This window comes from Phocoena sinus, chromosome 10 (assembly GCF_008692025.1).
Source record: "Phocoena sinus isolate mPhoSin1 chromosome 10, mPhoSin1.pri, whole genome shotgun sequence".
In the NCBI taxonomy this organism is placed as follows: Eukaryota; Metazoa; Chordata; class Mammalia; order Artiodactyla; family Phocoenidae; genus Phocoena; species Phocoena sinus.
This window is the reverse complement of record NC_045772.1, coordinates 85901538-85963743: the sequence shown is the minus strand read 5'-3', so window position 1 is coordinate 85963743 and position 62206 is coordinate 85901538. Positions and strand designations below refer to the sequence as shown.

Below are 62206 nucleotides of genomic sequence, written 5' to 3'. Positions count from 1 at the left end.
GTAAGATTGAGTCATTTTGGAAATATGACCTGAGAAACGTATTTAGGAGCTCTGGTTTAGTCTGCCTTTCTGTAATACGATAATAATAATATCCTCATAATATGCTGGAGCATTAAATGAGAGAATGATTTTGATATTTTATAAATGCTAAAGATACAGAAATGTAACGATAACTAATATCTACAGCAATCGCAACACACTGTGCTTCAGAGCACAGGTTAAGGAGCTACAATGCTTGGGTTGAACCCCAAATCTGCTACTTAGTAGCTGTGTGACCTCTGTGTGTTTCAGTTTCATCTGTAAAGTGAGGATTCAAATACTTTACAGCAGTGATTCTCAACCAGGGGTGATTTTGCTCCCCAGGACGCATCTTGGGGTTGACACAACTGGGGAGAGGGGTGTGACCAGCATCTAGCGGGTAGATGTTAGGGATGCTGCCAAACATCCCATGATGCACCATGCAGTCCCCACAGTACAGAATATTCCAGCCCCAAATAATACTGCCAAGGTGGAGAAACACTTCCTTGTAGTTAGGATGACTTAGATGAGTTAATATATATGTAAATCACTTAGAACAGTAGGCACTACTCGCTTACTATTAGAACCAAGCATTGCGCTGTTTTACATTTTCTCATTTAATTCATACACCATATTGAAGAGGTACCATTATTACCACTACTTCATAGCTTAAGAAAATTGAGGCTTAGGAGTGGTTAAGTACATAACTTGCCCCAAATTGCAGTTAATCAATGAAACCCAGGTTTACGTGATAACAAAGTCCATGTTTTTAACACTACCTAAAAAACTGACCCTCAGATATTACATGTAAAGTAGAAACTCTTTGCTAAAGTAAGTCTGCTGTAAGTACCCCTCTTAACCCCCCATTATGCTGTCTCCCAGTAGCCAGGATCTGGATAATTCAGTCCAAACTTTCATTTTTCTTCATTATCAAATAGAACCAACTCTAACGAAGTTAATCCCTACTTTAGTAAGCTGTTTTAGAGGTTCTTCCTTTTAGAGAAATAAAATGGACTTCCTTGTAAATGTCATCCATTGGTTCTAGTTCTTTCTTCAATGGTGGTAACCTTAAAATGGTAAGGCCCACAGAATGCACAAGCCCACAGAATACACAACACCAAGAGTGAACTGTAAAGTAGATGACGGGCTTTGGATGATGTCGTGTCAATGCTGGTTCACTGACTGTAACAAACATACCACTCCAGTGAGTGATGTCGGTAACGGGAGACGATGCGTGTATGGAACCAAGTGTTATGGGAAATCTCTGTATCTTCCTCTCAATTTGGCTGTGAAACTAAACCTGCTCCCCCCAAAATAAAGTCCTCAAAAAAAATCGTAACCACATCCTCAGGACAACAACAAAATCGTAGTACACGTCGTGACAAAGAATTGTAGTGCTGTTTGGCAAAAGAAGAAGATGGAATGTAGATGATAGACTTTAGGGAAATTTATGATGTGGGGGGGGGAAGAATTATTGAAAAAACAAACAGACTGAAATCTTTCAGAAACCATTAAAGAAGGAATTCCAGAGACAGAAGCACACTACAATAGTTAATTTTATTTGTTCAAGGACTCATCTTGCAAGCATTAAACCAAGCTTGGGCTTTGATTCTGGGAGCCCAGATCACATACTTTGGAAGATAAGAGCAGACTGTGCTCCATGTACAGGGATGAAAACTAAAGGCTCGTGGTTAATCACACTGTAGTTTTAAGTTTCTACAGCCTAGCAGCCACAAGTCACAGGTCCTTTAGGTCCTTCTGGATGTCCCAGAGGGTGTCTGCACTTTTCTTGAGCTGCGCAATCTCATCATCCTTCAGCTTCTGGATGATAACACTGGTTAACCCCCGAGCATTCAGGATACACGGAAGGCTCAAGAAGACTTCATTCTCAATGCCATACATCCCCTGCCACAACAAGAAAAGCAATGAGATGAGGAAATGAAACCACAGGTAAGAATGATCACAGGTACTGAGTTTGAACAGGAAGAACTGCAGGAAATTTGATAAGCATAGACTCATTCTTTCGTTTTTATCACTTACAGGCCTATATATCCCTAATACTTGTGTTTCTAATTAGACTTTATACATAGAATATACAAATACGCACTATGATAAAACTAGAATTTTATGTACTTTATTGAACTTACTGATACCTCTCTGCTTCAATACACTTTAATAGAATTTGATTATGTCTTCAAATTCAAATCACATTCAAATGTGGTTCTCACTGGGCCTCTTTCCATGAAATTTTAAGTTTCTTAAAATTCTTTAGTTAAGGAGAGAATTTCAGGTAGTAGCCAACCTACAAGGTCCAGGAAAGTAGCTGGATGCCACTCAAAGGCAAGATTCTTGCAACACCCAAGAGTTGCTGAAAAAAAATCATACAATTCCCAAAATACTGTACCGGTTTGTATTAAGTAAATTACTCAGAGGGTCAACTTAACTACATAATTAATTAAATTATTTTAGTATATTAATCAAGTCAGTTTAATATTTTTTTAAATTAACTTCGAAAGTTTTTGTATATACACCAAAGTGTAGGGAATAAACAAACTCCTATATATATGTACTCTAAGACTCAGCGATTATCCAGTTTTTGCCATACTTGCTTTTAATTTTTTTTGCCATAGTATCAAAAAAAAACCCCAAAACAACAAAACCCCCAAAACATCTGACACTGTGTTCTACCCCCCCAACATTTCTATATTTACCTTAGTTTCTTTGAATCTACTGCAGTTCCCCCCTTACGTTTTCACCCCTGCTGCTGACTTGTAGAAAATGAGTCCACTATCTTAGACAATGTTTTAATACAATTTTAGTTTTGTTTAAAAATAATCAATTTCTACTTAACTGTTCCATAGCTTTTGAATTAAACTCAGTTTGTTAAGGTATCAAATGCTACATACATCAAAGCCAATCTATAGTTTAATATACCAACTTGAAATGAAACTATTAAACGTATTCAGATGATCATCTGAGAATATGCTGAATAAGATTCAGAGTTAATATTTAATTTGCCACATCATACAAGGGAGAAATGTAAAAATACATTCAATGTCTGTATAAATTTTTGCTCTTATTGTCCTAAACTTCTGTTGGAAAGGAGAAAGGCTTCCATAAAACTTTGAGATGAAAAAATAACTGTGGACTGAGACATTATCTCATCCTTCTTAAAATGAATCTACATATAGAATACTCGACTAGAAATCATAATATTTTATAACAGTTTACCTTCACCATTGTTGACACTGGGTGAATCCTGGATAGATTTTTCAACATAGATTCAATAAGATCAGCCACACTTAATCCAATAGCCCAGTTGGTGTATCCTTTTAGCTTGATGACTTCATAGGCACTAAGGAAAAAATTCATAAAAGAGATAATTGACACCAGACTCTTTGGGTTTGACTCCTGCTGTCTCTTAACTGTGTAATCTTGAGTAAAATCTACCTGTCTCAGTGTCTGCTTCTGTAAAATAAGGATAACAATGGTATCTACTTCATAAGTTTGTTAAATGGGTTAATATATATGTAAAATGTTTAAAATTTTAAAACTTCATGGTAGGTGCTATGTAAATGCTTTGACAAATTTAAGTAGTTTATTGTATAAATGACTATAAAGTCACAGAGGTAAAATGTACATTTTCCAACCAATCTTCTTATTCATAAACATCAATATTTCCAAAGATATTAATGAAATCAGGGAACAATGAAAGTAAAAGAACCTTCACATTCAAAGGACAAAATATACTTTGATTTTCAGGTCCATTTGAGGCCACTAACCATTGTCACCTAAAATACCATGACCAACTAACTTAGAGAAAAGTATTGGCAACACCTTGCCCGGCAACTTTCTGAGCACAAATTATACCTTTTGAAACCCACAAAGGCACTTGTACTTGAGAATTAGGTAGGAGGAGGTAACTGGGTATTAAAAAATTGGGATTTAATGCAATCTATCACCGATTAAAAGAACTTGGGCAAGTTACATTACCTGGGTGAGCCCTAGTTTTCTCGTTTATAAAATAAAGGGTTGGACTTCCCTGGTGGCGCAGTGGTTAAGAATCCACTTGCCAATGCAGGGGACGCAGGTTCAAGCCCTGGTCCGGGAAGATCCCATATGCCGCGGAGCAACTAAGCCCGTGTGCCGCAACTACTGAGCCTGCGCTCTAGAGCCCATGAGCCACAACTACTGAGCCTGCGCTCTACAGCCCACAAACCACAGCTACTGAAGCCCGCGAGCCTAGAGCCCGAGCTCCACAACCAGAGAAGCCACCACACCGCAACGAAGAGTAGCCCCCGCTCGCCGCAACCAGAGAAAGCCTGAGCACAGCAACGAAGACCCAACACAGCCAAAAATAAAATAAATAAAGTTGAACTAAGCAAAATGATTCCATATTTGAGATATCAGCTAGTTTTATAACAACAATTTTCTGAAAATAGAAGCTAATGTTTCTTGAGTGCTTACCAATGATAAGTATGTGTGATTTAACTCAATTTTTACAATAACTTAAATACCTTATGACTTTACAGAGGAGAAAACTGAGATTCAGCTTAAGGGTTAAATGGCTTCCCAAGACTATACAGTTAGTGTCAGTGCTAGAATTTCAATCTAAGCCCACATTCTTTACTCTGGTCCAAAATGACACCTTATTTTAGGATAAACATGAAGGTCATAGAAAGAGAAGACAGTAACAAAAGGCAGTTTCAAAGAGGGAGAGGAGGACATCCTTGGTTGGGTGTGGAAAGATAAATACAGCACAGCTTAAACACTAGCAGCAATCAATCAGTAAGTTAGTTAACGCAATTATGACACTAATAGTGTCTAGGTTTACTTTTCTAAATAAGCCAACCTTATGTGTCAACAGTAGGTATTTTGAAAGCCTTTCTCACTTGTTAATTCCATGTCCCACTCCTGTTACTTCTACAATAGAATCTCTCTAGAAAAATATTTGCTTTCCCTAGGGGGACCAGCATAGCAAATTTGACCAGTATAAGTTAGTCTTGCCTGTTTCAGAAGATAATAGCTGCATAGTTACTATTATATATTGAGTTTATTTAAAAGATAAGAAAAAATAGAAAGAAAAATATAACAGAAAAAATAATAAAAAGAAAAAAACACCCCCCCCCCCAAAACAAAGAGTAATTTAAAAAAAGAAAAACAGGAAAAAAAGCAAGAACAAAAAACAAACAAACAAAAAACTTTTAAGTTTATCTGAACAGGCAGCCATGGGAAGCGTTCACAATTTTGTCTAACATGATACTAATTGTCTTAAATCAAGCTCCCTCCTATGTACCTTTCAACCACCATCTTGTGCACTTCCTTCCAATTTTCACTATCATCGTCCGTTCCCATTTCTGGATTCAGTTCCTGTAGAGAAACACCTGCCACATTCACCCCACTCCACACAGCCACTGTGGGGGAAAAAAATAAATACACAAACATTTTATCTATCTCTGACCTTATTTTTAAAAAATCTTTTCTTCTCTTAGTTCAGATTTCACCCCTGTTGCAAGTTACCCACTTACTGCTCCAGTCAACTGACTCCAATATACTTCCCTGCAAAGGCTGACATTTGCCCTCAAATCTGACCTTTTAACTTTCAACCGTTTTGGTGCAAACAGAATTGCTGGGTAAAGCTTACAGACATTATGAAATTCTTGCCTTTCCCTAGGTTTGTGAACTCCTAAGGGATTCTAGTTTGGGACTACTCTAAACTTTGGGTTTGAGGAATTAACTTTTTGCCTGCTTATTTTTCAAATATAAGCCCCCTTTATTCCTAGAGTGAAGTAAAAAACAAAAGAATTCTTGGAAAACACCCAAGTATCGTCTAATTTTCTCTTATCATGCTCTAAGTTCAGTCCATTTCTGGATAGAAACTCCATGTAACCACAATGAATTGCTCTGGTCTTAACCGCACCAAATATTTCCTTCCAAGAATGCCCCCAAAGGCATAGCAGACAAAGGTGTTATCATTGACTATATCTTTTGGAGGCTCTGATGCACCAAAACACCCCGTTACCTATTCTGAACACCTCTTGCCCAGCCAAAAGGCATATAAAGATGGATTAAAATATGCTCTGTACCATGGACAAGTTGAGAATTTACTAGGAGAAACAGTTAGTAAAGGACACTAAAGCAATGGGATATGTTCTTACGGAGCGATGAAGAAAGTGTAATAAAACGTAAATAAGGGTCTACTTAATGTAGGGGAAAATCAAATGTCAGAAAGCGCTACAAAAAATATGCGTTTGAACCGGACCTTGAAAAATAAGTATGTGTTCCTTAGGGACCTTTGAAGGAAAACACTTAGATTCAGAAAATAAGAGCAGAGCCCTGGGGTAAAGGCTAGAACCAACTGTGAAGGGCAAAGCTGCCCATGGCCAAACAAGACCATGTTTCAGTCCACAACTTTTGCTAATTCAGGGTAACTGTTGAGAAAACTACAGCATTTTCCTGGTTTTTGTTGAAGACTATGAAATCTACGTAATCATGCCTAAGTGAGCATAGTTTAATTCTCTTTCATTTTATGTACACAGTATAGATCAATAGGGAAATGGGGGGGGGAGATGTTTTGGAAAAAATGACACAGTAATGAGTAAATAAAACATTGGATAGGAATCAGAAGACATGATTCTAGCTACAGTTATGCCACTAGCCAGCTAAAGGATCTTCAACATGTAAGGTCACTTCCAGATCTGTGTTTCTAGCAATTGTGATAACTAGCACTGAGTTTTTACTGTACACCAGACATTGTACTACTTTATACAGCATATAAATTCAGGAAAATCGTTGGACATGAGAAACTCTTGACTGAAGTGGTACAATGTGTCAGAAAAAAAAAAAGTCAGCATCATCATATAAGAAAGCACCAATGCAATAATTTTAAGACCAAATTCTTTCAGTACCAAAGTAAACTCTACCAAAATCACAGTACTAACTCTCACTAAATTCAAAGGAAAATTTACACCTTAACCTTTTAGGGAGAAAACAGCCCCTTGCATATTGGGCAAAACTGAATTTAGTAAAACAAAGACTATCATTCTGTTTTGGATTATGACAGTTTTACACCATAAGCCTATTCAATGTATAAAATTCAACGTTTAAGAGGAAATGATGGAATTAGAATATGTTTGACAACCATCATAATTTATTTAGGCAAGAATCCTAAGTGGATACTAAACTTAGCAGGCAAAAAGTTGATGAGGAATCAGATATTTACCTAGTCAGTATCAAAGTAACCTCCCACAATTACTTATTAGTAATGTGAAGTACATGAAAATATAGAAAATATAATGTAAAAACAAACAAAACAGTCAGAATGGCAAGAACACCACATAAGTACACAGTAAATATTGTCCTTTTTTTTTTTTTACCACTTGAGTCGCCATGTTCTCCCAGAATCCATCCGTGGCAGCTGCTGGGATGAATGCCAAGTTTTTCAGCCATAAGATAGCGAAATCTAGCAGAATCCAGATTACATCCACTTCCAATCACATGGTGCTTGGGTAATCCACTTAGTTTCCAGGTAACATATGTGAGAATGTCCACTAAAAATTTAAAAAATAATGTATGTAAGTACATCAAAACTGATTTCAACTGCTATGTCAATTAATGGGTTCCCTGGTTTACTCCTCTCACACTGCCCCATCCTCCAAATAAGATGTGCCCAGAAAGATGTAAATACTTGACTTTTCATAATGAGAGATGACGGGAGTTAGAAAGACAGGAAAAAAACTTAAGTTTTATAGTAAGAGAGATTGTAAAACATGGGAAATGCAATATTGCGGTTTTTATTTACATTATTACTTGAAACAAGAATAATAAAAGAGTCTTGCAGATTAATTTACTATATATGGAAAGAAAAAGAAAAGGGGTTGAGTTAGTTCATCACTTAAGTTTCTTCCAATGCTAACATTCCATGATTATAACAACTGTCATGAGAAACCAAAAGCTATCAGTTACTAAACTACCAAGGCATGCTGCTATAAATTTCCCTGGGAACAAGATACTATTCAGTAAACAGCTGTGATAATACAGGGTATTAACATTTTCTACTATTTATTGAAAGGAATTCTATGACACAGCCTTTATTCTTGTGTGGCACAGAGACTGCAAAGCTAAAACCTGCTGGGCTAGAGGAGATCACAGCACTTACAGGCTAAGCTGTGCAGAGTAGGAAAACGTGCACACAAGGAAGGCAAGTCTCCACCTCCACTCTCACATATAGACACCGGCTGAGATATTTTAAGGTCATTTTGGCCTGGATATTATAAACTCTTCCTTGGCAACTTTGACTCAGTAGGAGTGACCCCCTGGAGGGTTAAGACTTTGAAGCTATACCTGGAAAAGCTGTATAACCAGTTAATACTGTCTGCCTTAAGCACAGGATGCGGCACAAGCTCATCTGTGTCTCCTGTTTGTCATTCATGTTCCACATCTATCTGCCACCCTCTATTTATGAGAAGTTTTAGATGCAAGGTTGAACTATTTAGGAAACTCTTAATCCAGGATTACAGAGAATAATACTAAAATAATATCTGGTCTTGCTGGCTCCCAACTCTCAATATCCCATAAATTAGGGAATTCCCTGGCGGTCCAATGGTTAGGACTCTGTGCTTTCATTGCTGAGGGCCGGGGTTCAATCCCTGGTCTGGGACCAAGATCCCATAAGCCACACGGTGCGGCTAAAACAAGCAAACAAACAACAACAAACCCCCCGTAAATTAGAAGGATCTTCTTGGCTCTTATTCACAATCTTTCTCAATGTGAAGTGTCAGAGATAATTAGTAGCTTTACCATTTTATCACTGTACCTGCTGTGCTCACCAGTAAATAGTAAGCTTGATGGCAAATTGTAGGCAAAAGAAGTGTGAAACAGAGAGTGAATTTTGACTGTTTGGGTTGAAAAAATGCAATTCTTTCTAACCAGAAGTTTTCAAGTTACAACATTTGATGTTAAGCATGTATTTGTCCATCAATACAGTCTATTTCTATCTTTAAACCTAGACTAATTAATGGCTTTCTGAAACTCTTCAAATTCAATCAACTCAATTTTCAAGAAGTTTAGAAATAAATAAGAAGACTAGAAAGCATTTTCTGGAAAACAGTAGGTCAAATATGCTAAAATATTTCATCCAAATTGGAGTCACATTCAAATGCTTCATTATGCATCCCAGGATAATCTTGATAGAAAAGTTTAAAAGCTTTTAGACTTTACAACAAAGCCAGATAAAACAAGCAGATGAAATTGCTTTATATAAAACTCTTCTCACATTCTTAAGCATGTGGCCTGGGACGGTGTCATTGGTTTTGCAAACACCACTCTTTTGTGGCCAAAAACAGAAGACACGTGAATTGTTCCTGCCAGCAGACACCAGAACAGACTTTAAGTTAAAAAAAAAAAATCCAAAATATTGAATTTAACAGAACTGAACCTTAAGGCATTATAGTAATACCTGGGTTAGAAACCACAATTATGATGCAGTCAGGACTGTACTTGACGATCTGAGGAATGATGAACTTGAAGACATTAACATTCCTCTGCACCAGATTCAGACGACTTTCTCCCTCTTGCTGGCGAACTCCTGCAGTTACCACCACGATCTTGGAATTGGCGGTCACAGAGTAATCTTGAAGGAGAGGAAGAAAAGTACTTTACATACAACTCTTCATCAAAACATGTTGTATAATATGCTCTAGGAATCTATACATAAGCTCCCAGAACGTACGTGAGAATTACATTTTCTGTATAAGGTGCTGAGTTGCAACACCAATGTTCTGTGGCTTCTTCCTCCTTGAGTGATGTGGAAACATTCCAACTGTAACACTGGCTCAGAAAGGGAAGGAAGCATGGCCCTAAATTATGTTTCTGGCTAACAAATGCAAAATGCTATTGGCTTTAGAGAAGATTATACTGTCAGTAATAATACAAAGCATAAACACAGTGAGTCCAAAGTTCAACAGGCAGCCCTCCAACAAAAAAGCAATTTAAAGGTAACTGCAGACTTGTAATGTTAATTCAATCTATGAAGGGAAGGAAGGCACTCCAGTGTTCTTGGCTAGAATTTAATTTCTAATACTCAATATTTTAAAGAAGCTTATTCATTTTTTTTTTTTTTTTTTTTTGCGGTACGCGGGCCTCTCTTACTGCTGTGGCCTCTCCAGTTGCGGAGCACAGGCTCCGGACACACAGGCTCAGCGGCCATGGCTCACAGGCCCAGACACTCTGCGGCACGCGGGATCCTCCCGGACCGGGGCACGAACCTGTGTCCCCCGCGGACTCCCAACCACTGTGCCACCAGGGAAGCCCAAGAAGCTTGTTCATTTTTAGCAGTGAGTCCCTCTAGAAAATAGTTTATTTTTTCCTCAAGGAAGTGCACCCTTTCCCAAATTATAGACCTTTTGATTTGATGTGGTCATTAGACTCAATAGCTATGGATGATTCAAACCATGTCCCTATGTGACTTTTCAGTTACTAATACTTTATCAGCTTCCTCTTCCACAAAATGGAGGTAATAGTATCCATCTCTCATAGGGTTGCTGTGAAGATGAGATATGCAAAGTTTCACATTAGCATACCCAGAATGCTAATACTTCAGTGAATAACAGCTATTATTAGTAGTATTGTTAGGAATTATTTTGGGCCCACATTTCTACATCTGTAGGCACAGCTGTCACAGCATAAATCCATTAATCCAGGACAAAGGTGGCTAGAATATGAATTTAGTTAATTTCTTCAAGGCACTCAAATTACCTTGTGCAGTATTTTTTTCAGATCTAAAACATTCCCGTTCTCAGGTATGTGTAAACAAGCATTAGGATCCAATTTCCTAAACTGTTATATGTACCAAATGTGTGGAAGGCAGTGGGAGAGGGACTACAGAGGTAATAACAATTATGTTTGTTTTTGAGGATGAATTGGACCCAGAAGGAAAGGAGAAACTACCAACACTAGATTCACCAGGATGGGAAAACCGATCTTCTATAAAGGAGTGAGGATATCGATTTATTATTTGATCACTTTGGGCATGAAATGAGACTACCTTTGTCTGCCACGATTTTTGGTGTCTGAAGGAATAAGCTCCCATGCTGCAGGTCCATCATTTCTCCTTTGAGTTTATCTTCCAAAACATCCACAAGAGCAAGCTCATCAGTGAGAGACTACAAACACAAAAACAGCTGTTAGGACTGGAAGCCGCTCTAGGATACCTCAGCTGCCGGCACAAGCCAGAGACTGTTGAAATGGCAAAGTAACCAATGTCTAAAAATCTAGACAAGAATTTTACCATGGAGTTAGGTGTGCTCTTTAAAAACAATTTCATGATAAAATGTCTTAAATAGCAAACTATTAATATTTAAGATACCAATTTTTCAGAATTTCACCTTCTGGTACCCAACTGGCATTCAATGAGCATGATGCAAATTGCTTTAAGAATCTGAAGACATGTTTGGATTGGGTTGTTTGTTTTTTTGTTATTGAGCTGCATGAGCTGCTTATAAATTTTGGAGATTAATCCTTTGTCAGTTGCTTCATTTGCAAATATTTTCTCCCATTCTGAGGGTTATCTTTTGGTCTTGTTTATGGTTTCCTTTGCTGCGCAAAAGCTTTGAAGTTTCATTAGGTCCCATTTGTTTATTTTTGTTTTTAGGGGTAAGACAGGAATAAAGACAGACCTACTAGAGAACGGACTTGAGGATATGGCGAGGGAGAAGGGTAAGCTGTGACAAAGCGAGAGAGAGGCATGGACATATATACACTACCAAACGTAAGGTAGATAGCTAGTGGGAAGCAGCCGCACAGCACAGGGAGATCAGCTCGGTGCTTTGTGACCGCCTGGAGGGGTGGGATAGGGAGGGTGGGAGGGAGGGAGACGCAAGAGGGAGGAGATATGGGAACATATGTATATGTATAACTGATTCACTTTGTTATAAAGCAGAAACTAACACACCATTGTAAAGCAATTATACTCCAATAAAGATGTAAAAAAAAAAAAAAGAATCTGCAGACATGAAACCAGTGTGGCTCAACAGTGGCCTCAGGGTGCACAAGTTTTCATATTCATGGGGGATGGTGGTGAAAAAGAGACAGAGACCTAGAAACAACCTTGGGCAGTGTGTCCATCCCAAAGGTCACCCCCCAGTTTGGAGGGGTTTTTGAGAGGGCAGATTTAGTTTAAAACCATCAAGAGGTTGAGTTCATTTTAGAGCTGGCTTTGAAGCCCTGGGTGAAGCTAGGAATCCTCAGGTGGGCTCTGACCGACTTGAACATCCTGGTGGGGAAAGGAAGGAGTCATGGACACAGGGGTCCAGGGCTAGTGAATTCTCTATGCATGACTAACCCAAACTTGCCCAGTCTCAGAGTTCTCTTATTTTCTATTCCGACTGTCACCTGTGCCATCCAACCCAAGAAAAACCGTAAATCAATAATCATGTCCATTCTTCAGCAAGTCAACCTTTTCTTCTCAGAAGAATGAAGGGGAGAGGGTGTCAATCTAATTGCATCTAAATAACTTTTCAGCTTTTAAAGTTGGCTGTCTTGCGAAAGCTCATAATTTACAAACTCTTTAAAAAGTAGTTATCCTTCCCATTGAAACATGGCCCAAATCCTGGCCTTTACTGGTTTTAGCAAAAAACCGGGCTGTTAGCAAAATAATTAGCTTAATATGATATATCACACTTAACAGTGCAAATACCTCTTTGAAGGATAGTGAGATCAGCTAGGTAAAGGGTAAATAAAGGGTGTTGATGGGAAAAAAGCGTTAAGTAACTGGGGTTCAGGAAGCACTTTGAAGGCTACGATAGAATAATCCAGGGTAGAAATGGAGGGGTCAGTAAGGCTTTGAGCAGCAGAGGGAGAAGCAAAGAGAGGTGAGGCAGCCATTAAGAAAACTTGACCAGGCTAAGCTGCCAACAAAGCAGGTTCCGCTCCCCATAGGAGGCAAGGAATGAACACTGTCCCGTTTCTAGAAGTCCAGTGGCAGCTGGCCTCAAGCAGTGAGCCGCAATAGGCCTGCTTGTGAGGGTTTCCCTGAGACTCAAGCCTCCCTGTGACTGAATGTGTTCTTAGTTCCAAGCAACTGATTCACTTGCAAGCTTCTGAAATGACCCTTTTATGAGCTGGGTGGGGGTTACTCGGTAAGTATTTTCTCATTTCCATGTATGTCAAATACTGGCATTAATGTTCACCCATTTTCACTTCAACTCATGTTTCAACACTTTAAAAATGGTTTCGTTCCTCTGCAGCCTCTGACAAGACCACACAAAACCCTCATTTGTGTTTCGGAAGCCCTAAAACCATACAAGAGAACGTAATAACCGTTCCGTCAAGGTCCTGAGCACCAGGAATGCCACTCTTATTTTGGGAGCATCACATGGGTGCTGTGAAAGTCAACAGGGCACAACAATTTGGGGCTTAAGTGGAAAAGGATGTCACAGGATCTCAGATCCTGTGTTTTGTTTCAGTGGGTAGAGAATTGTCTGAGAAGTACATAGTCAGCTGGCAAGGAAGGAAGAGATCCAACACTTTGAGAAAATAATTGCAGCGCTGAATTTAGCTGCATCTGTGGGACTAAATATCCTCCCAGTGGGAGGCAGGCAAATAGAAGATGTGTGACTAAGTACTGACACTTTGGCTTAAAGAAATCTCCTTCTGCATTCACATAGTGTATATCAGCCATACGTATATTCCACTTACGCTGCAAATATATTTTAAAATGTTTGATACATCAAGGGTTAGATTCATCGCAAAAGCAGTACCTTATTAAGGAACGAGATCAGTTAGAAGCCAAGAACATTGCTGCTGGAACCTTGTTTAATATACTACAAAAATTGTCTCTTAATCTAAAACTCCATGTGGACAAGACACAGCCATAATCTACCTCTTGGCCCTCTTAGCTAGTAAATTACTGCTGCCAGTGGCTTAATATTTGATGGCTGCATTTTTATATTCAAGTGTTTAGCTTGCATGACATTTTGTTGGAGGAAAAGGTATAACTTTTTCCAAATAATTAGCTAAATGGACAAACACCGTTTATTCAATAATTTGTTTTTCTTCTGCTCTGGAATTGCCACTTTTCATTAAATACTCTTCGGTCCTGTTTCTGGGCTTTGAGTCTGTTACATTAACCTGTCTATTCTTGTACAGACACCAAATTCTAATTAAGTCTCGCTTTTAGGCCAAGTCTTGCACGGCAAAAACTACTTTGCAGTATGTAATTACATTGCTCCTTCTAAGAGACTCCTTATGCCGGATTTGTACCACAAGAATGTGGCTACAGTTGACTGAATCAAGAACAGACACTCAAACCAAAAACAGCTGCACAGAGGCTAAGGGTGGAATAACTGCATGGAACTTCTGTATGACCTTGACAACATGACGGGATCTTCGCAGCCAAAACACAGAGCTCGTGATTGGTAGGGGTGGCAGAAGAAGCCATGAAAAAGGAAAAGCTATGATCAAAATCTGACCAGCTCTAAGTGCAGTTTCTTCATAATAGCAGGAATATCCATTTATTTAATACATATTTACTACTGAATGTGCCAGGCATTATTCTACTAACGAGGAATACAGTCATGAACAAATCTGGCAGAGTGCCTGCCCTCATGGAATGTACCAGGAAGGGAATAGGAGTGAAGCATACAGTTTAAGATGACTCTGATAATGGAAGTGCTATAAACAGGGCAAGGCAGGGTGAAGTTAAAGGGAAGGGAAGGACGCTTACTTGGTATTGGACAGTCAGGGAAGGCCTGCCCACAAAAGCGTGACGTGAATGATGGGAGGGAGTGAACTCTGATGGTCTAGAGCAGTCATTCCAGGGGAAGGGAAATCAAGTACTAAAAGGGTTTAAGCAGCCATGAGCTTGGTGTTTTGAAGAAAGAGGGCAGAAGGTAAGAGATGAAAAGTCAGAGACAGCACCACCACACTGCACTGGAAAGGCGCTCCTGACCCTCTGAATGGCGCCCCCCGGAGGTGTGCACCCCGCCTTGCTCTGAGAGACAGGCAGGGAAAGATCCTTGACGCCTCATTGCATATTATGTATGCCTGTAGTTGACGTGCACTGTTTACACTATCAGAAAGTTCTAAGTAGGGAAGCTATTTTTATAAAAGCTCACGATGGTTTCCATGTTGGCAATGAGGCTGGGGAGAGTGTGGAAGAGAAGCAGAGAACACCGGTGTCGTTGTAATGGTGGACGTCGTACTCGGGAGCCTCAGCTGCCTCCACGGGCCCGGTTAAGGCGTGGGCCTGCTCAACCTCTGTCCCTGGTGCCCCAGCTTTGTTCACTTTCTGGGCCAAAGCAGTGTGTGTCCTCTGCAAAGCACACTGGTGATGGACTCAGAGACTGGATCCAGCACTTAGGATCTCTGAGATCTTAATCAAGGGGCTTAATCTTTCTGAGTTTGTCCTTTTCCAACAGTAATATAGAGATGACAATATCCCCTAGAACTTTTCTAGAGGAATAAGGTAACATGCAGACACCTGACACAATGGCACTGTTAGTTCCCTTTCTTATTGAACCAGTGGGGTTTATAATCCTTACCAAAGAGTAATAACAACTTTGACTCTAATTCTTCCCCATTAAAAGAAGATTTAAACACTTCTGAGTAATAAAATGGTCTTTCAATAAGGCAGTCCTTCCTTCACAGCAGCTCAATGGGAAGATTCCTACTGGTGTTAGGGGCCCAGTCTGTTCTCTCGATCACTAGAATTGGGCCAAAGTATTATATAACTGCAGAGAGGAGAGTCTCAACTAAATTATTTACCCAAGAGGATTTTAGATTTACACTTAAAACAATCAGCGAGGTACTCCTTATAGAATCATGACAGCTCAGATATAGTTTCCTGAAAATCCAAATTCTCAGATTAGCAGGAGGAATGAAAAATCTTTAGCTAGTGTTTTAGTAATACATTTATGTCTGGGGGGATGGGAGAGATAAAGTAGGAGCTTGGGATTAACATATACACACTACTATATATAAAATAGATAAACAAGGACCTACTGTATTATACAGGGCACGATACTCAATATTTTGTAATAACCTATAATGGAAAAGAATCTGAAAAAGATATATCTGAATAATCACTTTGCTGTACACTTGAAACTAAAACACAACACTGTAAATCAACTATACTTCAATTAAAAGAAAAATACACGTCTTTAATTGCCCCAATACTAGCATAGAATGAAAAGAAACTGCGGAGTCACTATGGTTAAGCGTTCAGAGTCCTGGGCTCAAAATACAGCTCTACCATTACCAGCTGTGTGACAATAGGCAGGCCACTTAATCTAATGAAGCCACAGCTACCTCATCTGGAAACAGGATATGAACAGTTCCCATTTCTTGAGATTGTTGTTTAAAATGAAGCATTTTAGTCAAAGCACTTCAAACATGGTACGTATTTTAAAAGAAAGGTAAGCTGGAATACTTTTCATTTTTACTGGTATGAAGGATGAACACTAAATTGTGATTATTTAAATTCCCTGCAATTTGGGAAGCAGCTCTCCTAAATGAGGGGAACCTGGCCAATGAAAACTAGCAAGAAAAAAATGCCAAAGAATAAAACTTTCATTGGTGTGCACTACATATTTTAGTTGATTTCTTTGATGACTTTTTCCTCAGTGAAGATTCAGAATCTGTTGCTTTAGAAGTTAAATTTTGTAAATAGAAATATGCTCGGCTAGGAGTTATTCAAGCAGCCTTCACATACAATACAAATGGACAGTGTGCTCTACTGAAGGCCAGGCAGCATTTAGGGGAGGGGTTCCCCTAAAAAACATTTAAGACAGCCTTCAGAAAGAACAAGGATCAATTCAACGAGGTAAGTAAGAATACAGGAAGCAAACTAAAAGTCTATGGAGGTATCTGGGGAAAATATAATCTGGAGGAGTAGAGGGTGCTAGTAGCATGTTGTCAGTGTTAAATCTGATGTTGATAATTGAACTATGTGAGAATGTCCTATCTTGAGGAAATGTACTCTGACAGACAGAAGGAAAGGAAGGGCACATTTGCATTTATTCTCTAATGGTTCAGAAAAAAGTCCATACATGTGTGCACACGTGCGTGCACCCACACCTACACACACACACACAAATATGTTAAGAATTGGTAAACATGGGTGAAGTGAATATGGAAGTTTTATTTTTTTTATAGTCTTGCAAATTTTTCTGTAAATCTGAAATCATTTCAAAATAAAATGACTGGGTGGGGGTCTGAGGGGAATAATAGGATATTTCCATGACCTCAAAAAGCGACTGTGCAGATTATTTATTAACTATAGAGGGTTAACGGACCTTTGCAGTGGAGAAGTCTGACAGTTACCACTTCAAACAGAGGACTCTTGGGCACCACCAGTCATGAGACAAAATTGTGATGCATTGTGAAGGATGTGCCACCACCCCACCTCCCAAACCTAACCTGAACCCAATTACAAGGAAACATCAGACCACCATAAATTGAGGGGCATCCTACAGAACCGATGGGGACTCTACAAACGTATCAATGACATGACAGACAAAGAATGGCTCAGTTCCAAATTAAAGAAGAAGAAAGAGACATGACAAGTATATAAAAATATGATCTTGGATTAGGGGAGAAAAGGCAGGATTCTGATAGTTGGAGAACATTTAATCTGGGTACTATATATTAGATAATAGCATTTTATCAGTATTAAATTTCCTGAGCACAGTAACTCTACTGTGTCAGATAGGAAGAATGTCATTCTCTCAGGAAATACATGCTAATGTGTTTAAAGGTGAAGTATCACGATGCCTACAACTTATCTTTTGAAGATACAATCAAATTCTCAGATACCTAAAGAGACTGTATACACATGCTGAAATTATCTATCACATATGGTGTTGTTTTGTTTTGTTTTTAAATTAATTTTTATTGGAGTATAGTTGCTTTACAATGTTGTGTCAGTTTCTGCTGTACAGCAAAGTGAATCAGCTATATGTATATATATATACCCTCCTTTTTGGATTTTCTTCCCATTTAGGTCACCACAGAGCACTGAGTAGAGTTCCCTGTGCTATACGGTAGGTTCTCATTAGTATGTATGGTGTTCTTGAAAGTACGTACCTTTCCCAGAATGCTAATGGCACATGCCATACCAACTTGTCCAACACCCACTACAGTGATCTTATTGTTTGGGACCGTTGCCTCTTCTTCTGCAACTGGTGCGATCAGTTTTTCCTTAAGAGTTGCCATTGTGCCCTGAAAGAAAATAATCAAAATATTACACGTGTCCACATGAGAAACCTGTGTGGGAATTTGTAATGTTACTGTTGCAAGTTTGAACTAAAATACATTTTCAAAGGAGCATAATGGTATTCTAGAACACAGAATATATTTTTAAAAAACAATGTGATCAACCATATTAACAAATTGAAGGAGAAAAAACATGTGATCATCTCAATAGATGAAGAAAAAGGTTTCAACAAAATTCAACACCCATTTATGATAAAAAACCCTCAAGAAACTAGGCACAGAGAGAACTGACCTCAACATAATAAAGGCCATATAAGACAAACCCACAGCCAACATCATTCTCAATGGTGAAAAACTGAAACCATTTCCTCTAAGATCAGGAACAAGACAAGGTTGTCCACTCTCACCACTATTATTCAACATAGTTTTGGAAGATTTAGCCATAGCAATCAGAGAAGAAAACAAAATAAAAGGAATCCAAATCGGAAAAGAAGAAATAAAGCTGTCACTGTTTGCAGATGACATGATACTCTATACAGAGAATCCTAAAGATGCTACAAGAAAACTACTAGAGCTAATCAATGAATTTAGGAAAGTAGCAAGATACAAAATTAATGCACAGAAATTTCTTGCATACCTATACACTGATGATGAAAAAACTGAAAGAGAAATTAAGGAAACACTCCCATTTACCATTGCAACAAAAAGAATAAAATACCTAGGAATAAACCTACCTAGGGAGACAAAAGACCTGTATGCAGAAAACTGTAAGACACTGATGAAAGAAATTAAAGATGATACAAACAGATGGAGAGACATACCATGTTCTTGGATTGGAAGAATCAACATTGTGAAAATGACTATACTACCCAAAGCAATCTACAGATTCAATGGAGTCCCTATCAAACTACCGATGGCATTTTTCACAGAACTAGAACAAAAAAAATTCACAATCTGTATGGAAACACAAAAGACCCCAAATAGCCAAAGCGATCTCGAGAAAGAAAAACGGAGCTGGAGGAATCAGGCTCCCGGACTTCAGACTATACTACAAAGCTACAGTAAGGTACTGGAACAAAAACAGAAATATAGATCAATGGAACAGGATACAAAACCCAGAGATAAACCCACGCACATATGGTCACCTTATGTGTGACCTTTGATAAAGGAGGCAAGAATAAACAATGGAAAAGAGACAGCCTCTTCAATAAGTGGTGCTGGGAAAACTGGACAGCCACATGTAAAAGAATGAAATTAGAACACTCTGTAACAACATACACAAAAATAAACTCAAAATGGGATTAAAGACATAAATGTAAGGCCAGACACTATAAAACTCTTAGAGGAAAACATAGGCAGAACACTCTATGACATAAATCACAGCAAGATCCTTTTTGACCCACCTCCTAGAGAAATGGAAATAAAAACAAAAATAAACAAATGGCACCTAATGAAACTTAAAAGCTTTTGTACAGCAAAGGAAACCATAAACAAGACGAAAAGACAACCCTCATAATGGGAGAAAATATTTGCAAATGAAGCAACTGACAAAGGATTAATCTCCAAAATTTACAAGCAGGTCAATATAAAAAAAAACCCAAACAACCCAATCGAAAAATGGGCAGAAGACCTAAATAGACATTTCTCCAAAGAAGATATACAGATTGCCAACAAACACATGAAAGGATGCTCAACATCATTAATCATTAGAGAAATGCAAATCAAAACTACAATGAGGTATCACCTCACACCAGGCAGAATAGCCATCATCAAAAAATCTACAAACAATAAATGCTGGAGAGGGTGTGGAGAAAAGGGAACCCTCTTGCACTGTTGGTGGGAATGTAATTTGATACAGCCACTATGGGGAACAGTACGGAGGTTCCTTAAAAAACTAAAAATAGCATACAACCCAGCAATCCCACTACTGGGCATATACCCTGAGAAAACCATAATTCAAAAAGAGTTATGTACCACAATGTTCATTGCAGCTCTATTTACAATAGCCAGGACATGGAAGCAACCTAAGTGTCCATCGACAGATGAATGGATAAAGAAGATGTGGCACATATATACAACGGAATATTACTTAGCCATAAAAAGAAACAAAATTGAGTTATTTGTAGTGAGATGGATGGACCTAGAGTCTGTCATACAGAGTGAAGTTAAGTCAGAAAGAGAAAAACAAATACCGTATGATAACATATATATATGGAAATCTAAAACAAAACAAAACAGATTCTGAAGAACCTAGCGGCAGGACAGGAATAAAGACATAGATGTAGAGAATGGACTTGAGGACACAGGGAGGGGGAAGGGTAAGCTGGGACGAAATGAAACACTGGCATGGACATATATACACTACCAAATGTAAAATAGATAGCTAGTGGGAAGCAGCCGCATAGCACAGGGAGATCAGCTCCGGTGCTTTGTGAGGACCTAAAGGGGTGGGATAGGAAGGGTGGGAGATGCAAGAGAGAGGCGATATGGGGATATATGTATACATATACTGATTCACTTTGTTATACAGCAGAAACTAACACAATGTTGTAAAGCAATTATACTCCAATAAAGATGTTTAAAAAAAAAAAAAACCATGTTAACCCATTAACAAAAAACAAGACAAAAACCTCCTTGAAGCCCGTTAGAATTTGGGTCTGTCTCTTCAGCCTGTGCTTGCTTTTCTAATAGTATTTAACAAAGTTGCAACAATTTTGTCTTGTGGCCATTCATTTACTGGCTAAACAACATGAATAATATTTAGATTTAGATTAGTGGATTTGTTTCTATGACCCCTATAAAGTATTTATTTGTAACTATTTAAGTTAGAGCCCAGTATTAACCCATATTTAAGCTTGGGCTAAAAGAATGGCCAGTTATGAATATAATTTCTACTACCAGTGGTTATTATCACTCTTAGAAGATAGGGACCAACTGGTCCTTCTATTTTCTTCTTCTATTGAAGTTTCACTTAAAATTTGTCACAGTGTACTGGACATACTATGTGTGCTTAAATACAGTGACAATGGTGATGAATAATGTTTATGCAAAATCTGCAGAAAATATCACTCTGAATTCCTTTTAGTGCACCTTGGAAGCTTACTGGAAGGTGGGTACTCATTAAATTTTTTTTTCAGGGGGTCACATTAGGAGAATATCAGCCTTTGAGTGAGTTTCTTTCCAGCCATTAAGAAAAAGCCAAAAAGGAAAAGTTAAAAAAATGGAAACTGTTAGAAAACATTTATACAGTAACACCAATTTCATCTGTGCCATCAGCTCAGTGTTCTGGATAACTAAAACAAAAGGCAAAATTTATTGTATCAACCCGCTTTCTTAAACAAAGAGGGTACAGATCATAAAAAAGCCCTTTCTTCAGAATTAAGTATCATTTATAATTGTAACCCATTATATAGTATTTGTGTTTGCCTTTTACTTTTAATGCTAAACTGTTAACTTAGAGGACAATGTCCCTGTTTCAAACTGTACCCCTGCTTCCCTCTCGTTTTTTGTTTCTCATCTGCAAAGGACGAAGTAACAAAACCTAGTTTAGTAATTGTATATGTTAAGTAAGAGTTGGTAAGGCTCCAAGTTGGAATAAAGTACTTGATTTGGAGATAACTTTAACAACTGTTTCATTCTATAGCTATTTTTTTCCCAAAAAACTATTTTCCCCCAAACATGAGGGACTAAACTCAGATTATTTTGCCTTTACAAAGCCTATTTGCAGTTTTCTCCTCCGTGCTAGAGAAAAAAGAAATATACAATGGTGTACAACTGTCTCCACAAATAGATGACCTTAACAATGAAATTCACATGTCCTGCATATTGCGCAGAAGCAGAAGGATGCCGCCTCTCTTGGTGAACAGATACGCACAGATTTTCTTTATTATGTTATTTTCACTAGCTGGTTTGTTTAAGATCCTTTAGGTATACAGAGGATCCAGTAAAGCAGTGGAAAACAAAAATCCAGAAAGACTGCTATAGAAATACAGATTAGTTGTCCAGATAGATCTTTTAAACTATTTGGGGAATTTCAGAAATGACAGTGTAGAAGCTTGAGGAAGTACAGATTTTCTCTCAGATCTTTCTAGAGAAAAAGCAATTTAATTTTGTTTTTTCTCCTCTTAACAGGGGTTCTAACAGGAGTTGTAAGAAATTAGAAGAAAATATTTTATGTTATACACAGGAGTGCCTCAAGACCAGAGTGGTGGCTTGTAAGGGAAAAGAATGCTAAACAGGGTAAAAATTACCTCTGATGTTTGGTCCTTTACATCCCCACCCTCCTGTCCCTTCTGTGGATATAAATCATTAGAAATGAACCCGGGCTTTTAAGTTCAGCAACAAAGCTCTACTTTGCAAACTAACCATTTTTTTTTTTAAACAGGCTCAGCGGCCATGGCTCACGGGCCCAGCCGCTCCACGGCATGTGGGATCCTCCGGGACCGGGGCACGAACCCGTGTCCCCTGCATCGGCAGGCGGACTCTCAACCACTGCGCCACCAGGGAAACCCCCGGACTAACCTTTTAAAGAGCCCAGTTTTGCCGTGCGATACCTTCACTAGTAAGCGCCGGCTCTTCCCCTCCTCCTACCGCCGCAGGCCCCAGCTGCAAAGGCTGTGCAGGCCACCCACGGGCCACCTCTTCCTCTTGTCGCCCGCAGAGGAGAGCGCAGGTCACAAGGGGAGGCAGCAACTACGGATCTCCCCGGACAAGGTCTCTAGGGCGAAAAAGTCTAGGCCTTCCTCACGCTCAACACCCAAAGCTGGCAAATAAAGCACCCGAAGCACCAAGAAAAGAAGCCAGAAACGAGCCGGCCCATCGCTCCGGCAAGGGCTGCGTGTGCCGCAGCCTGGGAGAGGCTGGAGGGCAGGGCCAAGATCGTCCTTCACCCTCAACCCCGAAAAGCCGGGCATTTCTCCATTCCCGTGGTAATGGACGCCAATCCCCAGGCTCACGATCCGCCAGCCTCACAGGTCACCTGGCCCCTTCTCCCTCCTCCAGCTCCTCAAGCACGTGTCCGGGCTCCCGCCAGCAGGCACCGCGGGTGATGCGGCCGCCACGAACCCATCAAGGACACGCAGGGTCCGGGATTACCTGCAAATGCAACAAGTCTGTCCCCCGGGGGAGCAGGGGCTGGCGGCGAGCACTGAAGCGTGGCGGACAAAGCCCGGGGGCTCGGTCGCAGCCCCTCCGCCCCGCCCTGCTCCCCAGCCCAGGGCACGGCCCCCGCCCTAACCCGAGTCCGGACGCTCAGGGCTACAGGCCCGGGAGCGCAGATGTCCTTCCTGGTCCTTCCCCCAGTCTTGCTACACAAGGATTCCCTTCCACGTCCCACCCAGTCGGCTCGAGACCCAGGATTCAGGGTCCCGAGCAGAAACCTACCAGGGGAGAGAAAGTTCTCGAGACGGCGGTAAGGGTCGCACGGAGAAGACAAAGTCAGCAGCGTGCGTCTCCTTCAGCGCAGGATCCGCAAGGAGGGAGGAGGAGGCGGGGCCCGCCCCTCGGCCGCCTCTGAGCTTCCTCTATTGTGATTGGAAATCCGAGCCCCGCCCACCCCTCCCCTCGGCTCGCTCAGTGCCCTTCAAGGACAAGGACTCAAATGTGCCCACGCCCTCCCGCGGCCCAGTTGAGAGGGTCACCTTATGGCGGCTAAGGCGGGCTCCCTCTCAGCCAGTCTCATGGCGGCTTACAGACTTTTCCACACAGAGGCTGCCTTATTTCTAAACCCTGACCACCTTTGACCCTTTCGGACTCTCACGCTCTTGTTTGGATAAGTTTAGTCCCAATAGAAGTAAATTTCTGTTTTGCGTTCCACATCCACTTCAGGGGACCACTGTTCTGAGCTGAGATGCTGGTGGTGTGTGTTCGTTCCCCTGGAATAAAACTGCTGCTTCTGGATGTTTTCTAAAAATAAAATTAGATTTTCATTTCTCGTCATCTTCGATATAAAGTTTATTTGATGCAAGGGTTTTTCCCACCTTAACTCAGCAAATATGCAACAACTACCTACTAGTTGCCTGCGAAACCAGTGAGGCCTAAGGGCCTGCCTTCTGAAGTTCTCTACCCGTCTGTACGGTCTCAGGGGCAGATAATGGGGCCACCAGTAAAATGCAGTTTCTCTTTCAGTCCCTGAGCGACTCCGAAGCTGCATGTTGCCATTCGTCTCTGTGTCTCCAGTACCCAGCCCAGTGCCTCAATACGGTGTCGGTGAATGAGTGAATGAATAAACGAATGATGAATGAATGACTAAGCGGGTGAAGGTATCTTAAAGATTCGGCTTCAGTTGTGTGTGTCTTTATTAAAATGCTTTTATTTTATTAAAACGCCCTGTATTTGAAAGGGGTTTTTTTTCTAGTGTATTTATTTTTGGTAAATGGCCATCAATCCTATGCCTTAATTTCATCTCAGTGTCAAGCATGGAAGGTACACAAATGTATATATCACGATGCCTATTGAGATGCTCCCGGTCCCTAGGAGATAGACAAGCAGGCAAACTCTTTCAATTACAATACGATGTGATGTGGTAACAGAGATTTGGCTAAAATACAATAAAAATTCAAAGAGAACAGCCACTGGACTTCCCTGGTGGTGCAATGGTTAAGAATCCGCCTGCCAATGCAGGGGACATGATTTGATCCCTGAAGCCCGCACGCCTACAGCCTGTACTCTGCAACAAGAGAAGCCACTGCAATGAGAAGCCAGCGCACTGCAACAAAGAGTAGCCCCTGCTCACCACAACAAGAGAAAGCCCACGTGGAGCAAAGAAGACCCAACACAGCCAAAAAAAAAAAAGGGGGGGGGGGACAGCCACTGAGAAAAGGGGTGTCTAGAGGAATTGATAAACCTCAAACTCCAGAATTAGAGGCCAGTTAGTGGGGACTTCAATGCCCCCAAAGGCACCGTCTAGTTACAAACTGAAACGTGATGATCAGGGAGAGGAAGGGCTTGGTGGATAACCTCGAATGTATTATTACATTCATCTTGAATCTGAGTTTGAAGCAAGATGAGCAAGTCACTCTAGCAAGAAATGTAGAAGCCACCCTAGATCTTTCTCACCTGTTTTCCAAAACAGTCACTCTACATCTCCTGTAGACTTCTAAATATCTCTGCAGTTTTTCCTTCTTGCCACTGTTAGACCCAAACGGTCTACGAGGGATTCCAACTCGCCCAAAAACCGTCAAGAGTCGAGAGCCGTTGCAACACGCAAGAGGTTTATTAGGAGCCGTTGCACCGGGGTTCCCTGAACCTCACGCAGGAGGCCGATGGGGAACCCCTAAAAGCGGAATCACATACTTTTTATAGGTTTATTTACTCATAGGGCGGGTATATTCTCACAATGATTGGGTAAATGTGGTGACTTTTGAATTCATTGGCTTAGGAACTTTTGCCCCACCTTCTGGCCGTTACAGTTGTTTGTTCATTGTGGCGGTTAGGGCGTATGCTTGTTACGGGCAACTGGAAAATTACCCGCTGGCTGGAAAGTCCCCGTCAACTGAAAAACTCCAAGAATTGGTTTCGATAGGGAGAAGAATTGGTTTCGATAGGGAGAAGGAGTGGCGCACGATAGGGAGAAGAATTGGTTTCGATAGGGAGAAGGAGTGGCGCACGATAGGGAGAAGAATTGGTTTACGGGAACAAGTGAGGGGGTGGAAAGTCCCTAAAGGCCCCACACCACCCCTGCTACTGTGTATCTTTGGCTGGGAGAGGGGACAGGAAAAAAAAAGAAGAAAAAGTATTTCTTTCCTCCACCCTCATTTCCATCCCCTCCACAATCGGTTACTAATCTGATTGATCGAACTGAGTCCTCCATCTGCAGCTCTGAATGCCAGGACAGCACGTACTACCTGCCTCAAAGATTTTTGAGAATTGTATAACCAGGGGAGTTATTTTTTTCAGTATGAAGTGTGAAAGACAATTTTGTATACGATTCATACAATATACTCCCCTGACGGGGTTCATGACACGCTACCCCAAAATATGGTACCTTGGCATATTGAATAGCCTAAGCTGAAGGGGGTTTGAGGAAACAGCAGAAGCAGGACGCTTATTCTGATCTCCCCTCCCCCTACTTCACCCGTCTTCCCTGAGAGCAGGAGGTAAATTTCCCATGTGAAATGTACCCTCCCTGTACCAGGAGGAAGGGAAGTCTGTATAAACAAACTTTGTTAAAACTAACCTTTATCTTTGCAGCTACTTCTTTACCATTTACCACCCCTAGCCCAAACCCCCCTGTCTTGTCAAATTCTTCACAAATTTATTGTTTCTTTGTCTAAAAGATATAAAAGTTCCCTCCACTGGTCACTTCTTTAGGGCTTCATTCTTTTATGAGGGCTCGCATGTACATATAAAAGTTTAATAAAATTTGTACACTTTTCTTTTGTTAATCTGTCTTTGTCAGTTTGCTTTTCAGACCCAGCCAAGGGACCCTTAAAGGATGAAGAAAAAGTTTTTTCTCCCTTACACCCTATAGCATTCCATTCTTTAAGAAATCATTCTGGGTTGGTAAATATGCCTTGGAGGGTGGGACGCCCTAGTTCCACTAGAACAGAAGCTCGTGTGCTCAGGACCCTTCCAAACCTCCCCCATTCATCTGTATTGTTCAGAATATCCTTTATAATAAACTGTAAAATGTGTGTTTTCTCTGAGTTCTGTGAGCTGCTCTAGCAAATGAATCCCACCCAAGAAGGGGGTTGTAGAAACCTCTGATCTATAGCCACTAAGTCAGAAGCACAGTAGTAACCTGGACTTGTGGTTTGGTGTCTGAAGTGCGTTAGTCTTGTGGGACTGAGACCTTAACCCATGGGCTCTGATGCTATCTCTAGGTAGACAGTCTGAGAACTGTGTCAAATTTGTGGGACACCCGGTCACTGCGGCCTGAAAATTGAAGAACTGCTTGGTGTCATGGAAAAAGCCTTACAGGTAGTGAATGCTAAACCAGTCATTTAGAGATACAGCTTAAAAATTGCCAGAAATCTGGTTACAAAACTGACTGTGAGTCAAAAATCATCAAAAGAGATTATTTCTTTCAAAAAATATTTATTGAAACATATGATTCAAAAAATATGATTATTTCTTTCAAAAAATATTTATTGAAACATAAATATGTGACAGGTATGGACAAGATCATAGATAATAAACAAGTTAATAAAAAATAATAGGATAGAGAATATAAAAGCCCATTAATACACAATTGCTTTATCTGGACTTTTCCTGCCTGTGGGCCTTTGTGAATGATTTATGTGCCATGATAAAGCCTACTGCTGAGGGTAGAGTGCTTTGCTTCTATAGTAAATCACCCCAAACTGCTGTTCTGTTTTGTTCACACCTTGTGCCTTAAAAAAAAAAAAAAAAAACTCCTGTTGTCAGACTATCAACTATTTTAAAAACCAAATGCATAGACTTTTAGAATGGAATTGGAGTTTTGACATAATCTAACCCAAATGAACACCCAGAGTTTGAGTGACTGGCCTCAAGTTACCCTGTGAGTTAAGAATAGAACCAGAAACAGCTTCGGTCTTGCCGCTATCTGTGCGTCTGCCTGCAGGAATTCTTTTAATTCTATTGTTCTGCTTTTGTTCTTCTGTGTTCATGGAACCAGATTAATCTTATTAGAACTATAAATTCCTTTAGAGTATTTTATTCATCTTTTTATCTCCAAGTAACATAGTATCTGACAAGATACTTGTGTTTCTCCCAGCTAGATATTTATTAACCTTGGGGCACGATATGAGCAAGGATTTAAGAAGCATCCCTGGATTCAGACTCTTTTACACACACACACAGGCATATATATATATATATATATATTATTTTTGCCATTTTTCTTTATTTCCCAATTCTTAGGCATGTTTCAGATAGTTAGGCTCCTTGAAGCTGAGTTTCTGCTTGGGGGGTTGTCACTCAAGTTGTTACTATAATAGCTATATTTGCTTATAAAATGAAGAACCGTTGTTGGTGGGTATCTAACTACAAGAAACAAATGTGGCCAGGGAGAGACATCATGACACTGGGGAAAGAAGAAAATTGAAGGTTTAATTGTCCAGCCATTCACTGGATAGTTGTAACTCGGAGTGCCTTTTCTGTGTACATATTAGCTGTTTGTTTTCAAAGGGAGGTAATGGTATTCTGAGTTATACAAGTAGTTTTGAAATGACCTATGTTGGAATCTAGTTGGGTATAGAGTAGTTTGTCCTAAGAAGCATGGGGCCCCTTAGTGTACCTGAATGATAGATGTTTAATTTTATTTTTATTATTTATTTTTGCCCGCGTTGGGTCTTCATTGCTGCACGCAGGCTTTCTCTAGTTGCGGTGAGCAGGGGTTACTTTTCATTGTGGTGCGCGGGCTTCTCATTGCGGTGGCTTCTCTTGTTGCGGAGCACGGGCTCTAGGTGTGCGGGCTTCAGTAGTTGTGGCATGCAGGCTCAGTAATTGTGATACACAGGCCCTAGAGCACACGGGCTTCAGTAGTTGCGGCGCGTGGGCTCAGTAGTTGTGGAGTGCAGGCTCTAGGGTGCGCAGGCTTCAGGGGTTGTGGCGCACGGGCATAGTGGCTCCACGGCATGTGGGATCTTCCGGGGCCAGGGATCGAACCTGTGTCCCCTGCATTGGCAAGCAGATTGTTAACCACTATGCCACCAGGGAAGTCCCTGAATGACAGATGTTTAGAAGTGATGTTGTTGGTAACAGACTCCTGGGTTCCAACCAGAGAGCATGCATGCATTTTTACTTCTCTTGTCCTTGGAGGTTGTTTTCTCTGGGTGTCTGAAAAATATCAGTGGATAACTCTTTGACTAACCATGTCCCACTCATGGAAAAATGCTCCTTTGCTGGGACAGGGGATAAATCTTTGAAAAGTACCTCTGGTAACTCTTGCCTTGGTAAGAGTTTGCTCCAGTTAAGGTGATATTGAGAAGAAAATATTTACACAGAGTGAATTATACACCAGATTAGAGCTCACAATTTTTCCTGAAGGTGATCTTTCAGGCTGGCCAGCTCCAGCAGAGCCAGTCAGAAAGCAGAACTTTCCTACTGCTTACAAAGAGGTGCCCTTGAGTTCCCTGGGTGATGCTTTCTGGGAAGAGTTCATCCTACAGCCCCTCAGGGCATTGCCAAGGTCTTCATTGTGTGAAGTCCTCTGTCGATATTTCCCATTCCTGGAATCATGGCCTCTTACTCTTTGTGCTGCCAAGGGTTTTCTTCTATAGCTTCTTTTCTTATTTTAATAGAGACCCTGAAGAAGATGAGTAGTTTTTCTGTGTTCTGGCCCTACACATTTCAAAATATTATTTTTTTATTTTTAACAAATAAAAAAAAGAATTAAATGGAATGAAAAGGCTTATAATAAAATAGATGGCCCCCTGCCCCTTCCCTCTCACACACTGTCTGGATGCAATTGCGTCTTCTTCCTCAATTCTTGAATTCTTCTGAAGCCTACCTGCTCTTTCCCTTCTTTCCTTGTACTCATTTAAACTATGAATGAGTATGTAGTCCTTTAAAGCATGTCTATTTGTAATGTGGAAAGAGTTATCACTGAGATTTTTAACTGGAAAATCCTGGGGTCTACTTCACTAAAGTTTTCTAAGAGTTCTATAAAGCAATACACACCAAAGAATTTGTTTTATATAATAAAAAAGCTTTCATTTATTGTAAAAAGTAATACTATGTGCCAGGCATATAATACATCAAAAAGCATGTAATATATGCAATTACATGAATTAACAACATGCAATATTTATTTTTCTTGTAGTAACTCATTTAATCCTCATTTCAAGCCTATAAGTCACTCTAATTATCTGCATTCTACAGATGAGGAAACTGAGACACAGAAGGTTAATATTCTGCCCAAGGTCACACAGCTAGTAAGAAAACTTTTAAAATTTGAGGGTAATTCTTAAAATATAGATTTATACATATTTGTTTCCTTTTTTAAAATATTACAAGAAATCTGGAAGTTTACAAATATTCAGTCATTCAGAAACACTATGTTTATTCAATTATCCCCAAATTTTGAGACATTATGCTTTTCACTATGATAAAAAAAACATTGCATAAATATCCCTGTACATAGTCATTATCTGTATTTTTAATTCCTTCCTTAGAATCACTGAAAGTGAAATTACTGGGCCAAAGGATATGAATAAATTGTTTTCTAGAAGGCTTGTACCATTTTACGCTTCCCAGCCTCTGTATGTCTTACTTAATGTTTTAGTTTTTCCGGTTTGTCAGATGAAAATGGAATTTCGTTCTAAATTTATGTAATTTTGATTATTGGTAAAGATATATATCTTTTGAATATTTACGGAACACATGGTTTCTTTAGGGTTTTGTTTGTTTTATTTTGTTTTGAAACTTTCCATATCTCCGCTCATCTGCTGCAGTGGAAATTTGTTTTGTTTTTTTCCACTTAGCAACTATTCACTTTGTGAAACCAGCCCAGAGTTTTCTGTCCTGTTCTCATCCCTTCCTCCCCTATGATGCACTGGAGCTTCTTAAGAGAAGAGCCTGTCTGAAACTGGAACCAACTAAGAGAAATAAGAATTGGGGGACAGCAGACAAGAGAAAAACCAGGTGATGGCATTTGAACCCCTTCCCTGGAATTTTTCAGGTAAACAAATCACTGACCAAAGGCAGGGTTCTCACTGACACATTCTTTTGTCCATTTTAAAATCATGCTGACCTTATTTGTTTCAACACCAAAATATTAGAAGTATAGGTGATTTTTAAAACTTTATTTTGAAATTATTTTAGACTCACAGAAAGTTGCAAAATCATTTGGAAAGTTCCCATGTATCCAGCAGTCAGCTTCCTCCAATGTAACATCTTATTTAACCTTTGTATATTATTTAAACCAAGACATTGAGATTGGTACACCACTATAAATTAAACTATGGACCTCATTCAGGTTTCTCCGGTTTTTATATGCATCTGAGTGCTTTTATAAAATATACATTTATTTATATTGAACAATTTGTGCAATGTCCACAGATAATTTAACTAGAAAATAAACATAAATACTTTAAAATATATCAAGCATTACCCAGGTTTTTAGGCAGCATCGATAGACTCAATGAATATTCTTTCACTTTTCCAGTAGAAATGTTGCAAAGAACATATGCCTCAGGCATTTTGGCTGTAGACTGTGTATTTAAGTTAGGTATTATGTCTTGCTGATTATTTAAGGCAGGTTAAAATGCAACTTCCTGCAGTGCTCTTGTGTACCACAAAGGAATTTATTTCTACCACTCATCCATCCCTAGTGGCTGAAATCGTTTAGCTTAATGGGTTTCTGAAAGCAATTTCCCTGCAGCTGTGTTTACCCTCCACTCCAAATGCTCATTGGTACTTCTTTAGCAAAAGTAGGATAAGAAATACTTTTCTCATCTGCCTTTAAATTAAAAAGTCTTTAAAAAAATTGTCTCATTTTGTTTTCTCTGACCTTAGCGGATAGGGAAAAAAAGAAAGAAAAGAAGGAAAACAACAACAAACAAAACTCAACTGAAATAAAAAAGATTCCAGAAAAACAGGTGCACCAAAAGCAATCTCTAAAATCCAGAATCTTGATGCTGTTCATTAAATGAAAAAATGGGTGTGATTTGGGAATGCGACATAAGAGAACTAGTATTTATTGAGACTTGCTATGTGTTAGAGGCAATACTGAGTGCTTTGAATGGCCCAATATAATCTTGGCAATATAGTCAATAGGGTACTGATGCTATTGACCTTGAGACAATTGTCTAATAGTATTTAATGAAGAAGGGCGACAATCTTAGGCAATGGAATCATAGTAAAGTCAGAGGTGGAAGAAAACATTAGCCAATTTCTGGCTAATTGATAACATACGATCAGGTCATCTCATTTCAATTCTCCTAACTTTATTCTATAAATACTTCATGATTTTAAAGAGATTTGAAAATTTGTAAAAATATACAAAGTAGAAAGCAAAAGTCCTCAGTTTCCCCATCTCCCAATTCTTCTCCTTAGAAGTAATCACTGTTAACCATTTATTGTGCATCCTTTCTGTCTCCACATCTTAAAATTAAACAATAGTTAAAACTTTGTTAAAATACAATCAGATTCCAATAAATCCTATTCCTTTTCAGAAGTAAATTATTTTTCTTTCATAATAATTGTTTTATTTTTGGCAAATTATATCTTCTAGTTTCAAATTTTGAAAATCTTAGATCACCATTTAAGAATAACTTCTCATGATCAATTTTTTTCTCTTCTTATTTTGGAATTTAATAAAAATTGTTAAAATTCATCGATTACTGTGTGATTACCTTACCTATATTAACATATATAAGCATGTTTAATCCTCATGAAAACCCTTTAATCCAGGTGCTATTACTCTCCCTGTTTGAAAGTTGGGGAATCTGGGGCACAGAGAGGTCAAATCAATTGGCCCCAAATGTACATATGGTGATGGTAAGAATTAAGCCCAGGAGGGCATGAAATCATCTGTGTTAGTCTGCTTGATACAGTCCCACAAGTCAGCTTTTTTGTTCTCTTTATGCCTCAGTTTGTATAGTTACTTTTTCCCGTTCACTGAAATTTTCTTCTGTAGTTTCTAATCTGCTTCAAGTCCATCCAGTATATTTTAAATTTTAGAAATTATATATTCATCTTTGGAAATTCCATTTGGTTCTTTTCATAGTTTCAATTGCTCTTTTATTTATATTCATATTTTCCTTTATGTCTTTGAGTGTGTGCATGTGTGTGTATGTGTGGGTAAAGTTCAACCATTTTGTCATTTATGTTTTCTGTTTGGACTGACTGACTTTTTCCCTGCTTCTTCCCATATCAAGCAATTTTTTGTTGGATGCTGGATGTTGTCATTGTGAATGCTACCATGTTAAAGTCTCTAGATTTTGCTGCATTCTACAAAGGGTGTTGAAGTCTGTTTAGAGGGCATTTAAGTTACTTGTGGATCAGCTTGATCTTACTGAGGCTTGTTTTAAGCTCTGTTAGAGCAGTTCTAGAGTAGTTTTACTCTATGGCTGGTTTACATGTCTTAACAAGGTGTTAGACTTCTAGGGTAGGTACTGAGACCCTGGGTCTTCAACAAGATTTCAACACAATGGCCGATCAGAATTTGAACATCACCAAATCTCATTTGGGTTCTGGGAGTCCCCCAGTTACATTTCTTGGCAGTTGTTCTTTGCTGACTTCATATCTTATATGTGTCCCACCTATTCCAGCTGCCTTGACTTCCTGGAATACCAATCCCTGTCTCTTCAACCCAGTGAGATGTTAGTGCTCTGCTTGGACTCCTTCTACTAACGCTGTGATCCAAAAAATGCTTCCAGGAAGAAAGTAACGTCAACTATAAGGCTCACCTTCTTTTATTTTTTTTTTCTTTTTTTTTTCCCAAGGATCACGGTCTTCTCATGCCTGCTTTCCAATGTCTAAAAACTGTTGTTTCTCCTATTTTGGTTAGTTTCCAGTTGTTTACATTTGCAAGTCCTGCCAGTATCATTTACTCTACTGAGGCTTGAGATCCTTTTTTCATAAGCAAGCATTGAGGAAAATTCTCAATTGTCTACTACGTCAGAATAAAGTAGGTGCTTTAAATGGTTAAGATCCAGGCTGACATTCCTGGCATCATATATTTAGAAGGATTTTGGAGGATTTTGAATTTTCCTTTAAAACTGTATCACATTCATCATTTTGGAATTATAGTAGTGGGATTTTTTAAAGCATTCCAGTGTCACACTTGAAGCCAATGTTTTTCAAACATCGCATACAGAAAAATTCCATTTCAGTGTGTAAGGGGTAGAGTTCAAGAGTCTGTGTATTTCATAAATATCCATGTGACTCTGATACAAGTTTCCAAAGCACACATTTTGTGGAAAACTGTTCTAAACCTCCAAAGAGTCTGAACACTTACCTTTGACTCCCTAATCTCATCTCCTTTACCCCACTTCTGAAAGAAGGCATTTATAGTTCCATGCCAAATGTTTGGATCATGGTGATAGGCAAATAAAGGAGGCACTGAGCGTGGTGATCACATATGTACATTCTCAGCTAGACACTCTGGGCTTGAATCCAGGCTCTCCCACTGTTAGCTATGTCAAAGTGCATGGGCAATGTAGTCTTTCTGAACACTTCTCATCTGTAAAATGGGCACAAGAATGGCATTGGCTTGTTGGTGACGCTCAAATTAGATCAAATATGTGCAGGATATGCCCTAAAACTGCAACCGAGAGAGAACTAATAATTCCTGGTCTGAAATTCCTGGAATCTTTTCTTAACCCCAACAGTGGGGGAAGCATCTCTCTTACTGCTTCCTTTGCACCTTGTACATATATCCATATGGCTGCAACACTGGTGTACCTGAGCCTGTGGAAAGTCTTTCTGAAAAGGTGTGATGCTCTATAGTGACTCACCAACATTCGGAGTCTGTTAATTTATCTGTGAACACAAACTTCTAGAAGCCTATCTTCCATCTCTGCATTTTCAGTGCTAAAACAATGTAAGGCGTATGGTAAAAAATCATTTAATGGTTTATTTTTACGTTTAAATAGTTGGATGAATGAAGATTATATGAAAATATGGAAGCCTCAGACCCTTTTGCTGTTCTTGCTACTACTTTTTTTCTCCTCTACCTTGTCCACCTTCATTTTCATCTTTTTTTTTTTTTTTTTTTTTTTTCTGTACGCGGGCCTCTCACTGTTGTGGCCTCTCCCGTTGCGGAGCCCAGGCTCCAGACGCGCAGGCTCAGCAGCCATGGCTCACGGGCCCAGCTGCATGTGGGATCTTCCAGGACCGGGGCACGAATCCGTGGGATCTTCCCGGACCAGGGCATGAACCCGTGTCCCCTGCATCGGCAGGCGGACTCTCAACCACTGCGCCACCAGGGAAGCCCCCATTTTCATCTTTGTCTTTTTCTTTGATGTGCTTTAACACACCTCCCCTATCGTAGTCCTAACTTCTCTTTCTAGGCACAGATTCTGAGCAGGTTGGGTGATGAATGTTTACAAGACTTTCAAAATCCTCTTAAACTCGAGTGGATGATTTATGTGTATCAGGGCAACCTGAGACTAGTGTCTCTACTTTGAATATTCCACCATCGTGAGGAGGGAAGGTTATCTTAGGGCATTCTCTTAGAGTTACAGTTGCACCAAGATATGTACCTGTAAGAGGACAGAACAAAAACCTGTATTGTTCGTTGTTGCATTCCCACATTCCTGGTGCATGGTAACCATTCAATAAATATTTGATGGATAAAATTTGTTCGCATCTCTCCCTGTGCTATTACCACTTTCTTGACTCCCTCTGTTTTCAGTATCCTACAGTGCTGACCTTTCAGTATCCAACAGTGCCTCCCAGTGTAATTTAAAGTGTCCAGAATACAAAATTTGCTCTTACTTTAATGTCTCAAAAACTATCATTATTATTAATTCATCCCTGTTATAGACTGAATGTTTGCGTCCCTCCAAAATTCATGTTGAAACTTAATCCCCAGGGTGATGGTATTTGGAAGGAGGGCCATTGAAAAATGATAAGCCTGAGTGTGGAGCCCCTCATGGATGGGATTTGCGTCTTATAAAAGACACCCCAGAGAGCTCCCTGCCCCTTCTGCTCTGTGGGGACTCAGAGAGAAGATGGCAGCCATGTATTAACCAGGAAGTGGGCTCTCGCCAGGCATTGGATCCGCTGGCACTCTGACCTTGGACTTCCCAGACTCCAGAACTGTGAGAAAAAAACTTTAGCCACCCAGTCTATGGCATTCTGGTGTAGCAACTCAAACTAAGACAATCCTTATCTGGTCCTGCCTGGGTTTGACTATCAGCTCTTCTTGCATCTGTCCTCAGTATTGGACGTGTCCCTGATTCTGGTGAGATGCCAGGCTCTCACCTTCCGCTATGCTTCCTGGGATACTGCATCATCCCAATGGTATCAACAATTTCTTACTAATGATTTCCACCTCCTGCTCAGAACTCTCTCTAAGCCCCAGACCTATATTTCTAGCTATTACCTGGATATATTTGCCTGGAACCCTTACAGCCTGTCCATGAGGAAGGATAAAGGACCAGAGCATGCTGGTCCTTTCAGCAGCTGTCCAAGATTGAGAATATTTGGGCCATCAGCAAATTCTTTCTCTTGAATGTACGTCCAATAATGTAATGAAAAATATTGTTACATGCCTAGACTATGAATACTGCTAATGGTGGTTGCTTTGGGGGAGGGAATTGAGGAGCTGGGACTGTGTTGGGAAGAAATTCACATTTCACTGTATATCTTTTGGTAGCTTTTTACATTTTATACCATACACATGTATATCGATTTCAACAATAATAATGAAAAGTGTAAGAAAAGGAAATGGGAAATGTTTGCTGTAAGAATTTATTTAACAAACACTGATCACTCAGGAGCTCGTCAGAAGGAGCTGCTTTGCTGACCTCGAGAGAGAAGATGGGATTATTTATTAATGAGTACATGCTCCTTTTAATCAAGCCCATTCAAAGGCAGTGATATTGTTTCAAGTTCTGAAAATAGGTTCAAAGGAGTCTGAACTTTAAGCCACCTGGATTCAAACACTGAGTGTATGTATCACCTGTATATATGCACTTATTCGTTCATTCAGAAATATTTCTAAGTTCCAGGCACTGTGTTAAGAACTGAGGACACAAAGTTAAATCGCTTACAGTTCCTGCACTCAAACTGCTTAGATTCTAGGGATGGTATGAAATGATGCATTCACGAGCAGGGGATCCTTGGGGCATCTGGCTTAGCCTGTGAGCACAGAGGGCTTAGGCAAGTCAGGGAAGCCTTCCTGGAAAATGGAGGTTCGTACTCACTCCTAAGATGGAGCTGAGTAAACTTCAGCTCAACCTTAGGAGAGGAGAAGAAGAGAAGAGAGAAGGAGGGGAAAGCAAGAGCAGAGACACTGAGACGTGAGCAGAGGACAGAGGACTGTAAGCTGGGGGGTGACCGGAGATTTTGAGTTGCTGGAGCATGAAGTGCAAGGGAGCCAATGAAAACTCAAGACACATCTTCTTTAATCCAGAAACCCAGGCTGCACGTGTGTTTAAACCAGGGAATGTCATCTGTTCCTAAAGTTCCATATTTCCTGAAAAGTTTTAGTTTACCTTTTTACACTGCCTAAAATCATATCTATAGATGGAATTCTTCCTAACCTTTCAGTAAAAGCATCAGGACTTTGAATTTTTATATAAAATTGTCTATATAAGCACATGTGCATTTTTCTAAGGGAGACAATCCAGATATCTTATCATCAGTTTCCAAAAAGTTCTCTCTCTCTCAGTACTTAAAATGTGGATGGATATTTCTTTAGCTATAAACTTTTAAAATGTAGATAACTCTGAAAGGGTTAAAGGATCTCTGGGACATTTATTCCAGCAATTCCCAAACGTTGGGAAACCCACTGTCAATGAGTGAAAACCACTTCACTCATCTGAAGTCTCCAGCCAAGTAAATTTCTGGTGGCTCCCTATTGGGTGATTAGGGCTTCCAGGGTGCACAGACGATACTATTTTTGTACCTAGCAGCCACTACACAAATCCATGTAAACTCTTAAATCTAAAGGTGTTTAGGGTGTAGAACTATACAGTTCCATGGAGCACCTCTTTCATTTTTACTGGGTCACAAGTCTTCCCAGCTGCCTGGGAGTTTCCTATGTAACTATTTCATGCCTCCTTATATGTGCGCTGTACACACTCAGCCTGTTAGCATGTATTTAAGAGTAAATAGATGATCTTGGGGAAAACTGTACTATATGAATTAGGTCAGAAATGTATTTTTTCCTGCCTAGACCACACTCAGTTTCTTTCAATGATATTTTTTTAAAAGGTCTTTTTGTTTGTTTGAAAATAGTTACTGACCCTTTCTGACAGAAGATTGGATTTTTCTGCCTGACGTGGTGATGGTGCACCTAGAGGGAAGGACAAAGAAGAATGTGTATGAGATACAAATGCATTATGGGAGAGAAATAGTAAGCATGGTCATTTCCTAAATTAATTAATTCTTACTTTTTTTCCTCTTTACTCAGCTAATTAATCATGTCTGAGCACTTCAGGTTTACCATGACTCTACTTATCCTGCAATGAAACTGACAGAAAGAAAATAATACAACAGATGGGTTTAATTTTAAAAGATACCACGAGTAAGGGAGAATATAATGGACTTTATCTTAATGAATCAACACTTTCTCTTTGGTAGAAACTTCTTTCCCTCCCTGCTTGCCTGTATTTATAACAGGTACCTTATTATCAATTTATTTTTCTTTCCTCTTCTGAAACACTCCAAGAGTAAATGATCATTTCATTGATTATATTTGTTTTTGAACTGTATTTTCTTATACGTGGAAAGTAGAGCACAGTGATTAAGAATGGGATCTCTGGAGTAGGAAAAAGCACATTTTGAATCACAATTTTGCCATTAACTGGCTGGGAAACCTTAAGAAAATGCTGTTTTTGCTCTAATATTTAGTTTCTTTATCTGAAAATTATAAAAAAGGGAGGACATAACTCATAGGGTTATTGTGAGGATGACATAAATAAATGGAGATGAAGTACAACCACTAGTTAGTTATATTTATTCTACATATATTTATGTTTCCACCTATTACAAGTGTGCCAGATTATTTATGCTTCTTAAAGTTAGATGGGAATTTATGGTGTTAGAAGTCAGGATAATGGTTAGAGAGAATTGTGACTGTAAGATGCTGTCGACTGAAAAAAAATGCACAACTTAAAAGTTGAAAATTATGCTTTATTTGGTGGACATACTAAGGACTTAAACCCAGGAGACAGCCTCTCAGACACCTCTGAGGGACTGTTTCAGAGAGGTAAGAGAGGAGCCAGGACATACAAGTGTTTTTGCAAAAAAGCCCAGGCACTCAAACATCAAAAGATTACTGTTAATTAAAGAAAATCAGACACGTCAAGTTAGTGAATTTAGCTCTTTTCTATGTACAGGAAGATGCAAGAGTCTGGCCTCCTTGAAGTCATTCCTTTGACGTGCACCTTAACTATCTAGGGCCAGTATCCTGCTTTTCTCCTTCCTGAGTCCCCTCAAGGCGCACGGTCGGAATGGCTGCAGTGGCTGATAGCTTGATGGCTGCAACATTCTCCGTGTACTGATGGGGCAGGTGACATTTTTTGTCCACCAGGCCTTGATGGAGCTTCTGGTTCTGAGTATGTTCAGTCTCTAGATTTAGATTTAGCTATGTAGGTATGTTTACTTTGAGAACTTATCATCTGTATGCCTGTGATTTACACACGTTTCTGTATGTATATTATACGGCAGTAATAATTTGCACAAAAAATAGCAAAGGAAGAACAAAGGAAAATGTGAATATTATGCACATTTGATTCAAAGTGCCTTGCAAACATAAATTCCTCTCTTTGGAAGAAACCCCAACTCTGAAGGAATGTGTATTCTAAAAATACTTAATATGAGAAATCAAATTGGCCACAGATGACTCTCTGGAAGTATAAAAACCTCAGAACAGTTTTTAACGTACATGGAATAAATGTTGACTTGAAAAATTGTAGGACAAACATATATGAAAATGTAAGTTAGTATGGAAAATTGGTTTCATAAGTTCTGAGCGAAGATGCAAAAGAGGAACATAAAATTAGTCAAGAAAATGCCTAGAGTATGTATTTGTTTTTTTTTTTTTCTTTTTTCGGTACGCGGACCTCTCACTATTGTGGCCTCTCCCGTTGCGGAGCACAGGCTCCGGACGCGCAGGCTCAGCGGCCGTGGCTCATGGGCCCAGCGGCTCCGCCACATGTGGGATCTTCCCAGACCGGGGCACGAACCCGTGTCCCCTGCATTGGCAGGCGGACTCTCAACCACTGAGCCACCAGGGAAGCCCTAGAGTATGTTGTTTGAAGAGACTTTTTGAAGCAAGGTAGTGTTGACTGAAGAAAAATGCACAACCTCAAAGTTGTGAGTTATGCTTTATTTGGGGACCTTCCTGAGGGCTATAACCTGGTTGACAGCCTCTCCGATAGCTCTGAGGAACTGTTCTGAAGAGGTAAAAGAAGAGCCACGATAGGTAGGAGTTTTTGCTGAAAAAACAAAACAAAACAAAACAAAAACATGTAGTTGAACCTCAAAAGATTACTGCTAATTGCAAAACCCAGAAATCTCAAATTAATGATCTTAGTGCTTTACTGTGTATGGGAAGAGACAAAAGTCTGGGCTCATTGAAATGACTCCTTAGATATGCATCTTAACTACCTAGGGCCAGTATCCTTCTTTTCTCCAACCTGAATTCCCCTCAGGGTGCACAGAGTGGGGGCGGGGGCTACAGAGCCTGATGGCTTGATGGCAGACAACATTTTTTTTTTCCCCCTCGGTGGGTACCTGGATTGAAAAAGAATGAAGCAAGAATTTTTTTTTTTTTTTGGCTGTGCCATGTGGCTTGCAGGATCTTAGTTCCCTCACCAGGAATCAAACCCGCGCCCCCGGCAATGGAAGCGTGGAGTCTTAACCAGTGGACTGCCAGGGAAGTCCCAGCAAGGAATTTTTTTTAACAGGGAGAGTGTGTGTAAAGTATGGAAGTGGGAGCAAGAGAGATGTACACAGGAAGGTGGTTTGTTAGACTGGATTGAAGGTCCAGTGTTGCAGAGTGATGAGAAATGGCAAATGTGGAGTGGTTTGTAAAAGACATTAACTGTTAGGGAAATATTACTCTTATTTCCAGGCAGAGTTCTTACCGATTCCTATGCCACGTCAGCAGTTCCTGACCTTGTACTTCACACATGGCCCAGACATTTGAGACGCGATAAAGATTAACAGCCATTTAAATACCACTCTGTAGCATAGCCCACAAAATTCCAGAGGTGGAATTGGTATTTGGAACAATTTCAAGGACCTTACACAGAATTTCCAAAATAAGGTTAAACAAATTTACTGTAATTTGTTAAAGCTGAAGTTCTATATTAGCAAGTTGAAGGGTGAACCCCAAATTAGACAGTTTTACTGGAAATGGTAACTCTTTCGCTCCTGAACTTTTCCAAGGACAACGAAAAAAACAAAAAACAAAAAACCGAAACAAAACTGGAAATCCAAGTGTGGGCCAAAGTTTAAAGAGTTTTGTTTGACATCCAATCTCATTGCAGCAATTAGCTGCAGTCATTGTGGCTTTCAGTAATATTTTAAAAATACTGCCACCTAGTGGAAGATTGCTAGAACTGCTGCGTGAATTCACAGCATTTTGTATATTGCAGTCTGACCTCAGTCATCTCTTTCTGTCATTCTCATCAAGTCAATCATGACTAGAAGCTAAGGGAACAGGAAAATGCAGCAGTACTGCTGACAATTTGTATTTTTCTGTTAACTTATGTTTTCTTTATTATTGTTCTTAGTGAATTTAAAATTGTAAGAGTTTTTGGACTGAGAGAGATCTGGTTCAACCAGGACTCTACCACTTGCCAATTTTGTGGTTTTAGGTAAATTGCTTAATCTTTCTAAACTTCGGTTTACTCATCTATAAATCAGAACATTCTGAAGATTAGAGCTAATACATTGAAAGGACAAGGTATCAATAACTCTGTATATGAACGCATTATATACATATATGTGCACATAAATGCATATATGTGCATTTAATCACACATAAATTAAATAAACAGAGCAATTGATACAACAATGTGTTACATTTGTAGAACAAGGTTATACACGTACTGCACATGTTTGTACTCAGGGGGATGCTGACTGACCAATCAGAACAGGGGTTGACCTTAAACAGCCAATAGAGCAGGAATATGAATACATACGCTGATACCAGCGCTACCTGTCCAATACATGTCCATGCACTGCTTATTTCCCAAGGACACTCAAGCAGCTCGTTCCAGTGGTTTCCTCTGGGAGTGAGACCTAGGTGACAAGGAGCGGAAAGGAGACCCACTTTCTTACTGTTTACTGTTTTTTAACCAAACACATTTGTTACCTATTCAAAAAGGAATTAAAATTGTTACCTTATACAAGAAAGTGGTTTTATAACAGAAGAATTAAAATGACATTTTAAGTCTCTTTTCTATTTATTTTAGTATTTTAATTACTCATGAATTTTGAAAAGATGAAGAGTTTTATAACTGTTCTGATATAATATTCCTAATCTGATCGTTTTATGGCACCTGTATATGTTCCTTTTCTGTTAAGTGGGGCCATTTTGTCTAAGTTCCTTTCATCTTTTAAAATATTTATTTATTCATTTGGTTACACCAGGTCTTAGTTGCGGCAGGCGGGCTCCTTAGTTGCGGCTCGTGGACACCTTAGTTGCAGCTTGCAGGCTCCTTAGTTGCGGCATGTGGGCTCCTTAGTTGTGGCATGTGAACTGTTAGTTGCAGCATACATGTGGGATACACTTCCCTGACCAGGGATCGAACCCGGGCCCCCTGCATTGCGAGCAGGGATTCTTATCCACTGCACCACCAGAGAAGCCCCTAAGTTCCTTTAATTTTTTTTTTTTTTTTTTGCGGTACGCGGGCCTCTCACTGTTGTGGCCTCTCCCGTTGCGGAGAACAGGCCCTGGACGCCAGGCTCAGCGGCCATGGCTCACGGGCCCAGCCGCTCCGCAGCATGTGGGATCTTCCCGGACCGGGGCACGAACCCGTGTCCCCTGCATCGGCAGGCGGACTTTCAACCACTGCGCCACCAGGGAAGCCCCAGTTCCTTTAATTTTGATGCCAGTTTTGCACAGACCAAAACTTTTCAGTTTCTGTAAGCCAACTTACTTTATTTTTTTATTTTTATTTTTTTTTGCGGTACGCGGGCCTCTCACGGTTGTGGCCTCTCCCGTTGCGGAGCACAGGGTCTGGACGCGCAGGCTCAGTGGTCATGGCTCACAGGCCTAGCCGCTCCACGGCATGTGGGATCTTCCCAGACCGGGGCACGAACCCGTGTCCCCTGCATCGGCAGGCAGACTCTCAACCATTGCGCCACCAGGGAAGCCCAGCCAACTTACTTTAGATGCATTAATTTCTATGTATGGAATAAAGCAGACTTCATTCAATTCTTCTTCGATGCTGCCATTTGTCATAATATGAATTATCTTCTACACCAGACAAAATAGAAACAGACAAGGCCAACCTTGACTTGTCTATACAAAGTGCCTACAGTAGTGATGGTGAAGTGGGTGTAGTTTTATTGAGCTATTTTGTCCTTTGTAGACAACTAAATTTTTGAGGATTTTGTTGTTTTCATTGCTGTACATCAAAAATTCTGCAAAGAGTTCTGGCCCCTGGAGGTCTTTATCTCCTATCCTTTGTTCCGTGTACTAATCTCTTACGGACTCTGTCAACTTTAAAATGGGGCTCACAGGGGTTTGACGGGAAGGATTATTGGCAAAAGAAGCCAAGAGAGGTGAGCCTAGGAAAGCCCTTTGCCTGGCTTCTCACTGAATGTCCCTGGACAACTGACTTCCTGATACACAAGGACGTGATACTCAATCTATCTTCAGACACCAGGCCTGCTTTGCTCAGCGTTGCATTCCCCAGGTCTAGCTCAGGGCTTGGCAAACAGCGTATGTTCAAAGAATGCCATTTGGGGGATAAATGAGATGAATGGCATATGGTGTTAACAGCCTCCTGCCTCTTTAAAAACAGCACAGTGGTGGCCATCGTTGGCTTCTGAATCGTTGAATCTCTTCTCTCTGAGGTTGCTGACCTAAGTCTATCAGGGAAAATGATTTTCTCACTCATCACTTTTCTGGGCGAGCTCTCCCCTTGCCATGCCAGGTACATCCTCGTTCCCAGTTAGTCTGAGGTCACATGGGGAGCTATTCTTGGGGTTTGGAACCATCACCTCTTGCCAAGGGGTGTGGAGCTGCTGCAAAATTACATAACCATCTGCATTCATCCATCTTCCTGCTGCAATATGCCCTTTGTCTTCTCCTGTTTATTTGTTGACCAGATTTCTACAACTGGCCCTAAACACGAAAGCAGAATTTGTTCTGTGTCATTCTAAAGACATCCTCGGGGACAAACAACATCCCACATTTGCAGTTGCTTTCTTCTCCAACCTCATTTTCTAGTCCTTTGCCCTGATTTATCTCAGACCTCCCACTGTTTAGTCCCTGTTTCTGAAGCCAGCCTCCTCCTTCAATCTACCTTAGATCAGTTTCCTTGCCCTAAAAACTGTCCGGGAAGACAGTGCTTTCAGAAGACCTCAAAAACTGTGTTGATAGCACTCTATTCCCTTTTCATTCCTGCATCAAATTAAATGAGAAAGAGCTATTTATTCTTCCTCCCTCCTGGTACACCTTGGCTTTAAAGGCATCGTATGGAATCTATAATCACTGTAAACCTCAACCCCGAGGCTTGTTTATATTGGTATCTGGGTCATTCAGAGGATGCAGATATCAATAAGGATGGAACCGAGGAGATCTTCTCAGTTGAAACCCACCTAGGTGGTCAATGGTGGATTTAGGATGGCCTTGGGGTGCAAGATATCCATAGAATAGAAAGTCTGTTAACCGGCTAAGAATACTAGAATTAGTAGAAAAAGGACAAGTAGATATAAACTTATTGCTTCCTTTAGTTTCTTGTGTGTATGTTTAATGGCTTTCGTAATTTGGGGGAAATTTGCTGTTGTTATCTCTTCAAATACTTCTCCATTCTCTCTAGACAAAGAGCTGGATGTAGTCACAGAAATGAAATAAAGTCGGAGTCGCTGACACAAAATGAACGAGAGGGGATTGGAGAGGTGGGCATGGATCAGTTTATGCAAGTCCTTGTTGGCTAATGGTAAGAATCCAGCTTTTATTTTTACTTTCTATTACGGACAATTTCAAGTATATACAAAACTAGAGAGAACTGTGTAACTATCTCCCATATACTCATTGCTAGTTTCAAACAATTACCAATTCAAGCTCAAATGCTTTCTCTTTATGCCCCTACTTACCTCCCCTGATACACCAGATCATTTTATAGCAACATCCAGACACAGTTTTATTTATAAATATTTCTGTATCACTGAAAGATAGGAACTCTTTTGAGCATAACCACAGTACCGTTGTCACAACAAAAATATTAACAATTATTCCTTAATATCATGAAGTATCCTGTCAGTGTTCAAATTTTCCCCATTGTCTCAATTTATTCCAAGTTCGTTTTTGTTTAAATCAGGTTCTAAATAAGACTCATGAACTGCAATTGGCTAATCTGTCTCTCAAATCTTTTTTAGTCCAGAGGGCCTCTCTCCATCATTTTATTTTTCCCACTTGTCATTTATTTGTTGAAGAAACTGGATTCTGTCGACTGCATCTGTGGTATTATTTTATATGTTTCTGTAATTTCAGTAAAATGGTAGTTAGATTTAGTCTTGATGAAAGTTAGGTTTAATTTTCTGGGCAAGAATAGGTGATAGTGAACTTTTATCAAGAGGGACCTATTGCCTAGTTGATTCTCTTTTTATGATTTTTGAAGTTGTTAACGATCATTGTCTAAATCTATTAACTCATTAGAGTTTGCAAAAGAGCAATATGCATTAGAATATCACTATTCTACAATTCCCTTTTTTATTAGCTGGAGTATTTCTATATAGAGAACTCTAGCCTCATTAACCACTGAATTACTCTGAAGATAATTTATATAGAAAAAGCAGGATAAAGTTGGATTCTTTCCTTTTATTTACTAGTTTTCAAAATGACTATGTTCCCTATCATTTTCCAAGGATGGCCAATGAGTTTGTTTCTTTGCTTGCTTGAAATTATTACAAACCATGGGCTATACATATTTTATGTGATTGCATTTATTACTCTTATTGGTGTTCTAATTGTCTAACTTTGGGATGGTGGGAATCTTTTCGGGTTGAACCATGAGTCCTTTGGAAATGATCTGGGCAGTGTTTCTTATTTTTTGACCCAACAAGAAAGTTCAAGTTTATCCTGTAAATTTCTTGCTCCAGATCTGGAATCAGCCATTTCTTCAAGAAGCCCGGGTTCCATCTAAGTGGAAAATAAAAAATATTTAGAGACCACAATTTTGGCACTCAGGGTACTCTTACTACTGGGCTAGTCATTATTTCTAGATCTTTTCAGAGGGCAGAGTTAGGCAATCCTTCAAATCCTTTTTTTTTTTTTAAAGATAAAATTCCTCGTGAGTTCACACTGATATTTTCAATTAATACTCAAGAATACAGACTTCAATTTCATTTCTTTAACCTTACCATTGTATTTTCCCTCTTTCACGCTAAAATTACTGTTTGTCAGTGATACAGACATACTTATTCATTTACTTTATCCTACGTGACTCACCCAACAGTACCAGAATGACAATAGCATCACTATCACCAAAAATACAAATTACTGAAACAAAGTGTTTTTTTGTTTGTTTGTTTTTGCGGTACGCGGGCCTCTCACTGTTGTGGCCTCTCCCGTTGCGGAGCACAGGCTCCGGACGCGCAGGTTCAGCGGCCATGGCTCACGGGCCCAGCCGCTCCGCGGCATGTGGGATCTTCCCGGACCGGGGCATGAACCCGCGTCCTCTGCATCGTCAGGCGGACTCTCAACCACTGCGCCACCAGGGAAGCCCCCACAAAGTGTTTTTTTTTAAAGGTTTTTTTTTTTTTTTTTTGTCCTTAGACTATATGCCGTTAAGGATGTGCAGAAAGATGACTGTTTGAGAGTTACTTGTACATAACTAATATAGAAACTTTTTACGTATGATAACATATTCAAATTTAAAAATTCACATGGTTTCCAACTCAAATTTATAAAACAAGCTATATTTAAAGAAGACTAGCTTCTATCTCTTTTCTTCCACTCTGTATTCCCTCTTAGCCTATTGGTAAGTATTTAAAAATTTCTTTGATTTGCCCTATTGATATTTTATATGTGTATATATAGAAGTGTGTAATATATATGCACTATTATATATAAAATAGCTAACCAACAAGGGCCTACTCTACAGCACAGGGAACTCTACTCAATATTTTGTAATAACCTATAAGGAAAAGAATCTGAAGAAGAATACATACATATATATGTATAACTGAATCACTTTACTATACACCTGAAACTAACACAACATTGTAAATCAACTATACGTCAATAAAAAACATTTTAAAATATGTATGTGTGTAAGTAAACACAATAGCTCCTGTTTTTTGATAAATAACAGCATACTATAAAAGTTTTTCTCTACTTTGATTGTTCTTACTTAATAAAATATCCCTCATAATCCACAGAAATGCATGGAGCATGGAGAGAGTTCTCATCCCTTTTTAAACTCTGCAGAGTACTTGATTGCATAGATGTATTATTTAACTAACTAGTCCCATTTTGATGGGCATCTGAGTTGTTTTTAGTCTTTTGATATGGTAAATAATGCTGCAATGAATAATCTTTCTTCTTTCTTTCTTTCTATTTATTTATTTATTTTTATATTTATATTTTTGTCTGTGTCCGGTCTTAGTTGCAGCACGAGGGCTCTTCCTTGCAGCGCACCAGCTTTTCTCTCTAGTTGTGGCTGGCAAGCTCAGTAGTTGCGGCATGAGGACTTAGTTGCCCCACGGCACGTGGGATCTTAGTTCCCCCACCAGGGATTGAACCCGAGTCCCCTGCGTTGGAAGGCAGATTCTTAACCACTGGGCAACCAAGGAAGTCCCTTTCTTTCTTTTTTTGCTTGTTCTCTTTGTTTTTGCAATGAATAATCTTGAGCAAATGTATTTTTTGATCTTGCTAGTGTATGGTTGGGATTGATTCTTAGAAGTAGGTTTGCTGGATAAAGGCTAAAGGATTTTGTACTTCTTTTCTAATCTTAATGGATAGTCCGTGAGGTGTGTAACACTTGCCATGATCATGGCAGAAATGGGGATTCTTAAGGCATTAGTGTCCATGGCAGTGGGACAGTGGTTTAAGAAATGATATCAACTTAGAATATAAATACATGATATATACATGTTCACACACACATGCCACTACATACAACTTTTATAAAACTACCACCCTTTAAACAGTAATTTGAAAAAATTCTTCTCATTTTGTAGGATGAGAGATGATTGCTCTTCTCCTTAAAAATAACACTTTAAATTATTTTCCCAGGAATATAAAAATTCTCTCCCAGTGATTACTATTTTACTTCCCTTACAAAACTAAGAAGCAGAAAGTATAAAGTTTATTTCAAATATAATTTCTGGGATTTATGTAGTTTAACCGTTTTTGTGCTGCAATTCCATTTTGCGTTTGTATGTTAGGGAAAAGTCCTAGAAAAAGGCAAAACTTAGAGGAGCTGTATTAGTTACTATGTTTTACTGGAGATGAACAGGGAGGATGACAGTCTTTGGAATGCCTCTAGGAGAAAACTGACAAAGCTACCATTTTCACATTTAGAACTTTCCATAAGGCCATTGCCAGGCTAGATAATTCAGGAGTCTGGTACCCTCTGCTTTTTCCAATACCTAAAGATGCTCTATCCAGACCTTACAGTATTTACAGCCCGTACAAGGAGCCTTGTCTTGTTATTCTAGCGTTACCATTCGAGTCATCCAATATAGTATAAGAGCTCTTTTCATTTTCTGTTGTGAAAGCCTGGCTGTATCACTAAAAACAGTTAATCAACCATATGAATGGAATACCCAGTGCGTAGAAGGGGCAAAAATAAAAACTCACCCTTCATACATGAGAGATATGTAACAAGCATGATGTTAGTTAAACTCTTTTCCTGGATTATCTCATCTAATTTTCAGAAAGCCTTATGAACATTTCAAAGTTACCAAACCGAGTGATGTCAAGCACCTTTTTCTTTTTTTTTAAAAAAAAATTTTATTGGAGTATAGTTGATTTACAATGTTGTGTTAGTTTCTGGTGTACAGTGAAGTGAATCAGTTACACATATACATATATCCACTCTTTTTAAGATTCTTTCCCCATATAGGCCATTACAGAGTATTGAGTAGAGTTCCCTGAAAGCACGTTTTCAATCCCATCCAGATGGTGCAGATGGTGGTAGAATGCAGTCTGACTTCAGAATCCACACTCTGAATCAAAAGACCATATGACTTGCTGATGTGGCCTCTCTGGAGCTGCTAAAAGGAAATGTCAGGTATTATTTCTGATTTCAAATCATTCCCACTCCGTTGAGCGAAATGGATGCAATTGCACAGGCAAGTGAAAAGGAGAATATATATGTACTGTTAGTATCATATGCAAATGTATAGTGTAGCAGTTATACCAAACCGTGTGTGTAGGCACATTTGTGTGTGTGTGTGTACACGTGTATGCATGCTGAAGAGCTGATAGTGTGATTATGAGGGAAGGAATGGGTTTAATCTCTAAACTAGACTGAGCTTTGCTTCCAAACCTGGTTTCTCTACTCTTTCTCTAACCCACTCCCTACGTAGGTGTGGGTCAGTTCTTGACTGCTCTGAGCCAAGATTTGTCAACTCTTAAATAGGGATAATAATTCCTCACGTTTTTCTGACAGTTTTTAAATAATATATTTATAACGTGTTTAAAAGAGTGCCTAACCCATAGCAAGCAGCCTCCCCAATGATAATTGTAGTGATCAGAATTACGTGCACATAATCCTTGAAGCATTTTTGATCTTTGGTCCATTTTGAAGTTTGGCCAAGACCCAGGTAGTTGTCTAGGAGAGTGTGGAAGGAAATAGAGGTGGAAAGAAAAAGAAAGTGTGAAGACTTGAAGGCAGAAACAAACAAGTTGTGCAAGTGTGCAGTGAAAGAAGGCTTGGTTTCCTGTACAGAAATTACATGATGTGTAGCTGGGGATGATACTGCTTAGCGTATGATAGAGACTTTGGCATAAAAGGACATCTAGATATCATAGGAGTGGAATTCCTCTGCAGTCATAATCAGACACTTTACAAGTGTGCCCTGTTGAAGCAATGGTATCCTGAATTTTACCTGATTTTATCATGTTGACAACTGCCTAGGAAACATACCATAAGAACCTGATAGATGCAAACAAATGATGAGGTGTCCCCCTTTGAAAGCTGCACCCCCTTAATAGAATGTCTATCAACTTTCGGTTTTAGATTAAAAGCTTTGGAGGCTGAGTTCCACAGGAAGGTGAAATGGATGCAACGATCATTAAATCTTTTCTGTGGTCTTTAGGCCAGAAAACTCAAAACACCTTTATGTTCCTGGATATTGAGAAAAAAAGTGAGTTAGAACAGTTGAAATTCCAACTGGTCTGGATCAAGTAAGTGAAACAAAACATCTGGTAATCATCTTGGCATTAAACATTTTCTTATCAGTTTGTAAAACAATGCATTTCCCAAATGAACGAGTCATTCTGAACTCGCCAATGTATTGCCTGTAGTTTTGCATCCTTGCCACCAGATGGAAGTAATAACCCATCCATCCATTTCGACCCACTCCCTCCCCCCGCCCCCCCCGGGGAACTTTGTTACTGTTCTCCTGCTTGATATTATTCTACGAAGGAATCAATAGCTCTCAGTTAAAACTGATGGCTAAAAATTCCCACTGGGTTTCCTATGACAAGTCAGCGTGCTAGAGTCAGTTTCCCGGTGCAAAAAAAAAAAAAAAGTGTGGAAAAATGTGCATTGAGGCAAGCGCAGGGAATAAGGTGACCTTATGCGGGAGTTGGAATGCCCTTAAGTAAGAAATGCCTTTAATAAACAATAAAAGATTATCTTGGATTCTATGCATGAAAGTGTATGTAAAACCACGTATTGGGCGTGGGGGAAGTCTCTTTTGGGTTTGTGGTTACATATATGTGACTTCAAGAATCACCTGTCGAGTGAAGTAAGTCAGAAAGAGAAAAACAAATACCGCATGCTAATTCATATATATGGAATCTAAAAAAAAACGGTACTGATGAACCTAGTGGCAGGGCAGAAATAAAGACGCAGATGTAAAGAACGGACTTGAGGACACCGCGGGAGAAGGGTAAGCTGGGATGTAGCGAGAGTGACACGGACATATATACGCTACCAAATGTAAAATAGATAGCTAGTGGGAAGCGGCTACTTAGCACAGGGAGATCACCTCGATGCTTTGTGATGACCTAGAGGGGTGGGATAGGGAGGGTGGGAGGGAGATGCAAGAGGGAGGGGATATGGGGATATATGGATATGTATAGCTGATTCACTTTGTTATACAGCAGAAACTAACACAATATTGTAAAGCAATTATACTCCAATAAAGATGTGAAGAAAAAAAAAGAATTACCTGTCATAAGCAATCCTTGTTATCTTGGCGCGACTCCCTTAAGGATGAGGGAGTGAAGTTATCCAAAGGTGAAGTGGGACCTGCCATGACCCTGGTCTCTATTGCAGTTAATCATCACCTTCCTTACTCAGTTTGCCTTAATATGGCATATTTTCTTTCCCAGATATTTCCTCCAAGAATAATTTTCTTGTTCAACTATCCTGGATTCACAAGTCAATGTTTCAGCTTGGGAAGCAAACTTTTTGTGTGTAACTTGGTTTTTTTCCCATTTCTTAAAGATATCTATGAAAACCTTCTAAAGATTGAACAAAAACACCCTATAATTGTGTTGAACCAAAAGGCTGCTTGGACATTCTTCTTTAAACTTGGCTTGATGAGGTATTTTTAAACCAAACATTCACACTAAAATTCAAGAGATATGGAAAAAGAGCTAGAAATCGGTGGGGTTTTTAGTCCATTGTATTTTTAGATTATGAGGTTTACCTGGACCATTTTCAATAGCTTGGAGTGATGAGTTGATCTGATTTTAGCTGCAGCAGAGAAGGGTAATTTTCAGGGCTTCTTCTGCTACCGAGGCTGTGGCTACAGACCAGGGAACACAAGTTTTATCAGTCAGATACAATTATCTCTACAATTACAATCCATAGGTCTGGGTGTGATTTGTGCACTTTTGCATGCCAGATACACAGATGTGAGCATGTTTCTATCCTCGTATATAAAATCGGGATAATGATGCCCACATGGGGATTCACTGAGACACAGCCTAGGAAGTGTGGCCATGCAAGCGATATTCAAACAAAGGGGAGTTCACTTTCTCTCTTTCTCAACCCACGCCCAGGAGAAAAGTAGGCTGATTCTAACTTAATTTACAAAGGAGCAAAGCTCTATCTTCCACACTGGTTGCACTCTATAAACATTCACTTCCCTGTCTCCCTTTGGTTTGGAATTTTCCTAATGGCATCTACTGGTGAAAAGAATTTTTAGTTATTTTTTTTAATATACATCTTCATTGGAGTATAATTGCTGTACAATGTTGTGTTAGTTTCTGCTGTATAACAAAATGAATCAGCTATACATATACATATATCCCCATGTCCCCTCCCTCTTGCGTCTCCCTCCCACCCTCCCTATCCCACCCCTGTAGATGGTCACAAAGCACCCATCTGATCTCCCTGTGCTATGCGGCTGCTTCCCACTAGCTATCTATTTCACATTTGGCAGTGTATATATGTCCGTGCCACTCTCTCACTTCGTCCCAACTTCCCATCTCTCCATCCTCACCCCCCGTGTCCTCAAGTCCGTTCTCTACCCTACCACTAGGTTCATCAGTACCAATTTCCTAGATTCCATATATACGTGTTAGCATACGGTATCTGTTTTTCTCTTTTTGACTTACTTCGCTCTGTATGACAGACTCTAGGTCCATCCACGTCACTACAAATAACTCAATTTCATTTCTTTTTATGGCTGAGTAATATTCCATTGTATATATGTGCCACATCTTCTTTATCCATTCATCTGTCGATGGACACTTAGGTTGCTTCCATGTCCTGGCTATTGTAAATAGAGATGCAGTGAACACTGTGGAACATGACTCTTTTTGAATTATGGTTTTCTCAGGGTATATGCCCAGGAGTGGGATTGCTGGGTCGTATGGTAGTTCTATTTTTAGTTTTTTAAGGAATCTCCATATTGTTCTCCATAGTAGCTGTATCAAGTTACATTCCCACCAACAGTGCAAGAGGGTTCACTTTTCTCCATACCCTCTCCAGCACTTATTGTTTGTAGATTTTTTTATGATGGCCATTCTGACCTGTGTGAGGTGATACCTCATTGTAGTTTTGATTTGCATTTCTCTAATGATTAATGATGTTGAGCATCCTTTCATGTGTTTATTGGCAATCTGTATATCTTATTTGGATAAGTGTCTATTTAGGTCTTCTGCCCGTTTTTGGATTGGGTTGTTTGTTTTTTTGATATTGAGCTGCATGAGCTGCTTGTAAATTTTGGAGATTAATTCTTTGCCAGTTGCTTCACTTGCAAATATTTTCTCTCATCCTGAGGGCTATCTTTTCATCTTGTTTATGGTTTCCTTTGCTGTGCAAACGCTTTTAAGTTTCATTAGGTCTCATTTGTTTATTTTTGTTTTTATTTCTATTTCTCTAAGAGGTGGGTTAAAAAGGATCTTGCTGTGATTTATGTCATAGAGTGTTCTGCCTATGTTTTCCTAAGAGTTCTACAGTGTCTGGCCTTACATTTAGGTCTTTAATCTATTTTGAGTTTATTTTTGTATATGGTGTTGGGAGTGTTCTACTTTCATCCTTTTACATGTAGCTGTCCAGTTATCCCAGCACCACTTATTGAAGAGGCTATGTTTTCTCCATTGTATAGTTTTGCCTCCTTTATCAAAAATAAGGTGACCATATATGTGAGGGTTTATTTCTGGGCTTTCTATCCTGTTCCATTGATCTATATTTCTGTTTTTGTGCCAATACCATAGTGTCTTGATTACTATAGCTTTGTAGTATAGTCTGAAGTCAGGGAGCCTGATTCCTCCAGCTTTTGTTTTTCTTTCTCAAGATTGCTTTGACTGTGTGGGGTCTTTTGTGTTTCCATACAAATTGTGAATTTTTTTGTTCTAGTTCTGTGAAGAATGCCATCAGTAGTTTGATAGGGACTCCACTGAATCTGTAGATTGCTTTGGGTAGTATAGTCATTTTCACAATGTTGATTCTTCCAATCCAAGAACATGGTATATCTCTCCATCTGTTTGTATCATCTTTAATTTCTTTCATCAGTGTCTTATAATTTTCTGCATACAGGTCTTTTGTCTCCTTAGGTAGGTTTATTCCTAGGTATTGTATTCTTTTTGTTGCAATGGTAAATGGGAGTGTTTCCTTAATTTCTCTTTCAGATTTTTCATCATTAGTGTATAGGAATGCAAGAGATTTCTGTGCATTAGTTTTGTATCTAGCTACTTTACCTAATTCATTGATTAGCTCTAGTAGTTTTCCAGTAGCATCTTTAGGATTCTCTATGTATAGTATAATGTCATTCACAAAGAGTGACAGCTTTACTTCTTCTTTTCCAATTTGGATTCCTTTTATTTCTTTTTCTTCTTTGATTGCTGTGGTTAAAACTTCCAAAACTATGTTGAATAATAGTGGTGAGAGTGGACAACCTTGTCTTGTTCCTGATCTTAGAGAAAATGGTTTCAATTTTTCACCGTTGAGAACAATGTTTGCTGTGGGTTTGCCATATATGACCTTTATTATGTTGAGGTAAGTTCCTTCTATGCCTCTTTTCTGGAGAGTTTTTATTATAAATTGGTGTTGAATATTGTTGAAAGCTTTTCCTGCATCTATTGAGATTATAATATGGTTTTTATCCTTCAGTTTGTTAATATGGTGTATCACATTGATGGATTTGCATATATTGAAGAATCCTTGCATTCCTGGGATAAACCCCACTGATCATGGTGTATGATCCTTTTAATGTGCTGTTTGGTTCTGTTTGCTGGTATTTTGTTGAGGATTTTTGCATCTATATTCATCCATGATATTGGCCTGTAGTTTTCTTTCTTTGTGACATCTTTGCCTGGTTTTGATATCAGGGTGATGGTGGCCTCGTAGAATGACTTTGAGAGTGTTCCTCCCTCTGCTATGTTTTGGAAGAGTTTGAGAAGGATAGGTGTTAACTCTTCTCTAAATGTTTGATAGAATTCGCTGTGAAGCCATCTGGTCCTGGGCTTTTGTTTGTTGGAAGATTTTTAATCATAGTCTCAATTTCAGTACTTGTGATTTGTCTGTTTATATTTTCTATTTCTTCCTGGTTTAGTCTCGGAAGGTTATGCTTTTCTAAGCATTTGTCCATTTCTTCCACGTTGTCCATTTTATTGGCTTGTAGTAATTTCTCATGATCCTTTGTATTTCTGCAGTGTCAGTTGTTACCTCTCCTTTTTCATTTCTAATCCTATTAATTTGAGTCTTCTCTCTTTTTTTCTTGATGAGTCTGGCTAATCGTTTATCAATTTTGTTTATCTTCTCCAAGAACCAGCTTTTAGCTTTATTAATCTTTACTACTATTTCTTTCATTTCTTTTTCATTTATTTCTGATCTGATGTTTATGATTTCTTTCCTTCTGCTAACTTTGGGGGTTTTTTTGTTCTTCTTTCTCTAATTGCTTTAGGTGTAAGGTTAGGTTGTTTACTTGAGATATTTCTTGTTTGTTGAGGTAGGATTGTATGCTATAAACTTCCCTCTTAGAACTGCTTTTGCTGCATCCCATAGGGTTTGGGTCATCGTGTTTTCATTGTCATTTATTTCTAGGTAATTTTTGATTTCCTCTTTGATTTCTTCAGTGATCTCCTGGTTATTAAGTAGTGTATTGTTTAGCCTCCATGTGTTTGTATTTTTTACAGGTTTTTTCGTGTAATTGATATCTAGTCTCATAGCATTGTGTTCGGAAAAGATACTTGATATGATTTCCATTTTCTTAAATTTACTAAGGCTTGATTTGTGACACAAATATGATCTATCCTGGAGAATGGTCCACGAGCACTTGAGAAGAATGTGTATTCTGTTGTTTTTGGATGGAATGTCCCATAAATATCAATTAAGTCCATCTTGTATAATGTATCATTTAAAGCTTGTGTTTATTTTCATTTTGGATGATCCATCCATTGGTGAAAGTGGGGTGTTAAAGTCCCCTACTATGATTGTGTTACTGTCAATTTCCCCTTTTATGGCTGTTAGCACTTGCCTTATGTACTGAAGTGCTCCTATGTTGGGTGCATAAATAATTACAATTGTTATATCTTCTTCTTGGATTGATCCCTTGATCATTATGTAATGTCCTTCTTTGTCTCTTGTAATAGTCTTTATTTTGAAGTCTATTTTGTCTGATATGAGAAGTGCTATTCCAGCTTTCTTTTGAATTCCATTTTCATGGAATATCTTTTTCCATCCTCTTACTTTCAGTCTGTATGTGTCCCTAGGTATGAAATGGGTCTCTCATAGACAGCATATATGCGGGTCTTGTTTTTGCATCCATTCAGCCAATCTATGTCTTTTGGTGGGAGCTAAGGTAGTTATCTATATGTATGTTCCTATTACCATTTTCTTAATTGTTTTGGGTTTGTTATTGTAGGTCTTTTCCTCCTCTTCTTTTTCCTGCCTAGACAAGTTCCTTTAGCATTTGTTGTAAAGCTGGTTTGGTGGAGCTGATTTGCCTTAGCTTTTGCTTGTCTGTAAAGTTTTTAATTTCTCCATTTAATCTGAATGAGACCCTTGCTGGGTAGAGTAATCTTGGTTGTAGGTTTTTCCCTTTCATCACTTTAAATATGTCCTGCCAGTCCCTTCTGGCTTGCAGAGTTTCTGCTGAAAGATCAGCTGTTAACCTTATGGGGATTCCCTTGTATGTTATTTGTTGTTTTTCCCTTGCTGCTTTGAATATTTTTTCTTTGTATTTAATTTTTAAAATTTATTTATTTTTGGCTTGTTGGGTCTTTTTTGCTGCATATGGGCTTTCTCTAGTTGCGGTGAGTGGGGGCTACTCTTTGTTTTGGCATGCGGGCTTCTCATTTTTGTGGCTTCTCTTGTTGTGGAGCATGGGCTCTAGGCACACAGGCTTCAGTTGTTGTGGCACGTGGGCTCAGTAGTTGTGGCTTGTGGCCTCTAGACCACAGGCTCAGTAGTTGTGGCACACAGGCTTAGTTGCTCCTCAGCATGTGGGATCTTCCCGGGCCAAGGAAGTGTCCCTTGCACTGGCCGGCAGTTTCTTAACTACTGCGCCACCAGGGAAGCCCTGTGTTTAATTTTTGGTAGTTTGATTAATATGTGTCTTGGCATGTTTCTTCTTGGATTTATCCTTATGGGACTCTCTGAGCTTCCTGGACTTGCCTGACTATTTCCTTTCCCACGTTAGGGAAGTTTTCATCTATAGTCTCTTCAAATATATTCTCAGTCTCTTTCTCTTTTTCTTCTGGGACCCTTATAATTAGAATGTTCGTGCATTTAATGTTGTCCCAGAGTTCTCTATGACTGCCCTCAATTCTTTTCATTCTTTTTTCTTTATTCTGCTCTGTAGTAGTTAATTCCACTATTTTATCTTCCAGGTCACTTATCCATTCTTCTGCCTCAGTTATTCTGCTATTGATTCCTTCTAGGGAATTTTAAATTTCATTTATTGTGTTGTTCATCATTGTTTCTTTGCTCTTTAGTTCTCCTAGGTCCTTGTTAAACGTTTCTTGTATTTTCTCCATTCAATTTCCAAGATTTTGGATCATCTTTACTATCATTACTCTGAATTCTTTTTCAGGTAGACTGCCTATTTCCTCTTCATTTTTTGGTCTGGTGGGTTTTTACCTTGCTCCTCCATCTGCTATGTGTTTTTCTGTCTTCTTATTTTGCTTAACTTACTGTGTTTGGGGTCTCCTTTTTGTAGGCTGCAGGTTCGCAGTTCCTGTTTTTTTTGGTGTCTGCCCCCAGTGGCTAAGGTAGGCTCAGTGGGTTGTGTAGGCTTCCTGGTGCATGGGACTAGTGCCTGTGTTCTGGTGGATGAGCCTGGATCTTGTCTTTCTGGGGGGCAAGACTGTGTCTGGTGGTGTGTTCTGGGTTGTCTGTGACATTATTATGATTTTAGGCAGCTTCTCTGCTAATGGGTAGGTTTGTGTTCTTGTCTTGCTAGTTGTTTGGCATAGGGTGTCCAGCACTGTAGCTTGCTGGTCGTTTAGTGGAGCTGGGTCTCAGCATTGAGATGGAGATCTCTGGGAGAGGTTTCGCCATTTGATATTACGTGGAGCCAGGAGATCTCTGGTGGACCAGTGTCCTGAACTCAGCTCTCCCACCTCAGAGGCACAGACCTGACACCTAGGTAGAGCACCAAAACACTGTCAGCCACATGACTTCAGAGTGGAAGTGCCACATGACTTCAGAGTGGAAGTGAAATAGCAGCTCTCCTCAGAACTCAGCCCCCATGACTTTTTTTTTTTTTTTTTTTTTTTTTGCGGTACGTGGGCCTCTCACTGTTGTGGCCTCTCCCGTTGCGGAGCACAGGCTCTGGATGCACAGACTCAGCGGCCATGGCTCACGGGCCTATCCACTCTGCGGCATGTGGGATCTTCCCAGACAGGGGTACGAACCCGTGTCCCCTGCATCAGCAGGCGTATTCTCAACCACTGCGCCACCAGGGAAGCCCCCATGACTCTTTTTGAATTATGTTTTTTTCTGGGTATATGCCCAGTAGTGAGATTGCTGGGTCATATGGTAGTTTTATTTTTAGTTTTTTAAGGACTCTCCATACTGGCTCTATCAATTTACATTCCCGCCAACAGTGCAGGAAGGTTCCCTTTTCTCCACACTCTCTCCAGCATTTATTTTTTCTAGATTTTTAAATGATGGCCATTCTGACCAGTGTGAGGTGATACCTTATTGTGGTTTTGATTTTCAGTTCTCTAATGATTAGCAATGTTGAGCATCTTTTCATGTGTTTGTTGGCCATCTGTATGTTTTCTTTGGAGAAATGTCTATTTAAGTCTTCTGTCCATTTTTGGATTGGGTTTTTTTTTTTTTTGATGTTAAGCTCGTGAGCTGCTTGTATATTTTGGAGATTAATCCTTTGTCAGTTGCTTCATTTGCAAATATTTTCTCTCATTCTGAGGGTTGTCTTTTCTTCCTGTTTATGGTTTCCTTTGCTGTGCAAAAGATTTTATGTTTCAGTAGGTCTCATTTGTTCATTTTTGGTTTTCTTCATTAATCTAGGAGGTGGGTCAAAAAGGATCTTGCTGTGATTTATGTCATAGAGTGTTCTGCCTATGTTTTCCTCTAAGAGTTTTACAGTGTCTGGCCTTACATTTGGGTCTTTAATCCATTTTGAGTTTATTTTTGTGTATCATGCTAGGAAGTGTTTTAATTTCATTCTTTTACATGTAGCTGGAGGAATCAGGCTCCCTGACTTCAGACTATACTACAAAACTACAGTAATCAAGACAGTATGGTACTGGCACAAAAACAGAAATATAGATCAATGGAACAAGATAGAAAGCCCAGAAATAAACCCACGCACATATGGTCTCCTTATCTTTGACAAAGGAGGCAAGAATATACAATGGAGAAAAGACAGCCTCTTCAATAAGTGGTGCTGGGAAAATTGGACAGCTGCATGTAGTCCTTATGCTTATCGCAGCATTTTGAAATACCTCCATGAGTGCCAGAAATGGCCTGAATTTGTGAAGCAGGAGGAGGGAAAAGGAGAATCAGACAGGACTAAAGAAATTATATTTTTTTCCCTTGAACAAAAAACAATGCTACTCAATGGAATAATTTCGTCATTACCCAACCAAACTTGGGTCCACGGGCTGGAAGCAGTAAAGCCAATCTACTGACACCAGGTTGTGGTGAAAGAAAGTGCAGCATTTATTGCAGGTGCCATACAAGGAGTAAGGGGCAGCTAATGCTCATAAAGCCTGAACTCTCTCTGATAGGTTTCAAGGTAGCATTTTTTTTTGTTGTTGCTGTTGTTTTTTGTTTTTGTCAAGGTAGCATTTTTAAAGGCAAGGTGAGGGAGGGGAGTTGCAGGGTATATGATCAGCTCATGCACAATTCTTTGACTGGTTGATGGTGAGGTAACTGGACAGTGTCACAAGGGTTAACATTATTAATTCTCAGACTCCAGTAGGTCTGGGGCTATGTGTCCATGGTCATCATGTAGTCAACTTCTTCCACTTGGTGGAGGCTTTAGTATCTGTAAAACAACTCAGAAATGTGCACCAGATACTGTTATCTATGTATTTCAGGGAGGAACTAAAGATTCTGTGACTGCCATATGGCTGATTTACTGTTTAAATTGTTACTAGTTCTCCTGGCCCAACTCCTTTTTTTGTCATTACATGTTCACCTCCTTTTAATCATTAATTCTTGAGCCAGGTTTTTGTGACTCAGGGGAGGGCTGAAAGACTACAGCTTTTCTACAAACAAGAGGCAGGCAGAGGACATGGGGGGAGGGGTCTGTCCATGAATGCCCCATAGTATCCTGCTTGGTTACAATTGGAACAATTTAGTGATGATTAAATAAGGTAATTCAGTGCTTTGAAATGTTCTGTTCTGTTAAAAGGACAAAGAGACTTAAGAGCATGCTTTAATATAGAAGGTTTTCTAAAAGCCTATGTCTTCAAGGGGTCTCTAATATTTGTCTCCACTGAAGAGCTTCAAACCATATCACATATTTCTGTGTGCTGTGAATCTGGCTACTCAGCATTGACTGATTAATACTTTATTTTCAAATAGCCTTAAACTTTATTTTTAAAACAGAGTATAATGTTCCCATGGAATCTTGGCATTTTGAAGGAATAACTTGTGTGTTTAAAAATTTGCTTGGGGACATTTGAGGTATTAGGAAATAAACCACATGGCATTTTGGCAAACCTATGAGACCAAACTGTATTTGTTCGATAGAAGACTTTGTTGCCTTATTCTAAAATGTTGAGTGCTCGATAGCTTCTGGACCTCAACGTGGTGGTGGGAAAACTTTCTATTTGGGGAGTAGTGATTCTTGTTCATCTCCCAGTGATGACGCAGGAATTTGCCTTTGTGGCAGCTCTTCTCCATGCAGGTAAAGGATGATCGATCACCTACCTTTACTCTTAGAGAAGCTCTGAAATCCAGTGAGGAAGCCAAAATGCAGTACCTTTCAGACTGAGGCGTTAAGCATTTTCTTTAGTAATAGAAATTGTATGTATTGGCTGAATTCTGTCTTTGCAAAGTTAGAATTCTATTCTGTCTAAATTTAGATTTAGACTGCCGCAAGCTTGAGAAATACTGTTTTAAGGAGATATATAGATGCTTTTGCCCCCAAGAATTTCCTTACAGGAGATGTGAAGCCAAGACTGTGTGATCACTGAGGGATGTAGAGCCTAATTGTCACTTCATATGAGGAGATAACTGAGCTTAGCGGAAAGGGACCTGAATAACTGTCCTTCACAAGGAATTATGTACAATTGACTCTTGTGATTGTCTTGACAGGACCATGTAGCCAGAAGACCCCTTGTGGAAAGGAGTGGAAAAGGGAGGAAATCTTTGTATATGAGTGTATATACACATATGCATATACACAGATATATGCATATACACAGGTGTGCATGCATACACACATATAATAGCTTGTAAGATTATATCAATATATTTCCAATTAAAATTCTAGTGTTAGGGGGTGTGAGGGTATGCTGTTTCTGTTTTTGTTTCTTTTTTGTTCCTGGAGGCTCAAAGAGAAGCCAGGCCAGCTTTGCTGCAGTTTGATTTTTTTTACAAATTCTTGTACGAAACTGATCTAATTCTTCACTCCAAGGGTTGGGCTATTGGTGGGAAATTGGGATTTTCCCCTCTTCCTAGATTCCCTCAGATCTGTAAACAGCTTTCTCTTTTTTCTTTCCTCTGTTTTAAACCATACATTATATATATATTTTGAGTTCTTGTCAAGAACCCTAGAAGTTCCTCCTGTTGACCACCTTTGTTCCCTCCCCATCACAGCCAGCCTCATTGTGTATTCTGGGCAGGTATCTCAGACTTGAGGTGGAACTTCAGAAATTTGGCAGTCCACATGGCTGAAATGGATGCAAAGACTACTAGTCATACCCAAACATTCATTTTCTCTCTCTCTCTCTTTTTTAAATAATAGAACTCCCAAGTTTTAGATAGGTATGGCTGCCCAGCTCGTTATGACCATATAGCTAAGTTCTAGGCAATAGGAAAACATAAGAAGTAATGTGTGCTTTTTCTAGATCAGTGACTCTTCAATGGGAGTGATTTTTGCCTCTCCCCTCCCTTTAGACATTTCTGGTTGTCAGAACTTG

General features: G+C 39.5%; 1 protein-coding gene across 2 annotated transcripts; it reads right to left on the bottom strand.

Moving 5' to 3' along the window:
* Positions 1-1556: 1556 nt before the first annotated feature.
* Positions 1557-25403, bottom strand: LDHB (lactate dehydrogenase B). 2 transcript variants are annotated; one of them, XM_032646340.1, is made up of 8 exons: positions 25285-25403; positions 18100-18234; positions 11063-11180; positions 9476-9649; positions 7395-7568; positions 5315-5432; positions 3250-3373; positions 1557-1923 (listed from the first exon to the last, which is right to left on the bottom strand). In XM_032646340.1, the coding sequence occupies exons 2-8, from the start codon at positions 18226-18228 to the stop codon at positions 1756-1758; spliced, it is 1005 nt and encodes a 334-aa protein (XP_032502231.1). In that variant the 5' UTR covers positions 18229-18234; positions 25285-25403; the 3' UTR covers positions 1557-1755. The 2 variants fall into 2 exon arrangements, with proteins under 2 accessions (XP_032502231.1, XP_032502230.1); XM_032646339.1 differs by lacking the exon at positions 25285-25403 and adding an exon at positions 23611-23748.
* Positions 25404-62206: the final 36803 nt, after the last annotated feature.

Excerpts from the sequence above, each read along its gene's own strand:
- LDHB (XM_032646340.1), bottom strand. The coding sequence starts at position 18,228 with ATGGCAACTCTTAAGGAAAAACTGATCGCACCAGTTGCAGAAGAAGAG. Across the intron at positions 7,569-9,475 it reads AATTGTGGTTTCTAACCCAG|TGGACATTCTCACATATGTT; the intron begins GTATTACTATAA and ends TTAAATTTTTAG. Across the intron at positions 3,374-5,314 it reads CACAAGATGGTGGTTGAAAG|TGCCTATGAAGTCATCAAGC; the intron begins GTACATAGGAGG and ends TTTTTTCCTTAG.